Source organism: Corylus avellana, chromosome 7 (genome assembly GCF_965113065.1).
Source record: "Corylus avellana chromosome 7, dhCorAvel1.hap1.2, whole genome shotgun sequence".
NCBI lineage: Eukaryota > Viridiplantae > Streptophyta > Magnoliopsida > Fagales > Betulaceae > Corylus > Corylus avellana.
In genome coordinates this window covers 3,870,594-3,942,682 of record NC_142496.1, presented here as the reverse complement: position 1 = coordinate 3,942,682, position 72,089 = coordinate 3,870,594, and the positions used below count along the sequence as shown (strand labels likewise).

The window sequence follows — 72,089 nt, the reverse complement described above, 5'->3', positions numbered from 1 at the left end:
GGCATCCAAAAGAAAATGTCGGTAAATAAAGCAAAAGCAGCTTACAAGGACTTGCCATGTCAGATTTTGAGCAAATTCCAAGCTGCCATATCAAATTCCCTGTGCTTTTTCAAGAGTGGGCATCTTTGCTTTGCACTAAAATCATTCACCACTCCTATCCAACAAGATTCCCATTCATAAATAATAATAAAATTTAATTACTCAGACGTATCGATCTTAATAAAATTACTAAACATAATTATTATTTATAATATTCTCAGACGGATTAAGAAAGACATGTTAAATTGAATGAACAAATACTTTTATTCTTAGATCTTTCTAGAATAGATACTGAATTCCCTTCCCAAGCAACCAAATTAACTCATAAATAGTTGTTTTTGCATTTCGCATTTCCTCACTCACATATGTTACACGTGCTATGTGAGAAAGAAATGCAATGTTTGGATTGCGTTTGAGGATCCTAAAAGTGTTTTTAACACTAAAAAAGTTAGTTTAAAAAAAAATACTCGTTTGGTAAAAAAATTAAAAGCGCTTTTAATGGTCCAAAAAGCTTAAAAATAGCCAAAACACATTTTTAGCAAAAGATTAAAAATGAAGATTTTGCCCAAAAACGCTTTTTAACTTAAAAACTTTATTTCTCAAACGCAATCCCAAACAGGCTCATAATGTTAATGAGTACATTTTTATTTTTTATAAATACATACATTATTTTATTAATGTTAAAAATTATTATTGATGTTACCATTGGCGAAATAATAACGGTTTTGAAAACATTAAAAAAAAAATTTATGTTTTCGCGCAGTAGGCAAGAGCATGTTTTAAAAAACACTTGATTTAAAAGTAAATTAAGGCACTATTTTTTAAAATCACTGATTTTATTAAACATTTAACTACATTTTTATTAATGGAGAAAATTTCAGCAAGGATCAGTTCTTAGTTGTCTAAAATGTTGTCTTTTTCATACACTATACAAGTGTATTGGTCTAGCATCTTCATCCTTCAGAAGAAGATTATTACATAAATTGAACAAAAATTCAGCTATTTTCTGTGGTTAGGAAATGAGACTGCAAATAAATGAGCAAAAATGGTATATGAATCTGTTTATGGTTCTTTTTCTTAACGAAATACTCATTCCTCGAACTAAGAGGCCTAAGTTTTTTTGATCAAGGAGATGGGAAGATTATTTGCCGGAATGGTGGGATTCAGATGGAATTCTTTATGCGAAATATGGTTCTTGAGCTATTTATGATTCATGCAATAAAGTTGATGCAAAGCTGGAAAGTGTATTGAAAGGTAAAGATTGGTTATGGCTGCTAGCAAGATCAAAAGAGGTGGTTAGCATATAGAGCAAGTTGTATATAGCTTTCAACTTCAAGAAAAACATCAAATGATTCTAAGATTCTGGATTATCTATACATTTCCTCACTTGGGTCTTATTGTGGTATTGTATGGAGTTGATGTAGCGTTGACAATTTTTTACATAACTCACGAATCAGACAAATAATTAGGGATTGAAATCCCCTATAATTTTCTTTAAATTTGAGATTTTCAAATTCTTAAATCTCAGTCGTTCATCTCATCTAAGCATCTAAAATAAGCCATGTTTCAACATTTAATGATGAAATTTAATAAGGAAGCTACCCTCAAGGAATCTTCATTTCATTTGAACTGGATAATATCCAGTTAGTTATAATGGATGAGTATTTTTGTGCTCAAAAAGTGAAAAGACAAAAATACCCCTCCACTATAACTAACTCGATATTATCCTAGAGGGATCCTGTTCCGAATTTAATAAACTATGTTTCCTCATTAAATACTGAAACATAGCTTATTTTAGACGTTTAGATGAGATGAACAATTGAGATATATGAATTTGAAAATTTTAAATTTAAAATGAATTCTAGAGTTTTGCATAAATGGGTTCAGGATATAAACGAGTCAACCCGCTTGACTTGTTTATGAAATATTATTAAATGGGTTCAAATATTATTCATAATTCTTTAAGCTAAACTAAAAAATAAAAAAATAAAAAAAAAAACACCAAAGTTAAAATTGAAACTTCTTGAAATCACTTATAAAATTCATCCAAGTTAGAAATCAATATAAGACAACACAATAATTACCATTCTCCCACCTAATGTGAGACTAACTATCTATAGAGTCACAATCTCCCCACTTAAATCATTGATATCTTCATTTAGACCCACTAAATTTACTTATAAAACCCATTAATCTCACTAAGTAAAGAACCAATATAACATTTAACACTGTGTAACACCTTTTCACAATTCTCCTGCCCAAAGAGGGACTAACTATCTATAATATCATAATCTCCCTTATTTAAATTGTTGACATCCTCATCAGAACCCACATGTAGCTACACAATTCTCTAACACGACATAGTGTTAATAATTTTAATAGATTGCTCTAATACCAATTGTCACAACCCATGAAAACGCTAACCATATATACATTATTTCTTCAAAATCTATATATATCCAAAAGCATGCAAAACAAAACATCCAACTTTATAGCAAGTATGTCACAACCCATGAAAACGCTAACCATATATACATTATTTCTTCAAAATCTATATATATCCAAAAGCATGCAAAACAAAACATCCAACTTTATAGCAAGTATTCGTATCAAACATCGTACAAGTGGACCTGCTAAAATCAAAAGAAATATGGACACGTGTACAAAGGAGAAACATTCCAGTAATGTCCGTAGCTAAGATGATAATTGATGGTCAACAGCATCAAACACAAAGAGATTGAGAGATCACATCAAAATGAGGTGGAGGCCAAGAAAACGAACGGTGATTAGGATCAGATGCAGCAGCTTAAATACAAACGTCGTATCACTCTAAAGTATTTCCCATTCCATTGATGTTATATTCTCCTCTACACACAAGGTAGTGGAGTATAAACATAAAGCCTCTTTATGCAAAGATAGCCACCTGTCTCTCTCTCTCTCTCTCTCTCTCTGTGATCAGTACTACTGCACGAACCTCCTTTTTCATCATCATCAAAGCTTGTTGTTGCTACTGCACCCAATGATCCCCTCAATCATTCCACTTATATACTTCTTCTCTTCCTCACTTCCTTCCTTGCAACAACCACCATAACACCCAAATCCTTCCCCCCCTCTCTCTCTCTCTGTTTTTCTGTGTGTCAAATGGCTTTCCAGAACTCTATGATGTTGATTATTGGGTTACTTTTCTCACTCTCCTGTCTTTCCCAAGCAATCAATGCCAACCAGTCTCAGTTTTTCTCCCTCATGAGAAACTCTGTCTCAGGCTCTGCCTTGTCTGATTGGAATGCCTCTGCTGCAGGAGGGAAGCCTTTCTGCAACTTCACTGGAGTTACTTGCGACCATCAAGGTTATGTTGTCAAGCTTGACATCTCTGGATTCTCACTTTATGGAAAATTCCCGGCAGAAGTATGCTCTTATCTGCCAAAGCTACGGGTTCTCAGGCTCAGCAACAACAAATTCACCGGCGAATTTCCCGGCAGCGTCGTGAACTGCAGCTTCTTGGAAGAGCTCAACACCAGCCGCCTTTATCAACCAGGGAAGCTTCCAGATTTCTCACCAATGAAATCTCTGAGAATACTTGATTTGTCGTACAATTTATACGACGGCTACTTCCCCATGTCGGTGACCAACCTTACAAATCTGGAGGTGCTTAACTTCAACGAAGTCCCTGGCTTCCGCTTATGGCAACTCCCGGAGAATATTTCCAGGCTGACAAAGCTCAAATCTATGGTGTTTACAACGTGCATGCTGCACGGCCGGATCCCTGCAGCAATAGGAAACATGACATCTCTTGTTGATCTTGAATTGAGCGGAAATTACCTTGTGGGTGAAATTCCGGCAGAGATGGGATTGCTGAAGAACTTGCAACAGCTTGAGCTCTACTATAACATGATTGTCGGCAGCATACCGGAGGAGCTTGGAAATCTCACAGAGCTCAGAGATATGGACATATCGGTCAACAAGTTAACCGGAAGCATCCCGGAGTCCATTTGTCGGCTTCCCAACCTCAGAGTCCTGCAACTTTACAACAACACCCTCACAGGGGAGATCCCAGGTGTGATTGCAAACTCAACAACCCTGGCCATTTTGTCACTTTACGCCAACAATCTGACAAGACATGTTCCACAAAACTTGGGGCAATTATCACCCATGGTTGTTCTAGACGTGTCGGAAAACAATCTGTCGGGTCCGTTGCCAGCAGAAGTCTGCAAGAGAGGTAAATTACTTTACCTTCTTGTCCTTGAAAACATGTTCTCTGGAAAGTTGCCTGACAGTTACGCAAACTGCGTGTCTCTTCTACGGTTTCGAGTTAGTCATAACCGTTTGGAAGGCTCCATACCTGAAGGATTGTTGAGTCTTCCCCATGTCTCAATCATTGACTTGGGATACAACTATTTCACCGGAACACTTGCCAATACAATTGGAAAGGCAAGAAATTTGTCTGAGCTGTTCATACAGAACAACAGGATTTCAGGTGTTCTGCCTCCAGGAATCTCCGGAGCAACCAATCTGGTGAAGATTGATCTTAGTAGTAATCTTCTGTCTGGTGAAATCCCATCTGAGATTGGGAACTTGAGAAAGCTAAATTTGCTGCTGCTACAAAGCAACAAGCTCACATCTTCCATCCCCGACACACTTTCTTTGCTAAAATCTCTCAATGTTCTTGATCTCTCCAACAACCAGTTGACAGGAAGTATCCCAGAAAGCCTCTCTGAGTTGTTACCAAACTCGATCAACTTCTCAAACAATCGGCTTTCGGGTCCAATTCCTCTCTCTTTGATAAAAGGAGGGTTGGTAGAAAGCTTCTCTGGCAACCCAGGTCTCTGTATGTCGGTCTATGTTAATTCATCCGACCAAAGCTTCCCTAGTTGTTCGAAGACTTATTACAACCGGAAGAAACTAAATTCCATCTGGGCAATTGTAGTTTCAGTTGTTCTCATCATTCTTGGAGCTATCCTTTTCCTAAAGCGTCGGTTTAGCCAAGAAAAATCTGCTATAGAACATGATGAGACCATGTCTTCATCTTTCTTCTCATATGATGTGAAAAGCTTCCATCGAATAAGCTTCGACCAACGTGAGGTGATTGAAGCCATGGTTGACAAGAACATAGTCGGACATGGAGGATCCGGGACTGTGTACAAGATTGAGTTGAGCAGTGGGGATGTTGTTGCAGTGAAGAGGCTTTGGAGTCGAAAAACAAAAGAAACAGCTGCAGAGGATCAGCTGTATATAAACAAGGAGTTGAAAACAGAGGTGGACACTCTTGGAAGTATAAGGCACATAAACATTGTCAAATTATACTGCTATTTCTCAAGCTTGGATTGCAGCCTTCTGGTTTATGAGTATATGCCAAACGGTAACCTTTGGGATGCTCTTCACAAAGGGTGGATCCATTTGGATTGGCCTACTCGCCATCAGATTGCTCTGGGGATTGCTCAGGGTTTGGCATACCTCCACCATGATCTTCTCCCTCCCATCATTCACAGAGACATCAAGTCAACCAATATCCTTCTAGATGTCAATTACCTTCCCAAGGTTGCAGATTTTGGCATAGCCAAGGTTTTACAAGCAAGAGGAGGGAAGGATTCAACCACTACAGTAATTGCAGGCACTTATGGCTACTTGGCCCCAGGTAAAATGTTTAAAATGTTTCTCTTTATTTCTCCACCATGAGCATACATTACTGATCATAGTGTTTTATTTTCAATGTCTGTTTTTAGCAGCAACGGCATATGCTTTAAAACCTCTATATCTATCCTGTACATTTAGCTAATATATATAAGCTTGTCTTTCTCCCTATCTAAAATACATATTTTGTTACTTTTAGACAACCACTATATCTTTATGTATTCTTTTTTTACTCATTTCTCTCTCAGTGGTTTAAGAAAACAATAAAAAAAAATATCGGGAAATAATATTTAAAGAACATAGAGAATGCAATAGAAAATCTGTTGGGAGTTTTTATTGAAAAAGTAACAGGTAAAGTAGAAATATGCATATAATCACCAAATGTTTCATTCATGCAGAATATGCATATTCGTCTAAAGCAACAACCAAGTGTGATGTGTACAGTTTTGGAGTAGTTCTAATGGAACTGATAACTGGGAAGAAGCCAGTGGAGCCAGAGTTTGGAGAGAGCAAGAACATCACATATTGGGTCTCAAACAAAGTGGACACCAAAGAAGGAGCCATGGAAGTCTTAGACAAGAGATTGTCAGGGTTATTCAAGGATGAGATGATCCAGGTTCTCAGAATCGCAATCCGCTGCACCTACAAGGCCCCAGCCCTTCGCCCAACCATGAAGGAGGTTGTTCAGTTGCTGATTGAGGCTGACCCCTGCAGACTCGATTCCTGCAAGTCGTCAAATAAGACCAAAGAAACATCAAATGTCACCAAAACAAAGAACCCATTTGAGCTATGATTGCATGCTTGAAGGAGCTTGCAAGGTTTGAGGTGAATTAGTATGGCAATATGGCATATATCTTAATTACTCTTATAAAGAGCAACTTAACTCTGATATACTGTCCTTGTAATTTTTAACAATGTAATTTTGTAGATATTTTCCTTCCTTCCTTTTTTTCTTTTTTTTTTTTTTTTTTTTTTCTTAATGCACATCTACAACTCTTTTACAATTTGTTGACACGTATAAGCATGTGATTGGAGCCACGATATCATTATCCCTTTTTCTTTTTGGCTCTTGTAAGGAGTTGAAGAATGAATACAAGTGCTTTACAATAACGCATAGCATCTATCTATATTTTGAAGACCCACAAGTAGCTTTTGAGAATTGTTTTTTAGCTCTATATTTCATGATTCTGATCGAAAAAAAAAAAAGAGAGTCCAACAAAGGAAAATATTTTGGCCAGGGGTGGAAGGTTGTGATTGGCAATGGGCAACTTTCTGCATCAAAGCGGTTCTAGATTCTGAATTTAAAACTAAAGCATGATTCCCATGTGGAGTCCCCACTTGAAGGAAGCTATCCATCGGGAAAAGATAGATGGGCCTGGTTGATCAACTCAGCATCTTTGTATCCATCTGAGAGTTAGGGACAGGGGAGAAAGCAGAACTTTCCATCCTTCTTTTTTTTCTTTCTCTTTTTCTGGTTCTTCCTTTTTTCTGTGGGGTTTTGATTGTGTTGTTGGAATGGATTTGTTGGGATGGAAATGAACCACCTTGCTTCACTGTAGATAGTGAGCCATGAGCCTCCACTTTAGAAGTTGGAATACTCTTTTTTGAACAAAGCTCTTGTGAGTGAGACATTGGATTCTTTCGTTTACCTACAATAATGCATTTCAACTATATATATATAATTAGTTTTGTGCTAGTGTAATAGGTCACATTGTTAAAAAAAACATTAAGCACCAATAGAGTGAGAGTTTTCCTCTTCTCAAGTGGAGAGGCTTGCCGCCGTCCTCCTCCTCCACCTCCTCTCCTTCTCTCCATCACTTCTCCCTCCTTACTAGCCCCGAGACCGGAGGGCTAGGGAGGAGAGGGCATGGCTCTTTCGAAGCCCAAAAAATTAATTTTCTCTTTTTGTGTTCCCACTTTCTTATTTTTCTTTCTTTCTTTTCTCTACAAGCAAAGAATGCAAAAGCCTAGAAGATACACATGACATAGGACTAAAACCCGAAGGAAACCAAGTATTGGATAAATCATTTTTCCTGTTCTAATGATAACCTTATTCTTCTTCTTCCTTTTCTCTTAGTTAATTTCCTTGTATTATGTTATTTTGGTTAGATTATAGATAGAGTTAACTGCTTAAGCTGTTAGCATGAGGCTGTTAGGCCCCTCACACAGGCTACGCCCACATTGACAGACAATACAAAACTTGCTAAATTGTTAAGTTTTCTATATGCTTTATTGTTTTGGTGTAGGCATGTGAGTAAGAAAAAGCATATTTCAAGTCTCATTGATGAGGTTAAAAATTTTTCAGTGGCCAACATGGTTTTGTTATTTTTCTTTTTCTTTTTCAAATTACTAGTTTAGGTTTTTTTGGCAAAGCAAAACAGAGAATCAATTACCTGTTTTCTTCACTTGGGATGACCAGATTTACTAACCTAACTCATAGAATAGTTGTTCCATAAAAATAGTTATTTCATTCTAAATATTATTCTACGTACCAAACGTACCCTTATTCTAATTTCTCCTCTATATAAAGGTGTAGATGCTGTATGATAAAGCATTCAAAAATAATTCAGAATCAATAAAAAGAAAATATTCTTGAGTTTGTTTGTTTGTTTGTTTGTTTTTTTTTTTTTTTTTCTGGTGGATTCCAGATCTCTTTGCGTTAACTTGCAGGTGTTTCTAGTCATTGGCCATGCTAAGATTCTTCCCTTTCTTTTAAGGCATTACCTCTAAACTTTCTTACAAACAACTTTAATTTCCTTCAATAACCAAGTCATGCAGACAATATAGAGTTCGAAAGCTCAACTGGAACTCAACTCCATCATGCAAATATATATATAGTTTGTATTTTTTTTTCGTTTGCCAAACATAACTTGTGACGGTCAATATATGTTACAGTTTGTTAAATCATCAGCTACTTAAAAAACTAACGTACGTACGTGTTTATCATCTTGTTAATGTATAAACAGACGTGTGCGAGCACTTTCTCACACACGTGCCGCATGCGTGTGTGTGTGTGCGCGCGCACGAACTTTGTGAGTGGCCTGCGGGGTCCTCTTGGAAGAATGAGATTCATGGAGACACATTTCTTTTGGGCATGGTGGAGACTCCATAAAGAAAAGCAAGCCAGAAGCTTTAATTTTGCTCAAACGAATACTTCTCCAATGAAAAGACAGGGTATCCAGCCATGCTTACGTGTAATAAGAAGCTTCTTTTCAGGACAGATATGTCCTCCACAAGTACAAGTAAGAAGCAAATGATCATCAACTCTAACTACGTATTATTGTTAAAATATTAATTAAATTATTAATTTATTTATTTAAAATTTTTAGATAACTTCATTTAAGATTTTTGAATTATTAGGTATTTTGAGAAAACTTTTAAATTTTAAAAACTCTTAATTTTATCCCTTGAACTTTCAATTTGATGTAATACACCCTTCTCCGTCAATTTTTAGGCGATAGAACTAACAAAATGACTTTTATACCATTGAAATTTTTATAAAATTCTCAATTTATCCCTAATTTTAAACTAAAAATAAATAAATAAAATTGAAAGGTAATTTGGTTTTTTTGGGAGTTTCTGTTAGGGTTTAACGTCAAAAATTGACGGAGGGGGTAAATTGTATCAAAATGAAAGTTCGAAGGGTGAAATTGAAAATTTTTAAAAATAGAGAGGGCCTTTTCAAAATGAGTGGTAGTTCAGAGGTTCTTTATGAAGTTTTCCCTAAATTTTTTGAATAAACAATGATGCAATAGGTACCCGTACACGTTCTGTACAATATTATATGATCATAAAAACCAGAACCATATTCTTTCTTTTCAAAATTGTTTGCCATGATAAAAAAAGGATCTAATGATATCTTTCACTCGAACAAAGGCAAGCTCCAACCATTGAAGCACTCGATATTTGTTTGAATTTACCTGTTTGTACAGCAAGAAAATGCTCATCTAAATGCCACTCTACTGTCTGAAATGACAATTTTAGTAGTAATTTAGTGTAGGGGATACACATTCACATTGGCAAACCAATGAAGGCAATGATCATGGAGTCGACCAGAGAGACACAAAACAATACATATATAAAATCCCACCAATTCAAGCCATTATTTTTAGTGTAATGAGTAGTGCACCCTACTGGGTCTCTATAATTAGGTTTAGCAATAATGGTTTTGGTTCGTGTTTTGTGTCGTGCGTGCGCACAGAACATAAGTTGGGATATTAATTACGCTTTTTTAATTATAAATTTGACACTGTAAATTGTTTTGTGTGCGTACAAGATACAGGACATGCACAAGCCTGCCTTTGTAAAATATTAGGCATTAATCCTTTTCTCTATCCCATAGGACAATTTTAGTGTCTTCTAGCCTTGTAGAGCATGTGGGCTAAAATTGACATGGCCTAGAAATAATAGAATATTTATGTTTTAACAGCACTGAAAAAGTTGTAGATACCATTTTATACTTTTTATTTTTGTGGGTTTCAAAAGAAATATGATGAATGCGTTTCTAAAGTTGTGAATGTGCGTTCCAAAAAGGAAGCAAAAGTTGGTCTCGTCTTAGGCCAAAGAAGGTACATTCAAAGAAAGCAGTAGTTGCTCTTTTGTTGTTTTTTTTAATTTTCTTTTATTGTTTTTCTTGTGGTTTTTGGTGAGTTACTGTCTCCCAAATCTGAAGAGGTTTGATCTTGTAGTGGAGGTTTTTGTAGTCGGTGTCCATTCCTTGTTGACGAAATCCGTTCGGTTCTCGGTAATGCGTCCATTGCAACAACCACTTCATGGTGGTTGCTGTCAGGGGCAAAACTAAGTTCTTTAATTTTGTGGGTGGTCCGAACTTTTACACACATATATATAATCCCTTTATGTATGTGTTCGTGTATTTATATAAAATTAAATTAGCCAAAAAATTTAATAATCAAAGTAAATATTCAAAATTTTAATATAACAGCATCACAAATACATAATAATATAAACTAATGGCAAAATAAAATACACACAATTAATAGGGTCTAAGAAAAATGGGTAAATTTTTAGGAATCAACATTATCTTGGGGGATTTCTTAGAAACAAACCAAACACAATTAAGTGTACGTTAGTCGAATGCTACAAAACAAAAAAAATGAATTAAAAGAAATGAAATAACACAATAAAAAAGAAGTTATCTAATTTTTTAAAAAAAAATAAAAAATAAAGGCGTTGCATTTTAAAATTAGTACATCGGTTGAAAAAGGTATGCCTAGTTCTCACGCTGCCAAATAAATTCCAGTATTACTACACTAATAAATTTCACACCTACCTTTTAAGCACACTAATTAATTTTAGAATTATTATCTTTTATTTGTCATTTTGTTTTTTATAGGTTTATTTTTTTGTAAAGTCTTAGTGTTGCTAGTTTCTTATAGTTATAGGTTTATTTTCTGTCATCTACAATTATAAAAAGTTTCTATATGGTTTTTTTTTTTTAGTTGCCTAGTTGAGGAGATGACCCTTTTTTGAGGTATAGCGTGTGAATGGATGAAAATTTTTCTTGGAGTGAAATCCTTGTCGGGGCCTTTATAAGGGCATAATATATTTTTTAAAAAAAAATTACAAAGGCTTTAGAAATTCTTGGCGGGTGCCATGGACCCCCAACTCCCCAAGGCATGGTTTAGGTCCACTCCTGGTCGCTGCTTTGACTATTTGGGGCTCCTCACTGAGTTCTTTTGCCTTTTGTTATTGCTTCATGCGACCCTTAAAAATGTTGGGAGTCTTTATGGTTTCTTTGCCTATTGTTTGTTTATTCTTTTGTATTGTCTTTACCGTTTAGGTTTTGTTGTTGGAGAATTCACCCCGCTTCTTGTGTTTGATCCCTTGCAACCCTTGTTCCCATTATTGAATAGAATAGAATAGAAAGAAAAAAAATGAGGGAGAGAAAATTAATTTTTGAGGAGTTTCACCCCTACGTCCATTCATTTTTATTTTCTCACTTTTCAAAACAAAAACATTAACAGACAACACAAACAAAAAACATTCATAAAACACAAAAATAAATTTTATCTTTATGTCGTATCAAAATACTTTCTTTAAAAAAATAAAAAAATAAAAAAAAAACTCCTCAAAACACATTAAGAGACCGAGCCGATAATTTTTGACAAAGAGAGTATTTTAGGCAGGTGAGAAACTCCAATATAAGTGGGAGGAGCCATGGATCCTAAAACTATAACCATTTTAGGGCCTCCAGGCCCAAGCCTCACAAGAAGCCCAGTTCTCTAGTCCAACGGTTTTAAAACTGTTACGTTGGAGCTCAGTTGCTTTCATCTTTAGGGTATAAAAGCAAACCTAAGCAAGCGAAATCTTTATCTAGAGGGTTGGATGTAATTTAAAAATAAAATATAAACTATAATTTTTAATAATTGATTTATAATTAAATGTTCAAATACTTATATAAACACATTCTTTGTTGATTATAACCTATATTTAAATGCATGGGATAATTAAAAAGAAAAATTATTATTATTTATGACATACTTTCTTTTCTACTAAGTGCATACAAGCTAGTAGAGATGATAATTACAAATTCAAAGATGTATAATTCTTCAAAAACTTGAAGCCATCTATGCCTAAAAATAGGCTGCATCCACAAAATTAATGTTCATGAAAAAATAAACAAATACAAAAAAAAAAAAAGGAAAATTACAATCTACTTGAAAAAATTGAAGTTGTTCCAAGAAACACAAGAAGAAGGCGGCCAATCAAATAAAAGTATCACTAAAAAGAAGATAGAACAACCATAATTTTACCCCCCAAACAAAAATATAATAAGAAAGTGACTATAATTTTACGGTTTATGAAAGAAATAAAAAGTACTAAAAAGATCTTCTTCTTTTTTAACCAATTTTACGGTTCACGGTCGGACTTGCAATGAGCTGAAAATGGTCACCGAAAATTCATCAGTTCCTCGTTTAACAAAATAACTTAATGAAAAAATTTATAGGGTAGTTACATTTTGCCCCCATGAACTAACGTCTTGACATTTTCCTCTCATGAATTACCAACTATGACACCTGACCTTATCAAACTACTATCTTATGACAAAAAGCCCACTTCCGTCAGTCAAAGGTGTTAAAATTGACTGTCAACGATCATGTGCAAGTCATGTGCCATTTTAAATTTTTTTTCTTCCACTTTTGCCCTCACTTTAGACCGAGAAAACGACATTTATATCATCCTAAACCTTAATCCAACACATGAAAACAATTTAAAATGAGAGCAAAAGTGAAAGAAAAAACATTTAAAATGGCACATGACTTGCACATAACCGTTGACTGTCAATTTTAACCCATTCAACTGACTGAGAAAGCTTTTTGTCATAAGATGGTAGTTTGATACGGTCAAGTGTCATAGTTAGTAATTCATGGAAAAAAAAAGTGTCAAAGCGCTGTAGTTCATGCAGGTAAAAAGTAATTATCCCAAATTTTAGAAAGAGATAATGTATTTGGGCCTCCTTTTTACTTTAGAGAGAATATTGACTCTCTTTTAACGTGAGAGGCTAATCAATGTAGTTATTTTTTATTATTCTTCATTTAGCGAGCACTTATACATTTATTTTTCACGTAATGAGTTGTTTGAATGGGACAGATGGTTTATTTCTCCAATATTTTTGTTGATAAAAAAAGAGGATATATAAAACTATCCATTTGCTTGATAAACATTAGTCTCACTCCTACACATGAAATAAAGAACATAAAAGTGGGTTGATTATGTTATGTTAACAAGGGACAAGTTGATGGACGGCAGGTGAATAGTAGCATGAAAATGTGGAAGGCCACTACCTCTAACACTTATAAAGTAATAAACAAATAAATGCTCAAATGTCTACGGCCTTGAGATTTACAAGACAAAAATATGTTTAATAACATGAAATTAACTTACGGCATTTGCATTGCAGTTTGTGAGATTCTAATCTTTTATTGATTGTCCATTAATAATTGAGGTCCTCTGGGTGAATCCCAAGTTTTTGAGTGCTCTTCATGGTCTCGGGTTCAAAATTCATTGCTTTTTGAGGCCATTCTCTCAAGCAAAGCTTGCGACTCAATCGATCCATGCTGAGATGAGTGCGAGGCATGAGTTCCGGATTTACATGACAGAAATGCATATACGAAGCGGTTCTACTTTGGAGGAGTTCCTGGTCATCAAAAAAAAAAAATTACGGGTGGAATCTACACTAATTTTCTCAATGTAACCCTTTCCCTTAAATAAATAAAAATCAAAGGTTTTAACAATTTTGCACTCTTCAACCATGGCAAAAGAAAAGATGAAAAAGGGGAGAATGATTTGACGTAAAAATTACTATAGAATAATGCTAGAAATTATATATTTATTTTATAATTATTCGATAATGCTTAATAATTGAATTAATCATTATTAAAAATTAAATTAAAAATTAAATTAAATCAACATGTTAGCATTATGAGATAAATATGAAATAAAAATATACTTTGAAACATAAATCATTATTAATATTTCGAAAGCACTAATCCTCCCTCAAGCTCATTTGAATGATATAGGTTCCACTGCAAATCTCATTTGAATTGAGTGAGATGGCCTACTACCTGTTCTAAGCCATAATGTTTGTCTTCCCCATAAATCATTTGAAACCATACCTTTTTTTTAAAATTTTTTTTTTTTTTTTTTTTTTTTGATATGTCCATACAAGAGGGGGAGGAGATTCGAACTAATGACCTCCGCTTCATAAGGCGTGATCTCCAGCCGATTGAATTATTCATTAGAAACAGAAAAAATAAAAATCGGAAACCATACTTTTAATTCAAAATGAAAATCTTTTTTTATTAATTTTATTAAAAATAAATGTGACAACACTGACAATAACTCTAAAAATAAATATCAATTTAATATAGGAGTGGTATGGATGGATATAAATATGGATATGGATATATACGGTAAGCTACAACAACAAACCAAAACTTCCATTCAATACAAGTTTTGGTTTTTTGTGGGTAGCTCAGTATCCATATTCTTAATTAATTAATAAAAATAAATTAAAAAAAAAAACTCTATAACTCAAATTAAAGAAAAAATTAATCATTAAATTATGAAAGAGAATGGGATGGTAGAGACTAGTGGTTCTTTGTTGGGAACACATTCTTTGAACCTCTAAACAGTTTACCAGATTTACAAATAATTATAAGTCTTTTTTTAAAAAAAAAAATGCAAAATTAGTCATTGTGATTTACCTAATTTACAATTAGTTCCATATAGTATCAAAAAGAAATCAAAGGTTCATGAGGTATATCAAAAAGGCAATTTAGTTTTTACAGTCAAATTTCATCCACTAATTTAATAGATTTCGTTAGTATGACACTGAGCTAAATAGGACAAGTATCACAATTTTATTGACTCTAACGTTTCATGCTATCAGAATCTGTTAAGTCAGTGAATGAAATTTGACTGTAGAGACTAAATTTTTTATTTTTTATTTTTGGCATACTTTAAGGATATTTGAGTTCATTTTAATATCACATTGAGTTAATTGCAAATCAGATAAACGTAGATAATTTTTTTTATTTTTTATTTTTTGTGGTTGATTGAAATAGTCCCCTGGCAGGCTGGCCTTAGATGGTGGGACTAACAATTTTTTTTTTTTAAAAAAAAAAAAAAAATTATAATAACTTTTTTTCAATTTTTTTTTTTCCCCTCCCAACTCCCCAACTCCCAACCCTTAGTCGCCAGTTCACTGATATTCAAAGCACAACAGCTCTTACCTCTCTGTCACGCATAACAAAGGACGGCTGACTTATTAAAAAAACATTTAAGAATATTTAAACACCTTATATATATATATATATATATATATATATATATTTGTTTATTTTTATGAGTAATACAAAGGTATATATCATTAAGTGTCACACATAACAATTAATATGTTATAACTCCTCCCATCTACCTTCCCATGTTTCCTTGAATGAAGTGTCCAGAACCTGGAAAAGGATCCTCTCCATTTCAAAATCCCTCTATTTCCTCTACTTGACTTTCACATTTAAGCTTGTGTTTGTTTCCGACACATATTTTTCTACATGCAGTTATTTATAATATTTGCAGTTGTATTTGCAAAATATAGATCTTCTTTTTAGGTAATGAGCATATTTTAACCTCTTTGGCTTTCTTTGGGTCTTTATTACGACCCATTTTAAACAATTTTGAAAATAATTTGGGCCAATTTCTAGTGTTTTGGACTTGTTTTAATTTTAATTTTAATTTTTTTTTTAAACTCTAATGTTTTGAAAATATATTGATTTCACAATACTTTTGCCTTTTTTCCCAAGTGAATGAGTAAATTGTAAAGAAAAAACCTTAAAACAATGTAAACATAACATATAGCTAATCCAAAAACACCAAAACGACGTCAATTTGGTGAATTTATTATATATATATATATATATATATATATATATATATATAAAGGGTACGTGGATGCGGCTATTAACTACATATGCATACCCTAAAATTGATGTCTGCATTATCACTATTTGCATTATCACTCTACACATGCGAATAGTGACTTTTCCTATCCGCATTTGCATCCACATGTGCTGATAGTGTTAGTCATGTGACTTGAAATCAAGTGGGCTCCATTGCTTTTTATTCCTCTCAGATGTTGGAGACTCATTTTATGAGTGGTATTTGGAAATTCTTTTTTGGAGTACTCCTATGTGTATTTGGACTCCTTGTTTGACTGGTAGTAGGAGAAGTAGTGATTTAGTGAACATTGGCGTGCATGAACAGTGTGCACGCCAGTGTTATAATATTATAAAATATAATTAAAATAATATTTAAACAGTATATATATATTATAACACCAGCGTACACACTATTCATGCACCGACTGTGTTCACTAAATCACTACTTGTAGTAGGAGTCCTAGACCAACAAGTAAAAGGAGAGGATTAACCGACTTAGTACTTCTATAAAAGGAGACTTGTGTTTGCTACAAAGAGTGTGTCCAAAACGTGAATCAGTGAAGCACCAAAAGAAGGTGGGTTGTTGTGCAACGGTGAGTGTGCCGCATGAGAGAAAAATCAAAAGGTGGGTGTACAAGGGCAACAAGCCGCACAACTTGAGGAGGAGCTGCTTGGGTGTTTTCTTCTTGGTGGTTTTTTGGAGGAGCCAAAAACAAGTGATTAGAAGAAAATGTGCTGCAGAGTGAGAGAAGAAAATAGAGATTAGCCGCCATCTGTTCTAGCAAAAAAAGAGTTTGTACATCTATCTTTTGTATTCTATTTTAGGAATAATCTCTCTTGTGTGATAGTGAGATTTGGGTGTATTGGAGCTTTGGGATCTGAGTGAATTTCTCTATACTATTTTTGTACTCCATCTTTTAACAGTAGATTTTCTCTGGGTCGTCTCTGCCAGTGGATGTAGGCTTGTTAAGCCGAACCATTTAAATCTTTGTGTCGTATATGATTGCTTATATTTGTTATTCCGCATTCTTCTTATTTTTCGCATCTCACGGGTCTTGGGAAATAGGATTAATTTCCTAACAACTAGTATCAAAGCTTTTGGTTCGAGTGGGAGCGATGGCAGGTGAAGAAGGAAAGATGGGAATCAAGAAATTCAACGGCACAGATTTCAGGTATTGGAAGGTGCAAATTGAAGATATCCTTTATGGGAAGAAACTGCATCAACCTCTTTTGGGAGAACAACCCCGACGACATGTATGATAGCGAGTGGGCTCTTCTTGATCGTAAAGCCCTGACAGTTATCAGGTTATCATTGTCAAAATCAGTTGCACACAACGTTGTAAAGAAGAAGACCACGGCAAGTCTAATGGCGGCTTTATCAAGTATGTATGAAAAACCGTCGGCTAACAACAAGATGCATTTGATGAAGAAATTGTTCAACCTAAAGATGGTGGAAGGGGCTTCGGTGGCACAACATCTCAATGAGTTCAACACTATCACAAATCAATTATCCTTGGTGGAAATTGATTTTGATGATGAGGTTCGCACGTTGATCGTTTTGGCGTCTTTGCCAAATAGCTAGGAAGCAATGAAGATGACTGTGAGTAACTCTGCAGGGAAGTTTAAACTAAGCTATGAAAATGTCAGAGATTTGATTCTCAGTGAAGAGGTTCGTAGAAGAGATGCGGGTGAAGCCTCTTGTTCTAGTGTTGCTTTAAACCTCGAGACTCGAGATAGAGGACAAGATAGAAACTCTGATCAAGGCAAATCAAATTCCAAAAAAGAGAGAAGCAAATCTAGATTCGGACAACAACCTGAGTGTTGGAACTGTGGCAAGACTGGCCACTACAAGAAGAATTGCAGGAAACTACGGAAGGAGACTGAGAATGATTATGCAAACATAGTGACGAAAAAAGTATATGATGCCTTACTTATCTCTGTTGACAGTCCCCTTAATTCTTGGGTCTTAGACTCAGGAATATCTTTTCATACGACAACGATCCGTGAAATTATCGAGAACTATGTTGGTGGAGATTTCGAGAAGGTGTATTTGGCTGATGGAACGGCACTGGATGTTGTGGGCCTAGGCGATGTTCGCATTAGAGTTCACAGTGACTCGGTATGGAAGCTATAGAAGGTCAGGCATGTTTCGAAGCTGAAGAAGAATCGGATTTCAGTGGGATAGCTTGATGAGGAAGGGCATTCAATTCATTTCCACGGTGAAAAGTGGAAGGCCAGCAAGGGAGCTAAGATTTTGGCTCGTGGTCATAAGACGGGTACTCTCTATATGACTACGAACAGTAAGGATATAGTTGCTATTATAGATACGGGTGTTGACTTAAAACTATGGCACCTAAGACTTGGGCACATGAGCTAGAAAGGGATGAAGGCACTTATGTCAAAGGGGAAACTACCGGAGTTGAAGTCAGTTGAGTCTGATTTGTGTGAAGGTTGCATCCTAAGGAAGCAGAAGAAGGTGTGTTTCATAAAAGTTGACAAAGCACCTAAGATTGGAAAGCTGAAGGTGGTACACACGGATTTGTGGGGTCCCACACCAGTGGCATCTATTGGAGGCTCGCGGTATTACATCACATTTATTGATGACTCAAGCAGGAAGGTATGGTTTTATTTCTTAAAAAGTAAATCTGATGTATTTGATACTTTTAAGAAATGGAAGGCCATAGTTGAGACTGAAACGGGCTTGAAGCTAAAGTGTTTGAGATCAGACAACGGAGGAGAATACGAAGATGGGAGGTTTAAATTGTTTTGTGCAGTGAATGAGATTAGGATGGAGAAAACTATCCCATGAACGCTGTAGCTGAATGGCATGGCTGAGTGCATGAAGAGGACTCTCAATGAGCATGCTAGGAGTATGAGGTTGCATGCTGGGTTACAAAGACTTTCTGGACTGATGCAGTGAGCACTGCTGCATATCTAATGAATAGGGTGTGTTTCGTTCCCCTGAGCTATAGACTACCCGAAGAAGTTTGGAGTGAAAAAGAGGTAAATCTTTCACATTTGAAAGTTTTTGGTAGTATTTCATATATGTCCATGTTGAGTATGATGCTCAGAGTAAACTATATGGTAAATCTAGTAAGTGTTTTTTTATTGGATATGGAGATGAGGCCTTTGGTTATCGATTTTGGGATGATCAAAATCAGAAGATCATTAAAAGTCGAAATGCGATTTTTAATGAGTGTGCTATGTACAAGGATGGATCAAGTGCAAAACATGAAGTTACAAAGCAGGAACCAGAGAAGTCTAAGTTTGTTAACTTAGATGAGCTTTTTGAAAGTACAGTTCAGAAAGATAAACAATTCATGGAGGTGGAGCTTGATGAACAGGGTTCACTCACATATGAATATGATGACGGAGAACCTTCAAGAGACTCACAACACCGGAAAGAGTTTTATTCTTTAGCAAGAGGCAAAGAGAAACGTGATCTAAAGGTACTAGAGAGGTATGACTTTGAGGATATGGTTTATTTTGCTCTAACAGCTTGTAGTGGAGATCCATCGTCTGTTCAGAATGGTACGTTGAAAGAGGTGGAGTCACTATGGAGAGGTAAAGCTTGGGAATCGGCAGAATTACCCAAGAGAAAGAAGGCTAAATGGTACAAATGGGTCTACAAAAAGAAAGAGTCATCAGAGAAAGCTGTATGGTCGACAGGACTGATAGAGAGGCATGGTGTTATGCCTAAACCAGGTCCTATGCTCAAGTTCAAGAGGCGCTTGGACTTGAACGACACTTATGGAGTGTGATTGCCCTTAGGGGCTCAGGCAGAGACATCCGGAGGAGACATGTTTTGTTAGACTTGATGGGATTCAAGTCAATGTGGAGATTATTAAACATGTGACTTGAAATCAAGTTTGAAGTGGGCCTCGTTGGCTTTTATTCCTCTCAGATGTTGGAGACTCCTTTTATGAGTGGTATTTGGAAATCCTTTTTTGGAGTCCTCCTATGTGTATTTGGACTCCTTGTTTGACTTGTAATAGGAGTCCTAGACTAACATGTAAAAGAAGAGGATTAACCGACTTAGGCTCTATTTATTTCAACGTAAAATGGTTTCCAGAAAATGATTTTCGTATTTTACGGTGTTTACTTCGACGTAAAATAGTGGTCAACGGAAAATATTTTCCTTTTGACCGAAAATTATTCTTTAATTTTCGAAAAATAATTTACGGTTTTGAAAACCTTAAACCATTTTTCGACTGTGAGTATCTCATTCTTAAATTGATGGACATTGCCAAGACCCGCCCAAAATCTCGTCGGGACTTGACCGAGACTCGCCCAGGACCTGCTTGGGACCGTGCCAGGACTTGCCAGGGACCTGACCGGTCTTGAACGGGACCCACCCAGACCTGCCCAAGACTTGCTCGGGACTTGACTGGAACTCGCCCGTGACTTGCATGGGACCCGCTTGGGACTTGACCAGGACCTACCCAGGACCTGCCAGGGACTTGATCAGGAATTGCTTGGGACGCCGCTGGGACCTCACAGGGACTTGATCGGGACGCGCCCTGGACTTGGCCGAGACCCCACTAGGACCTGCCTGGGACTTGACCAGGACCCCGCCGGAACTTAACCGAGACTTGCCTAGGACCTGCCGGAGACCTAACCGGGACTCGCCTAGGACTTGGCTGAGACCCTGTCGGGACTCGCCTGGGACTTGATCGGGACTTGCCCAGAACACCGCCGGGACCTACTAGGGACTTGACCGGGACCCGCCGGGACTTGCTCGGCACTCTCCTGAGACCTGACTGGGACCTTCCTGGGACTTGACCGAGACCCCGCCGAGACTTGACTAGGACTTGACCGGACCTGCCCTGGACTTGGCCGGGACTTGATCGAGACCTAACCGGGACCTACCTGGGACTTGACCGGACCTACACGGGACCCGCCTGGGACTTGCCTGATCGGGTCCCGATCAAGTCTTGTTGGGGTCCCAGGCAGGTCCCGATCAAGTCCCAAGCAAGTCCCGACGGGGTCTCGGGCAGGTCTCGATCAATTCCTGGGCAAGTCCCGGGGGGATCCCAAGCGGGTCCCGGTTAGGTCCTGATCAAGTCCACGTCAAGTCCTGGGCGGGTCTCGGGCAGGTCCAGACGAGATCCCGAACAAGTCCTGGTCAAGTCCCGGCTGGGTCCTGGGCATGTCCCTGCAGGGTCCCGAACAAGTCCCGTGCAGGTCCATGCGAGGACCTTATTGGAAAAAATATATATATATAAAATATTTTTAAAAAAATTATTTTCCGTGTGCGTGGTAAACACAGTAAAATGTTTTCGACTGAAAACATTTTCAAGGAAAATGGCTTTCCTGAAAACATGTTCCGACGGAAACCATTTTATGTTGAAGTAAACGGTGTCTTAGTGCTTCTATAAAAGGAGACTTGTGTTTGCTACAAAGAGTGTGCCCAAAACGTGAATCAGTGAAGCACCAAAAGAAGGTGGGTTGTTGTGCAAGGGTGAGTGTGCCGCATGAAAGAAAAATCAAAAGGTGGGTGTACAAGGGCAGCAAGCCGCATAGCTTGAGGAGGAGCTACTTGGGTGTTTTCTTCTTGGTTGTTTTTTGGGGAAGCCAAAAACAAGTAATTAGAAGAAAATGTGTTGAATAGTGATAGAAGAAAATAGAAATCAGCCGTCATCTGTTCCAGCAAAAAAAAAGTTTGTACATCTATCTTTTATATTCTATTTTGTGAATAATTTCTCTTCTGTGATAATGAGATTTGAGTGTATTGGGGTTTTGAGATCTGAGTGATTTTCTCTCTACTATTTTTGTACTCCATCTTTTGATAGTAGATTTTTTCCGGGTCGTCTCCGCCAGTGGATATAGGTTTGTTAAGCCGAACCACTTAAATCTTTGTGCCGTGTGTGATTGCTTATATTTGTTATTCCTAATTCTTCTTATTTTTTGCATTTCACGGGTCTTGAAAAATATGATTAATTTCCTAATAGATAGCGAATAACATATAGTTGCAGATAGCGGATGCGGACGGTTAATTTCCACCCACGTGTATACCCCTAACGTTGAGAAAATGAATAGGTCACATAGAGGGCATAAATTGTTAAGACATTCATAAATGTTAAGTCTCGTATTGATTTTACTATGTAAGATTGGATTTTATAAGTGATTTTGACTTATTAGAGTGATAATGCAAATGTTTTGGGCCGTTGACATCAACGGTTTAAGAGATGCGATCGTACCACCTCAATCACGCATTAGAGAGCTATCTAATAACACTATGTGGTATTAGAGCACCGGCTTGATGTAACTCTAACAAGTACGTGAAAGATTTAAGAAAAAATGGAAGAGATTGTAACACTTGACGAGACTAATTTTTATAGGTGATTTAAAAGATTTTCAATTATAACTTGACTTAATCATTGTGAAATAATAGCGTCACTTTTTTATCCTAAGTCGTTAAAATTATAACGCCAATGATATTTGACGAGCACAAAGACAAACAAATCGACCTCAACGTTTGGAACAACAATTCTGTGGGGCTTTCTGATCTTTTTGGGTGGCCTCACACGGGTTGTCTGTCTCAGATGTTCTAGAAAAAAGAATGGTGGGGCATTGTTGGATGGAATATAAGTTACAATCAAAGGTGATTTCTGCTCAAATGTTGTTATCAACCTTGGCTGCAGCCTGCAGATATTTTTTTTTCTTCTTTCTAACAAGTAATGATTTGTTGTTTAAAATGTTAAATCACTGTTTATTTTAAAAGTTTAATGGCCCATTTGAGTTTGTGATTTTAAAATGTGCGATTTAAAAACATGATTTTTAGAAACACAGTTAAACGTTTGTCAAAATCGTGGCTTGACCTTTAAAATTACAGTTTAGCCTTTAAAATTGTGCGTTTTCAAAAAAACACCTAATTACCTGTGATTTGAAAATAGGAATTTTCTGCGTTTTCAAATCGCAAATTTTTAAACCAAACAATTCATTTTATGTGATTTGATTTAAAATTACACTTTTGTCTATAAAATTGCAATCCCAAATACACCCTAAGTCACAAGAAAATGGCTATATAGATTATTTACTTGAAAATGTGGATATTGTAGCTTTGTTAATACTGTATTAAATTATTATTTATTTTAAAAAAAATTAACTAAAAAAAGTAAATTTAATTGTGTAAACTAATATTCTAAAAAAAAAAGACACCTTTTAATCGATAAACTTAAGTTATCTTTGATCGGTTAAGTTTCAAGAAATCATCATGATGTAGGAGACCAAGACCAATAATAATTTATTGGACATGTGAAGTGATAGAAGATGAACCCTTTTCCATGACTTTAATATTTCATCTAAGCTTTCATTTTCAGCTCAGAATCTTGGCTACTTGTGCACAATTAGTAAATATTAATAAATTCTGGTTAAATTATGCGTGAGAGTCATCATATGAGCAAACTATACATGTGGTAAAAAAATGCAATTATGAGAAGAAGAAAAAAAACAAAAATTCATACAATATATTGAGTTCATATGTCATTTCAGTATAAAGTATAAAAAAAATTACATGCATTTTGGATATATATCAATTTGTTTACTAAAACATGGTAGACAAGCGAGAGACCCATTATATATATTCTATACGAGCGTGACTATAATAGTACTAGTCAACTGACAGCTGCACAAGATGAGCATAGACGGTGAAAATCGCAAGTGCTTGAGTCCTCAAGTCTAACTGAGTCATAGCTTGACCCAGCTACATCAGGACACAATAGAATTCAAGGCAACTACTACTAATAGATTGAGGATTCCAATTTCAGAAATCGAACTATTACCCTAATACATGCTCAATCACTTTGAAAATTTTCTTGAGGCCACTAAACTAGAACTAATGATTATTGGAATATATATATATTGAGTTTGAGGAAATTTTTTAATCCAATATGAAGAAAAATGACGTATATAAATTTTCTAATTGAATAATGTTATAAATTATAAGATTATAACACAGCTATTTTACAGTACTGACGTAATAGTCTCAACCGACTCTCGTACTATAAAATTGATCTACCACCTATAGAGTGATATATTCAAACCTTGAAAATGAAAAAAACGAATAATGCCAATAACCTCCACTTGAGAAATAGGAGACCTGCCGACACGCACAAATGGACACAATGAGGAGCCATGGTGGGCATATTTCCACCATTACAATTCAGCCCCTCATCTCTCTTTTTGGCAAAATGAGTTTTCAATGTTTTCTCTTTGTCATCTCATATGCAGATTCAAAGTTGACCTTCCTAGAACATTAGATTAAATCTTTTTTCTATTTTTCTATAAAAACTTGACCAAATTCTACAAGCAACACATTTATACCGTCATCTAACTGGTTGACGTGACAATGTCCATCAGTCATTAAATTAATCATTGTTAACAAAAAAATATCTGACAGTTGATAGACACGATCACATTAGCCTACTAAAATAGAGATGTTGTGTGTAGCATTACTCTATATCATATGATCTTCACATATATTATTAATAGGATTTATGTGTTTTTTTTTTATAAAAAAAATACATAAGAATCGCATGTTTGAAGAACACATATTATCTTAATAAATCTTCCAATCTAATTGATAAAAAAATTGTCCTAATTGGAGAATAAGGTGAGGCACTATATATTTCACTCACTCAAGTAGCTCAATTATAAAATTTTATTCATCTAAGACTTGGAATTGAATTATATTTTCACCCAATTAGAATTTTAGAAGTTTATGAATTAAGAAATTGTTATGTTAAAAAGAAGTAGAAAGTCAAAATGCAAAGGCTAGCTGTGACTGTGAGGGTTCATCCATGCGCCAAACTCAAACTCCCCTGTAGCTGTAGCATTTCCGTTTATTATACTATAATGTCGAAAAATCAGGCATTTTTATATATATTTTTAATTTTTGGGTAATGGGCAAAATGGACTGCACAGAGACGGAGAGAGAGAGGGAGGGGGAAGAAAGGGACAGACAAAACGGTGAGTCTCACTCTCAGCAGAAGAGGAGAAAACAGAGAGAAAGTTGAAAATGGCTTTTCACCGGCCTCCCCAAATCAAAAATGCTCAAATGCCTGCAAAAAAAAAAAACAACTACTAGCTCCCTCAACCAACCAAGTACGCCATTCTACTCACTCGCACTGAAGCTTCCCCTTGGCCGCTCTCTTTCTCTCTCTCTCTCTCTCTCTCTCTTTTGCTCTCGAAAACAGGACCCCAGAGAAACAGTGGAGCTTCTGCTCTGCAATGGCTGTAGAGGACTTGTCCTTCTCTTCCACTTCATGCAAAGACCAGGCTGCCCTTGGTCCCAAGGTACCCTCTCACCTTGCATCTCTAAATCGAAGGTCCTTCTTGGGCTTTCACAGATGAGACTTTGAGAGCAGTACAATGTAGCTCTCTCGCTGGGTGGAAAAGGCAGACAGGATGGAGCCAGGCATATATATCTATATATTATATCAAAATATAAATATAAATATAGTTTCTTTCAAAAACTTTCATACCCTTTTGTTAGTTTTTCTCTTTTGGGTCTAGTTGTTGTTGTTGTTTTTCTCTTTTTTTTCTTTTTTTTCTTTTTTTTTTTTCATGAGATTTTGAGGAAGAGAAGGATGAGGAGGAGCATACGGTTCGTCATCAAACATGGGTATTGATTATCATGTTCCGAAATGCCAAAGAAGATTGAAAAGTATTTGTCTTTTTCACATGTATGTATGCCAAATGTTGTGCCCATTTTTACTTAGTTAATGCTCTTGATGATGATGTATGTGTTTCCCAATTTTCCATGGACTAAAGTTGGTTTTTTTGATATAATGTTATAGTTCTTTCATGTGCGTTTTGCCCATCTTGGTGCGGCTTCATTATCTGTTTCCCATTTTAGCCTCTGTTAATATATGTATCTCTTGGTGACATATGAAGCTTCCTTGAATATGCCCTTGTTTGTTGAAGCAAATGGGGGCCTTTTCAAACTGGAAACTATTCCATTTTGCCTTTAATGGCATTTGAAATTAGTGCATTCCGTTTCGCTTAGCATTTTTAGTTGATTCTATCTGTTTCCCATTGTACCATGTGAGATAGATCGGATTAAAGAGGGAAACTTTAATTTTATGTTCTCCATAGGTGTTCCTAATCAAATGGGTGGCTTTTTTTCTTTTTCTTTTTTTTAATAATGTTGTTTAATTTTGATTTTATTATACTTTATTATCTGTTTCATGTGTTGGCCATCAATGTGTTATAGAAGTTCTCTGTAGAGGATTATTAGTATTTTTATTAGGGAATATCAGCAGAGCAGTTCTTGTATGACTTGAATCCACCTTAGTGGTTTGCATGACATGAGAATATTATCGGCAATGTATTTTATGAAGCTAGGAATTTGAACATCTTCCCCATATTCTTATTATAATCAATATAATTTAATTTATCATGCCCCAGCTGGAAAGCTTTCCAAGCATAAACCTTTACAGTGGCCTATCATTATTACCTTCATTTTTCTTTTTTCTCATTTGTAATATCACATCAGAATAAAATATTTGGTGAAGGTTTCGTCCCTTATCCATATGCTGGTGCTAAATGCGCCACCACAACAATCTGATGTTGGTGGACTATTGACAATGTCATAAGTGACCCCAAGCACTTCTTGCCAAATTATACTTGCATTGCAATCTCCGTAATCTTTTATTTTCAGATTGTGCAAAATCTTGCTATCCGTACTCATGATTGTGTGGTAAAGAAAAATTCAACTTCCATACTTTTTCAGAAAGTGCCACAAACATAGTTCACATGTGGAATAATTGAACTCTTAGTTTTGATTACAGTGCATGTCTGGTTGTAGTTGAATCGATGTTCTATTTTGAAAGTGGTGCATCTTTTATGGTCTCTTTGGCGAATACACATCCAAAGAATGCTTCAAATATGAGCACTTTTGGATGCTATGCTTGGCTTTTAGTTGTAGAGCCACAACTTGCATTGTGGAGGTCATTTCTATATTAATTGATGGTGCTCTGTTTCATTTCACATGCATATGAATTCTCCTAAATCCTACCAAGTAAAACTACATTATTCTTGTCACCATTTATTTCAGTCATGAAATTGTCAATAAAAATTCCAACTACTATGTTTTCACTATTTTAATCTTGACCCTAATTAAATTTGTTGTGTATCTAATTTGGCTTTCAGATTATCTGCTTTATACTTCAACACTTTGTCTAAGACTTGTGGTTGGACGGTCGTTACTGATTGTTGGGTATACTTCACATTTATGAATTCATGTTTTACACATACGGTAATTGGCACTTTCCATGACTACATCTATACATTCCTGACACCTCCAATTAAGTCTCATGTTGGTTCTGTTTAATTTCATGAAAATCAGCTGGCAGTTGCAAATAAAAGGGAATGGCTTTTTGCTTTTGTAATTTTCTGCATAGTGCTTGTTTCTGCAGTACTATTGGAAAGCGTACTTTTGATTCTAAAGAATTTGTTTCCACCATTTTTTCTGGCACGAGGAAATGCACCTACACCATAAGTTCACCTGGTTCTACTGTGATCAGTTTCAAAGCATCATCTTGCACCTTGTCCAATAAAGAATGCACATTGCCTTTGAGCACATTGTAACAGCTGATTCTTTGGCTCTCCATCTGGCAACTTAAAAATAGCTTTGATTCTTATGAATGTGGTATGTTCATAATAATTATGTTGCCATATCACAGTGCATTACAGTCTATGCCTTTTAGATCATAATTCTTATAAGAAGTTTGTCTTTGTTTCGTATTGCTGGGAATTTGCCTCGACTAGATAGATCTTGCTCCTTTGACAGCCATCTATTGCTTGGTTAGAAACTTGGAGGTTCATTTTGGTTCTTCAGTTATGAAATTTTTTTTGTCTAGCGTTCTGAAAATTACATGTCATTGTGTGTTACATGTGCATTTCTGGTAGAGTTTCAGCATTTTAACACAATGTGTTGAATATCATGGATCAGTCCATGTCTGCAGCTTGTTGCTGCTTATAAATGTTCCTTTAACCCCTCCATCACCCATAGTCTTTGAGCAAAACTACCTCTCAAGCCAAAGCCAACTTTGCCTGTCTCCTTGCCATGTACTTTGATGAAGGTCGTCCAAATATTTTAATAGTTGGTTGTGTTTGCTGTTAGAATATTAATTAAATGGTTAAATTCATCCATTCATATTAGCTTAAGCTTTTGAAATAATGGATGCTTTAACATGATAGCAAAGTTTGAACCTTGGCTCTTCAATTCACTCTCATTTCCGTTAAATCTTTCACATGTTATGTTTAAGAGTTGCCTTCTCTGATCATGCAGAATCTTTTGTTAAACATTTTGTCACAGTGGCCCTACAATAAGGATGTTATCATGGTTTCTGAGTATTCAGTTGAAGCAGTACATTTTGAACTTTCTCACTGTTAATGGCATGTTTGGTCAGGGTTCTGTTTGGCATTCCAAATAGTGCAGATATTGAGATTTGGCTTTATGGCTTAGTGTCCTAATTCAGTTTTTTAACAAGGTTTTCACTGTCCTGCTGCTGTATTGAGTAAAAGCATGTTCAACATGGCCGCCATGTTTGTTGAATTGGATAAAGAAAGATGATTGGTTGACATTTCCATTTGTAGGACCTGCATATATCCTCTAAAGAAAAGGTGGCAAACTTCAGGACAAGATATGAAGTTATTGACTGCCTCAGTTTGTCCATATAAAGTGACACATTGAAATTGACCTTCCTAGGAAAATGAGGTCTTACCAAAATATACACAATTTTTTTTTGTATTTTTGTGGAGTCAACACGTTACCTTTTGGCAACCACAGGTTTTCTGCTTGGAATTTACTGCAATTTTCCAGTTTATAGTTAAAGAAATGATTAAAAGCGTATGGTTAACGATTCAGCTATTAATTAATTAAGAGTAATATTACTCTTCATACCAATTTCACACGGAATATTATTCTCTTCATCTCAAATGAAATGGATCAGAATTTAAAGTTATTTATGTATCAATATATATGAAGTTAATATTGACATGTCTTCTAAAAATTTTAAATAATAAGAAGTTATATATATTGTTAGATATACTAACTTTAAATTCTGACCATAAAATAGAGAGAGTCCTTGTCCATTTTACACTGGCGTGGCCTGATTAAAGCTACTTTTCCATGAAAAACAACAAAAACAAAGAAAAAGTAAAAAAAAAAATTATATTTACTTCCCAATTCTCAATTTAATATTCTTTTTACCAACTACTTCTACTTGTACTTCCTCTATCTTTATTCTCTCTTTTTACCATTTACTGACCCAAATTTATCCTCTCTTATAAGAATTAACTAAATCGGTATTACCAACCCTTTTCCTAGGGTGACAATTTTGGGTTCATGTTTCAAGTCATGAGTATACGACCTCATGGGTCAATACAAATATGACACTTTTAATTAATGGTGTCAAATTTTTTAACCTTGACACAACATGTTTTAACTAAATAGCTGACACAACACGACTCGTATTAACTTATTCAATAAATAGATCGTGTTGGATTGACACGAAAAAGAACCTATGTCAACCCATTTGTGTTTTTCTTGTGTATCAAGTTAGACCAATAGTTCTGAATTTGTTGTCATGGTATTTTCTTTGCTGTTTTTTTCTCCATACAAGTCTATGCCTTACCGTTTCTTTGGAAAGTAATGCTTAAAAACTATATTTTTATTTTTTAATTATTCTATAATGTTAATGTGACGGTCTCAACTAAGTCTTGAATTAGTTATTGTTAAATAAATAAATAAGAAAAAAATCAAAGGGCTGGTTGGGACTGCTATATTAATATTATGGGATAATTGTGAGATAAAAATGTGATATATAACATTATTTTAACTCTTTTGGGAGGTGGAGAAAGGGAGGGTTGGCTTGGGCTTGGGCTTGGGTTAAAGGTGATTATAGTACCAATTGGCTCACCTTGCCCCTATGGGGTAGGCTAGGGATGGACCATGACCCAGCATGGCCATTACCGTTGAAGTACTGGTGGGCCAGAGCCCGATACTACATTTCATGAGCCATTGGGCCCAACTTTTATATGATGAGCCGATGCCTGGCAAAAGGGCTGGTGGAGCTTCTTTTTTCATCCTCAATCATCTGGGCTTGACTATTTTGCTGGATGTCTCTTCGAATATACCATCATCTTGTTTAAAAAATAAAAATAAATTATCTTTAGGAAAATATTACACAATGTGCTTTTTACCTTTTTTTTTTTAAAAAAAAAAAAAAAAAAAATCCAAATTTGAAATTTTTTCAAAATTTTAATTTTTTTTTTTTAAATTAAAAAATCCTATTATTTCACAGATGAGGGGTGTGAGAAAGGTGAGCTACCACCCATCCTTCATAGATAAGGGGTGGGCCGGCTGGCGGTGGGCTGCCATCCACTTTTGGGCCTCCATTTTGATTAGTTATTATTTTGTTTTGCTTAACTTTTTTTTTTTTTTGTTGGGTAATTGAGTGTTTATTTGAATATAATGGAAGTTTCATTAGGAATATAGACGAATTATTTTATAAAAAATGTCAATTTGATAATTGTAAGAAGATAAAAAAGCTGATCAATAAAATTGAAACCATGAGGATGTTTTTGATAATGTTAAAGCACGTAATATAAATTTGGTAGGAGCAACTTATTGCCAATTGGGTGGTGGTGTTGTTGTTTTAATCATTTAGAGCATTCCTAATGGAGGAGCCATATTTTTATGTAAAACGACTTTTCAAAACTCACTTTTATTTAATTTAGCTAAGCCATTTTTAAAGGTCTCTACATCCGATTAGCTATATTTCTATATATTATATTAAAATATTATTAAAAGTAAGAAAAGTTTTGGAAAAAATAGAACATTAAAGGAAAAATGGGAAAAATTTTGGGAAAAAGAGAATATGCAGAGAAAAAGTAAGAAAATATTTTGGAAAAAGAGAAAACTGGTAAGAGAAATAATGAAAAATAAAATAGCTCCCTTAAAAAGTGTAGCTACATTTAGCCTTTTTTTTTTTTTAGCTCTTCCCATCAAATATCTATTTTACTTTTCTTTTTTTTTGCTAATCCAATGTAAGAAGTTTTTTAAACATTTGAAGAGCTATTTTAAATAAAAGTAACATTTAGCTCTTCCATTGGGAATGCTCTTACTCCAATATATGGTTCATAATACATTATATTAGGACTCTACAAACAGTTGAATATTAATCGCAATTAACTGATATTCGCGTAACTGCATAAGAATGCAGTTAGTAAAAATCACTAATTATACATGCGGACACAGTTAGCAATTATCAGTTTTATGTTTGGCTGATGCGGTTAACAACCAAGACATTTAGAGTGTTTGCATTTTATTTGTTGTTTTTAAGCTAAAATGTGGAATCAAGATACGGCTGTTGACCGAGCTAAGGTAACGAAGTTAGACCGAGATGAACGACTGACTTCCTCTACAAAAGAAGTTGTTGAATAAGATGTGGGAGAGCCATGCCCTTAGAACAGGCTCGAAGGAAGGTTTTTTATTCCAGCTGAATCTGTAGGAAAGTCTGAAACAAAAGGCTGCAGCTTCCGATCCACAATCTCGAACAGGGGCGAATGAGGAAAGCTGCCTTCATATAGAAAGACAGCTGGATTGAGTTCCACAGCAACACTCAATTCGTCACAGTCGATTTGTCCAACTGCCGAAATCAAGTGCTCAAATCTAGGGTGAAACTTAGAGCTTGTTGTTTGAGAGCTTAAAAAGTACTTTAAAAACCTGTTTAGGATTGCGTTTAAAAAGTATTTTTAGAGTCTGTTTAGGATTACATTTTAGAGCTTAAAAAGCGTTTTAAAAGTATTTCTTTAACTTTTTTACTCTAAAAATGGTTAAAATGCATTTTGATAAAAGCTTAAAAATAAAACTTTTACAAAAAATTTTTTTTTGACTTAAAAGTTATATTTCTCAAATACAATCTCAAACTAACTGCGCCTTAAATTGTCTAGGACAAATAGATCTTGCAATCCCACAATCTTAAATTGTATAAATTTCAACAAAATTGGAGCATCCTAATTTCAAGATCTTATCCGAGCATAACAATTATATACAATTTTTTTTTAATAATTATTTTAGCTCTTTATATAATTGAGTAATGCTAAAAATTATATTTTTATTTCATAATTATTTTGCAATATTGACCTATATGTCTAAACCAATTTTTAGATTAAGAAAACCCAAAATTTAGTTAAAACGACCCTATCAATATTATAAAAAATAAGGGTTAAATACCTCAAACCCCCCTAGGGTTTAACAACTTTATTTTTTCCTCCCTGGGGTTTCACTTTTATCACAGGACCCCCCTGGAGTTTTGATAAAGACCAATTTAGTCCATCCGTTAGTTGACAGTTAAGACTGACACGTGGCACCTATTTAATTTTTTTAAAAAAAAAAAATTAACAAAAAAAATGTATATTTTTTTTTTAAAAAAAAAAAAAAGAAGGAAAAAACTGGGGGTGGCTCGGCCACCCCCATCCGGCCAGATGGGGGTGGCTTGGCCACCCCCTGGGCACGGTTGGGGGTGGTTTCGGCCACCCCCAAGGCTCCATGGGGGTGGCTCGGCCACCCCCAGTGGGTTCTGGGGGTGGTTTCGACCACCCCCTTGGAGCCCAAGGGGGTGGCCGAGCCACCCCCTAGTGCCCAGGGGGTGGCTCGGCCACCCCCATGGCCAAAGGTGAGCCACCCCCAAATGGCCGAGCCACCCCCAGTTTTTTCCTTTTTTTTTTTTTTTTTAAATACATTTTTTTTGTTAATTTTAAAAAAATTAAATAGGTGCCATGTGTCATCATCTGATTGGTCCACGTGTCAGTCTTAACGGTCAACTAACAGATGGACTAAATTAGTCCTTTATCAAAACTCCAAGGAGGTCATGTGATAAAAGTGAAACCCCATGGAAAAAAAAAAATAAAGTTGCTAAACGGTAAGGGGGTTTGAAGTATTTAACCAAAAAAATTATTATTATTTGATAAAAAAAAAAGGATTTTTATCCTTTTTCTACACAATTATTGATTTATTTCCCAAGGGACGCTGGACCAAACGACGGAAATGTAGGACCTAGTTTGCCTCGACAGCCTAACTGCCCAACAACATGGCCTATGCCTTACAGCTCCGCCAATGAACGAGATCACGTGCTACGAGATAATTTGCCACCTAAATGACGTAATAATCCTCCAAGAAACAAATCATCACCCCTCCCCAAGGCCCAATGCCACCCGCGCAATTTCATCAAAATCCAAACCCTTTTTCACCATCCTCAATCAAACATCAAAATTCGGCGGGCTAATTAACCCAGCCAGCCTGTAATGGCCAACAAACCCTCGATCTAACCACGGTCAACTAACCGTAGTTAACACTCCCTCTCCCACTCTCGCACACAGTCTCCCTCTCATCAACCTGATCTATATATTACAGAAGCCTCAGATTTGAAACCTCACAATTTGAAAGGCGTCTTGATACACGCCGACAATACATTTTCCCTTCTTTCTTCATTCTTCTTGTTCTAGAATTTCGCTCTTCTTCTACCCTTCGTAATCTCTGAGAAAATGAGAGAGTGCATTTCGATCCACATCGGTCAGGCCGGTATTCAGGTCGGCAATGCCTGCTGGGAACTCTACTGCCTCGAGCATGGCATTAAGGTGAGATATTCACTCATTCGCTTCATTTGCTTTACCGTTCATTTCTTTTTATTTTTCTGCTGAATTTATTGTAGTAGCAGTAGCTTTTAGATGTTTATTATTATTATTTTTTTCCTGATTTGTGGTTACTTTTCAATGAAAACTTTGAATTATCAGTTCATAAGATCAATGGCGCATTGGGATTTTTTTTTGGTTATGAAATTCGTTAGATCCGGTTTGGATGCGGTCCATTTTTCACAAAATTTTGAAATCCGGATAGATCTACGGCTCGTAAGGGTCGCCTGAGATTTATTGAGTAGTATCTGAATTAATATGGGAAATTTTATGTTCTAAAATTGTTTGATTTTACTTAGGAATTCGTTTAGATCGATTTCTGGCTCTATTTTGTTCAATTCAAGTTCAACTGTGTGTGCAATTTCGTTTGCTGAAACGGTTTGCGTTTTTCTTTTTTTTTCCAGCCTGATGGCCAGATGCCGAGTGACAAGACGGTCGGCGGAGGAGACGATGCCTTCAACACCTTTTTCAGTGAAACTGGTGCTGGGAAGCACGTTCCTCGTGCCGTCTTTGTTGATCTGGAACCCACTGTCATTGATGAAGTGAGGACCGGAGCATACCGTCAGCTTTTCCACCCGGAGCAACTCATCAGCGGCAAGGAAGACGCTGCCAACAACTTTGCCAGAGGCCACTACACAAGTAAATATTTAGCTCCCTTCTTTGTCTGTTTTTCTACACTGTTTCAATCTCAATTTTGTTGACAATCCTGTGTTGTTTTTTATGGTGCAGTTGGGAAAGAGATTGTTGATCTTTGCTTGGATCGGATCCGGAAGCTTGCAGACAACTGTACTGGTCTTCAAGGGTTCTTGGTTTTCAATGCCGTCGGTGGTGGTACCGGTTCTGGTCTTGGATCGCTTCTTTTGGAGCGTCTCTCTGTTGACTATGGCAAAAAGTCAAAGCTTGGTTTCACTGTCTATCCCTCACCTCAGGTTTCTACATCCGTTGTAGAGCCCTACAACAGCGTCCTTTCAACCCATTCCCTCCTTGAGCATACTGATGTTGCTGTGCTTCTTGACAATGAAGCTATCTACGACATCTGCAGGCGGTCCCTTGATATCGAGCGTCCTACTTACACCAATCTTAACCGCCTTGTCTCTCAGGTAGCCATTGTGAATTTTCCATACAATCGTTCGAATTATATGGATGTTGTAATTGATGAATTTGATATGTGTGTGTTGTTTCATTCAGGTGATCTCGTCCCTGACTGCCTCCCTGCGGTTCGATGGAGCCTTGAATGTTGATGTGACTGAGTTCCAGACCAACTTGGTTCCCTACCCCAGGATCCATTTCATGCTTTCCTCCTATGCTCCTGTGATCTCGGCTGAGAAGGCGTACCATGAGCAACTTTCAGTGGCTGAGATTACCAACAGTGCTTTTGAGCCGTCTTCCATGATGGCAAAATGTGACCCGCGCCATGGCAAATACATGGCTTGCTGCTTGATGTACCGTGGGGATGTTGTGCCCAAGGATGTGAATGCAGCCGTGGCCACCATCAAGACCAAGCGCACAATCCAGTTTGTTGACTGGTGTCCTACTGGATTCAAGTGCGGTATCAACTACCAGCCACCCACTGTTGTTCCAGGAGGTGACCTTGCTAAGGTGCAGAGGGCTGTGTGCATGATCTCCAACTCAACCAGTGTTGCCGAGGTGTTCTCTCGCATTGACAACAAGTTTGATCTCATGTATGCCAAACGTGCCTTCGTGCACTGGTATGTCGGTGAGGGTATGGAGGAAGGAGAGTTCTCGGAGGCCCGTGAGGATCTTGCTGCACTGGAGAAGGACTACGAGGAGGTTGGTGCAGAATCTGCTGAGGGAGAGGATGGTGATGAAGGAGATGAATACTAAGAGCTGGATGCAGTTCCTAATGTGTATGGCTGCTATAATATATGATGGCTTGTGTCGTGGTTTTTTTTTAAAAAATGTTGCTGGGCTTGTATGTGCTCTTTTGTGTCGTGGCTGTTTTCTTGTATGTGCTCTTTTGCACAGACTTGGTAGTATCAATAACTATCTTTCTATATAGCCTTTCATGTATTGTTATTGTGTCTCAACTCTCAAGGCTTGATTTTGTGTCAAAAATGGTATCAAACCATCGATAACTTGCTATGTAACAAATATATAGATTTAAAATTTTAAACACAAAAATTGACATCATTTTATGTGTATATAGGTTAGCAATTTTGAAAAAATCTAAAAACTTCAAAACTGCTAACCATTAACTGTAACCACCTAGGTGGTTAGTGGTTTTTTCTAACTGTTTTTAAAAATGGTTAGCGGTTAGTATGGTTAGCGGGCGGTTATTATATTTAAAATTTTAGACACAAAAATTGACATCATTTTATGTGTATATATACAGTTAACGGTTAGCGGTTTTGAAAAAACCTAAAAACTTCAAAATCGTTAACCATTAACTGTAACAACTTAGGTGGTTAGTGGTTTTTCCTAACTGTTTTTAAAAATGGTTAGTGGTTAGTATGGTTAGCGGTTAACAGGCGATTATTAACTGCTTACCTTTTCACCCTAGTAAAAGATAAGAGAAAGCCCAACATTTATACAAAGAAAAGGAACTGACATATATGGAGGTTTTCGGCCAAGAGTCAAAAAAAAATATAGGGTTAAATACCAAATACCCTCTTGGGGTTTGGTAACTTTATTTTTACTCCCTGGGGTTTTATTTTTATCACAGGACCCCCCTGGGGTTTTGATAAAGGGCCAAGTTAGTCCATCCGTTAGTTGATCGTTAGTTGACCGTTAAGATTGACACGTGGACCAATATGATGTTGACACGTGGCACATATTTAATTTTTTTAAAATTAAAAAATGTATTTTTTTTTTAAAAAAAAAAATAAATAAAAATTGGGGGTGGCTTGGCCATTTGGAGCCACCCCAAATTTTTTTTTTTTTAAATACATTTTTTTTAATTTAAAAAAAAATTAAATAGGTGCTACATGTCAACATCTGATTGGTCCACATGTTAGTCGTAACGGTCAACTAACGGATGGATTAACTTGGTCCTTTATCAAAACTCCAGGAGGGTCCTGTGATAAAAATAAAACCCCAGGGGGGTAAAAATAAAGTTACCAAACCCCAGGGGGTATTTGGTATTTAACCCAAAAATATAACAAAAACAGAAGAAAATGAGAAAAATATAACAAAAACAGAAGAAAATGTGTTGAGAGTGCCCATCTATTTCTTGACTTGCCACCAGAGGCGCCTCATTGGAGTGATCCGGTTTCTAATGTAAGTGGAAGGGAACAAGATCCTCTCCAGTCCATTTTGAACTGGAGAATATCCAATTAATGGTCAAGATCTCTTTAAAAAGATCTAAAGAGATTTTGAGATTATAAATAGAACATCTGTCCCATTAATAAAAAAAATAAAAATATATTTTATATTTATATATATATATATATATATATATATATATATAAAAGGGAAATCATATATAAAATCCTTAGGTCAACGCGCTTTTATTAAAAATTCCCTGGGTATTTTTTTTTGGAAATTTAGTCTCTAGGTAACTCGAAACTACTAGAAAAGTCCCTACCGTCAATTTTTGTTAACTGCCGTTAGTCCACTCAAAACTCTCTGTTTTATCTGATTAAAATATTCATTTTTTATTAATTTAATTTAAAAAATTATATCTAAAAAAAAAAAAAATTGAAGGGTGGCCAGGGGTGGCACCGCCACCCCTGGCCACCCCCCCCCCAACCCCCAAGTGGGTGGCCGCGAGCCGCCCTAGGGGTTGCCTGGGGTGGCCCCCCTAACCCCCAATGGGGTGGCTTGCGGGCCACCCCCAGGTGGTTTGGGGCCACCCCAAGCAACCCCTGGGGTGGCTCAAGCCACCCCTTGGGTGGCTTGGGGTGGCTGCGGGGGTGGGCAACCCCTGGGGTGGCCGTAAAATAATAAAAAATGAATATTTTAATCAGATAAAACGGAAAGTTTTGAATGGACTAACAGTAGTTAATAAAAATTGACGGTAGGGAGTTTCTAGTAGTTTCGAGTTACCCAGGGACTAAATTTTCAAAAAAAAATATTTATGGAATTTTTAATAAAAGCGTGTTTACCTAAGGATTTTACATATGATTTTCCTTTTTTAAAAATTATAAAAAATTAAGGGGTAGCTAGCCATCTATTGGGGGTGGCCGGACCACCCCAAGGGCCATTAGGTGGCATTGGGGGTGGCCGGACCACCCCAGTTGGGGCTGGGGGTGGCCAAAGCCACCTAATGGCCCTTGGGGTGGTCCGGCCACCCCCAAGGGCCAAACGAGCTATATATATATATATTAGTTTGGGTTTAGGGGGTGGCGGGACCACCCCCAAGTGCTATGGGGTGGTCTGGCCACCCTTGGCTGGCCATCGGGGTGGCTCTCAAGCCACCCCCAGCTAAAATGGGGTGATTTGACCACCCCACCCCCTATGGCCAAGAAGGGGTGGCTATTTTTTTATTATTATTTTTAATCTGAAATATTATTTTTTGTAGTTGGACAAGTGTCTTATTTGTGACTGTTGGATTTTTAAGAAAAAATTACAGCCATAAACTGAATATTTTTCAGTCCATAATGGACTAAAGAGGATCGTATTTCAAGTGGAAGTCATTGGAAACGGAAGCAATAGGCTATGATAAAGCATGTATTAGTACTGGATACTCTACAATCAACAAAACGATCGTGCATGCCATATCATGTAATTTTGGTGAGGGTCAATTCCAATATTGAGGTAATCAAATGGACACGCTTAATAAGTGAAGCATTCATAAGGTTTCCTTCACTTGGTGGGTAGCCCCTACCCCACCTCCCTACAACTAGGACCTTATTGGGTTGAGGTAAAGCTATGGTTGACCCACTTGAGAGAATGCTTACAACCTTCTTACCGCTTAGGCCTCTTCGGACATTGGTTCCCAGTAAATAGGGATTGCTATGGTCACACTCAAATAAGCTCTCTATGACTGGTCTCTCCCCACCCACCCTTTTTTATTTAGAAAAAAAAAAAAAAAAAAAAAAAAAAGGACCTTCACTCGGCATTTGTACCTCATATTTCCACACACCACGCATGAAAATGTTAGATTCAACCCAAAAGTCTAAATCCACTCCAATCAACTTGTCAAATATAGGAATATAATTGTTTTTAAAGATCCAAAGCAGTGATAATGTGGTTTCCTTGGAAAAATTCTAAATACCCGTTTTTAACATTAGCAACGTCCTAACTTTTGCACAAGGCGATTCTCTATCTCCATTCTCTTCTTCATCAACAGGGCATACTTGGTAACTAGTTGTTGGTCACCAGCCCTCACTGATAGCTTGCAGCTAAGAGATGTCTTCTCCAACTTGTCCTTGTACATGCCTGAGATGGGTACAAAACTGCCCTTCTCTTTGCACAGCCAACCATGAGCAGCCCTCAATGCAGCTCCAAGGGAAGCTGAATCTGTTAGAGAGGGGTTCAAAAGAAAAAAATAAATAAAAAAAAATAAAAATTTTTAAAAATAAAAATCCAGAGGTTTGTCTATCAAGCATAGCTCAAAATCACGAAGGGACGATTGTTGGGAGTGCCAATGTCAGCATTGTTGGACAATTGCAAGATAAAAAAATAGTATCTACCATTACTCTTTTACCAATGGTTATAAATTTAAAATTTAAAAGAAACTTATAGTTATGTAGATAGGAAATGATACCAAAAGGTGTATGCTTCTTACCAGGTCTTTCAACTGTATAGACATCGCAGCCAAAAATGGAAGCTATTGCGCTAAGGATGCTTTGATTTGTTGATGCTCCCCCAGTGGCGATTATTCTTTTCGGGGGAGAAGGCATCCCGAATCTCTCTGCATGAGCTCGCATTGAGAGTAACTGGCCTTCAATTAATGCCCTAACCTGTGGATGAGTTGATTGTTACTCATGAAGAGTTCATGTAGGATCTCATTTGCCTAAGTGAACAATCAACACTCAAAATACTTACCTCAGAAGGAGGATCGAATTCCTCGAGACTCTCATTGTCTGAGAAATTTTCGATGACATAGCGATGGAAGCCAACTAGGACCATAAAGAATTGAGAGTTTATCATTTGATGCTTATTTTATGATAAAGGGGAGGATATATCCACTGCTAAGTTGCTAACCATATTTTCAAATTGGATATGGCACCAAATTAAAAAAATAAATTAGTAAAATGCATTTCAAATTCTTAGTGCAAGCATTGTATGTGCAGAAAACCAGCCCAAAATAGGGGGAAATCCAGCAGGAGATATTGGACAGAGATTGGCTTCAGCCCAAAACCTACCTGGGAGGGGGGGAAGAATTTCATGCTCCTTGTAGTAGAAACCCATCTTACCACCTGTCGCAGAAACTCACATGAGGAGAAAAAAAAAAAAAGAAAAAAAGTATAACAATTGATTCCAGAATAAGTACTAAAAGAATATAGTAACAAACCATTTAAAGGTGGAGTTTGCTGCAGAAATTTATTGAAAACCTCCCAAGACTTCTCCGCATAGCGGTTGCGGACATCTAAAATCAAGATATGGGTCACACTGGGAAATTGATAATATGACTTAACTGGAACCCAAAGGAATAAGTATGAGACAACAAAGTACCTTCACGAGTAAGGGATCCATTCTTGTAGACCAACATTACCATGTAATTTTCAGGGTCCACGGGATTGGGGAAAACATGTCCTTCCAATCTTGGTTGAGGCTCTCTAGTAATCCCAAAGACCTGAGCAATAAGCATGAACAGATTACAACTAAAGCAAGCTGTATAAATCAAGATAAAATTGTAGGTCCAGTAGTATTTAGAAGAAAGTAATGTTGATGATATTCAGCTAATGACTTGAATTATGCAACATCAAAACTAATATGCACCTAATGATTATGGTATGTATCTCCATATAAAGCAATGCTACTGTCATCACTGCCTGAGGTCTCAAGATAACATAGTCCACATCCAATCTTAAGAATACAGTAACTTACAGTGTCACTAGTTCCAAGACTGATTGCCAAATCTCCTGGAGTATTTAGGGTTAAACCTGCAGGTTCAAAATGCTTTTTAATGAAACTAGACAAGACTGAAAGCCAAAATTCAGACTATTGGAAGATATGGTGTTTTTTTTTTTTTGGGGGGGGGGGGGGGGGGGGGGGGTGTGGGAGGGCAAAAAGTTGAATGAAACCATTGCTAAAGAATGTATATCACACATTCACACAAGCCCTGATATATGTCTACAAAGTGTCTCAAGTCTTTGCATGAATTTCTCTCTGATAGTCATTAGATAAATGTTTATATGCTCTCCTCTACCTGTAAGATATCAATAGGTCTTGCAAAACTAAACTGGACAGAAATTTCCTACAAACTGGATTAGTGGATTATAGTTCCTACAACCGAGCTTCTAAAAATATGACATGTGTCTTTTAGCGTGTGAGAAGCACCTGTTTTTTTTAATAGCATTAATAAGAAAGTTGTAGGAGTTCCTACAACCCAGTTTGTAAGAAATTTATGTCCAAACTAAAAATTATAAACATGAATACACTGGAAACTGACAATGTACATTGTCAATCTGTTACCGTCACCAGGGGACATGGGCACACAGGTAGTCATTGGCCAAAAGACTACTAACGAGAAAATTTATCTACTAACGAGAAAATTTATCTTAAAATATCAAAAACCCATATAACTGCATCACATTCATTGATCACTGCTAGAAAATGATTCAAAATACATTAACCAGATAAAAAGGTAAATTCAAATATTCAACAAAGTTTTCAATGTTTAGACATTGATTCAACATCTTATGAATGCTATGCACTTTAATTACTAAACAAACACAATCTTTCAAACTTTAAAACCATCAACTTGTCTATGACATTGTAATTTTAACAAGTTACAGTGAGCATTCTATAGGAGCTATTTTCACCCTTGAGCATTTAGAAAAATTGACATCAGATTATATAACTGAAATGGAACTTGAGATTTCAGAGAGACTGATGGTAAAAATTTGATGGCATTGAGAAGATTATCAATATTGCTATCACAACATGTTTAAAGCCATTTAAAATAAGTTTAAGATGAGTATTCAGTGCAATGCATTTTGGTGAGTATATCACTCGTACAAAAACATGAGAAACATATAATAACATGCCTTGTACTGACTTCACATACATGTCTATGTTCATTGGTCATCAAAGCAACTAAGTCCCGTGGTTAAGCAAACAGGTAGCAAAAAGGCCAAACAATGGCACTGTTGGAAATATAAGAACATAAATTAAATAAGAAATCAACCATAAATCCTTGTAAGAAATTGACACACAGAAGTAACTTAAACAATAAATATAATGGTAGAAAGTAGGGATGAAAAAAGAGCATGCACCTGCCAGGCTGTTAGGGTTGTCTCCTGACCACTGAACAACCAAACAATTCTTATTGAAGTGGAACCTGAGAGTAGATAAATTGATTTTCTAGATTCAGTCTAAATATATTATGCAAGCAACATGCAACAAGTTTACGCATATGTATCTGTCCATATATTCTTAATCCAAATTTCAAGGTACTTCTCGATCCAATTTTGATCCATTGAGGTGATCAAATGCAGATCTCACTCCTAGGTTATACAACTAATTTAATACCATTGTGCTGTTGTGAATTGGATTTATGATTATATGTTCTCACTTCTCAATGCATAGAAATAGTAAAGAAATGATGTCGAACTTAATCAAATGTCAGAAAATTGCATTCACAGCACATATTAATACCCCCAAGCAGTCATCAAACACTCATATTTACACTGATCTTCTTATGCTAATCACATCTCATGCGGTAAAAGTGGATGAGAAGGCTTAAGCTAATCCAAGCAGACGCTAGACAAATTTCAAGAGAACATCAAAGGCATGGTTAATTAATAAAAGATACACCACTAACCTCTCCACAAAGTAGGAAGCAATATTACCAGCAACAGCATGGGCAGGGGCTAACTTCCCAAGCTTGTCCTCCAAAGTAGGGGCAGTGGCCTACCATAATAAAAATTCAATGAACATTAATTAAACTAATTATCAAAATCAATTCCAGAACACTCATGGGGTTGATCATGGACCAGGATGTCTGAAAGCATAACAAACCTCTAAAACCATCTTAGACCAGGTCCTTTGCTTAATGTCCATCAAGTTCATCCCTGCACCATCAGTTTCATCAATAGAAGCATAAGCGCCAATAAGAAGAGACGCCATGAAAGAGCTAACAAGAGAGATCCTCTCAGTATTATAATAAACTTCCGGCTGCGTCTCAAATATCTTCCTAATCTGTGGGCCAGTATATCTCTCGTGCGCCCGTGATCCAGTAAGTCTAGCCAACTCCAATGCCCCTCCAACAGCTTTCTCAATCTCTCTACATTGTGCCGTGGTGCTGCTGTCCATCCATATCGGTGATTCCTTTATTGAAAAGGCACTGCCAAGCTGATCCACCAATGTCTTCTTGGGATCCAATGAAGATAATATTGTAGAACTGCCATTCTTCCAATACACGCTACCATGTTGCTGTCCACTACCAGAAACAGCAACGATTTTGCCAAAATCCAATTTTTTTGAGAGTTTTTGAAGTATGAGATCCAAAGCTTCCACCCAAATTAATGTTGGTGAGACAATTCTGCCATTAACCGAGGGGTCCCTGAAAACCCCATCTTTGGTTTGGTAGTGGGGCAAATCAGTATCAAAATGAACCAGCTCTGTAGTAAAAATGTTGAGATTGGAGTCCAAAACAGTTGCCTTCAAGGACCTTTAAAAACAAATGAAATATTTCATGCAACCAGATTACAAATATTCCAATCCCCCACATATACTTCGTCAAAAATAAAAATTAACCGAGTATACCCAGTTGGAGAAGCATTAACAAAAAAAAAAAAAAAAAAATCGAAGAATAAGCAGAGACAGCCCTCTGATCAATAACAGCTCAATCCCATTGCATGAAATAATTGAAACCCAAATGAATTTCTCAACAAAATGGAATGTGATAAAATTAAGTCTATATATTCTTTGATTTCGTTTCCCGTAAGATCAATATCACAACCAATGCGGTCGAATGTGATAGAATTATAAGAACCCATTAACATAGAAAGATCAAACCCTCGACATAACGATATGGGTACTTTTGATTCGCTGATTATAATCAAAGAATGAAGTTAGAAAGAGTAAGAAAGAGAGAATGGCAACTTACTGAGTAGAACTGTCAAATCCAAGAAAATACGAGTCTTGAGGGAGAGACAAGTCCATTGGAGCAATACCACCAACTCCAAGTGATTCTATCTGCTTTCAGAGACAAAACCAATTTGCCAAAGAGATGATTTTTATGAATCAAATTGATGACAATTGGCAGGGTTTGCTCTATTCTACACTTCTTATACTAATATCATCATTGGCGGTTGATTCGGAAATTAGTTAAGATACCGGATATAATCCAATGAACACACAGATTTATGCTAATGGATAAGGAGGACACGTTCACAATGTTCCTTTTTTATGGGATTACTCTTTTTTCTTTTTCTTTTTCTTTTTTTGATAAAATATGATTCCAATAACTTAATCTTTAATTAAGTCATTAATTACGTGTTAAATTCCAATTTTATGAATAAGGCTATAAATCACAATTTTATCTCACAATGGTAACTCAATCTCAACTAATCTTTAGATTAGTCATTGTTAAACAATAAAAAAAAGATTATAATTGATTGGTCGGAATTGTCGCTCTAACAATGTGGTATATAACCCTTTTTTTTTTTTTTATGAATGAAGTTTTCAATCCAATTAGTTAAAGTAGAATAACGCTAAAAATTATATTTTTATCTCATAATGCTACGTTGCCGTCTCAACTAATATTTGGAACAATCCTTATTAAAAAATAAAATGTTGAAACTGACATCATTATTATGGATAGTAGTGTGATAACCCGATTGGAAAAAATTGCTCACTTGAAATAGCTCGATAGTTTTTGCTCATGTGAAATAGCTCCCTTTTTTTTTTTAAGTCGTATTATATATATATATGTATTGAAAATTAACAGGTGCAGGAACAAAAGCATCATTATTGTGGCTAGAGAGTGGAGAGTATTGTCGTGCTGGTTGAGTGAGGTACAAGGTTGTTGCAGAAGTGGTCATGGAAAAAAAAAAAATTTTGACGTGAGTTTTTACTGCCCTGACAACACGTGATAACAGTAATATATCTTGGATAACGAATTGGATCACCGACAAGCAAACCACTGGATTTGGATTTTAAAATTTGTATATTATCGAGATAATTAATTTTAGTTTTTAATATCTTAAATTCACTTACCTTGATAACATAAATTTATGTATTTGTTTAAACTGTTAGATGAAATGAATAATTTAGATTTTAGAATATAAAAATCTCATATTTTTTTGAAAATATGAGAGGATCTCAATGGCTTGGCTATCAGGGTTTGTGACTTATCAAACAGCAAAAATGTTACAAGAAACAAAAAAAAAAAAAAAAAAAAAAACATCAAGAGGGATAAGGCTCCCCAACACACCCAATCGGAAAAACAGTGCTGAAAAGAACCAAAATAAAAAATAGGAAATAAGCTAAAAAATATTTGATCCTCTGTATCTGGAGCTAAAACCTAAGAAAAGAACCACACAAAATGCAATTTCTAAAGCAGGCCAAGAGTTTGGTGGGCTTGTAAGTAACTGACGATACTAGGGTTTATGACTTGATATTAGTATCGAAGGATTTGGATTTGTCTAATTAGCTGCCCGTATTACATGTAATATGCAAGAGCAATTACAACAGTTACCTAACAATTTTTCCTGAGTTTAAGGATTCAAACTATTTTTTGTTTTTCTATACAAGTACACACTACAATAAATTCCCTTAACCATTCCCTATATCATTAAAATAATATTTTTTTACGTTTACCTTTGTTTTTTTAATTCAACTTATCTTCTCTCTCTCTCTTTTTCCACCATTTCTTTCTTTTTCTCCCATCTCTTTTCTTTTTCTTTCTGTTCGTCCTCAACTGCATAAACTCTTCTTTATATTTCGTCCGTTTTTCTTCTTTGATTTCATCATTTTCTTATCCAATTTTGTTCGTCTACAATTTCGTTTGTGATTTTGCCTATCTGCAATTTCTTCCGTCTACAACTATCCATCCCTCATTTTCGTCTGCAATTTCTTCAGCAAAATGGTTTCTTTATCGTCAAATCGTTTACATCATAGGTACTTTACCTGAATCTAATCAAAAACCAGAAGAAGAGGAAATACATTCTTTTGCAGTGTCTTACCTCATAAAGACCCTTTTTTTCTCTCTTGTTTTCTTACCTACCAAACAGCAACAAAGATTGTGTTGATGGCTGATTTTTATGAATCATTTTTGCAGTTTGTGGGGGTGTTTTTTGCAGTTCGTGGTGGTGATTTTGCTATTTGTTTGGTGAGGTGCAAGAAAGAGACAGAGACGGAGAAAGAGATGAGAGAGAGAGATGTGAGGAGAGACGAGAGAGAATACATATTTTTTTTGATGAATATGGGAAACATCGTAGAAACCCAATGGTATAAGTTATATTTAAGGAAGTAAAAACCTAATGGTATAAGTTATATTTAAGAAAGCGATGATTTTTTGTGGCTTTTTTTAGATTTTTCCTAAATATAAGAAAGGGAATGGGCTATAAAGAATCTACTAGTGCTCTAATACAGACAACTAATGTAGTACTACCAATTTTTTCAACGATCGACGAATTCAATACAAAATTAACGAGCTAGAATTGAAAGATTTGACATGTTTAATTAAATAGGTTAGATTAAGGTTAACCTATATAGTTGTATACTCATATTTCAATACAACCCGAACCCTACATGCAACATTTAAGGTTGCCAATTTTTGACACAATCCACAAACCCAACACAAAACAAGCGAGTCATGAATGAAGAGTGACATATTTAATTAAAGGGGTTGAGTTAAAATTAACATGTATAGTGCATCGACACGATTCAAATTTGACACGTAAACACGAATTGCTACCCCAAACCTAATGCGAGGGCAAATGGGTTCTGCACTTACCCAAATAGGTAAATGAATTTGGGAAACAAATTGCACAGGATCCAGAGATTGAAGTAATGAAAGTTGCCCATGGAGAAGTTTGAAGTAATGACCAAACAATATTATTGCAGACAAGTTAGTTATATGCAGGACCCATCCTCCTCTTGTTCAACTATAAACGATATAAATCTACCTCCTCTAAACATAATTACATCACTATTTCTTGAAACAGTCAGAATAACTAAACAAACGGTTTACCTTAACATTCACTTGGCGGTTTGAACTATTCACCTCAATCCCAAGGCCTCTCTGGAAGCACACCAATACACCATGATTCACATTCAGCTAACCAGAGATTCAACTTCCTTCGCATGGAACCTGCTTCAACCCAATTATTCACAATGGAAAATGCCTATTTACGTCTGCCCATCATGCCATCATATATATGCAAGGACATGGCTGTCATAATGAATGACAGTTGACTCCAAGATACCCACCATTCTTGGTCCTGATGCCGAAAGACAAAATGTGAGAATGCCCACAGAAGCCGGACGGCCAAAGAAGAAAGGTCCCCACACCCATCAACGAAATAATTCTGGGAAGGACCACATTATGAACCTTGCAAAAATGTCAGACTCCAAAAACTCGATATGAGCAGCGCGTCCGATGAATGTGTTCAAGTTCTTGCCATAGGAGGACGTATCAAAGTTGACATCACAGCGCATCAACACTCGATGCTCGGAAGAAGGGGCTCGCATTTGGTCCAAGCAATTATTTAGCATCTCCAGAAATACCTTGCCTTTTTTTGAGGAGTCCCAGGAAGCTGCTTGACAGGATTCAATTCTGGCTGAATGGTACGGAACATAGCCGTCCTGAGAGGCATAATGAATTTTAATAGCATCTTGGTTAGCAGGGAAAACTTGACACTTATGGTGAGCAGAAAATGCGAGGAAGTAGTTCTTTAAGTCTTTCCCATTTACTAAATCAACTAAAACAGTGGTAGTTTTTAATGAAATTTGATGCATCGTCAAAAAATTTTATTTTATTTATTTTTTAAAATTAAGTCAAATGTCAAAACGAACTTTGGGATAAAAAATGCAAAAAAGCAGACTCAGAAGTAAAATAAAAATGCCAAGTCTTACTTAAATCGCTAACTTTATGAAACATTAACAAAACCTATTGACATCCATCAAAAGTTTTATAAATTAATCATAAAATCTTCTAGTGTTTCCATTTGGGTAGATTGAAGACTTCCATGAACTAGTTGCATCATAATCTAGCACTTCTAAAAGTCAGTCTGGGAATCATCAAATACTTTACCAACAAGAAGAATTTATAGAGTGTCCAAGGCTCTCCAGTATGTAAGCTCATGAACATTATTAAAATGATAGAAAGCGGAAGTTGTGGTGCCAGCACAATCCAAACACAAATTAAAAAAATAAAAACCATCGGAAAATTACTGTTAAATGCAATCCAAATGAATTATGTGGGGAAACAAATAATTTGAAGTAAAACTATCCCAAATAAGCCTGTGAAATAATGGGTATACCTGGGGTGAAGATAACAGGATTATATGCCTGAATCTCGCTAGTGTTTTTTGCTGAAATAAGAAGAACAACCGTTTTAGGCTTTGGTCAAACAGTTAAGATTGCAAGAAAAAAAGCATCTCTCAGTTGTTTTGTTTGCAGAAAACATGAAAAAAAAAAATACACACCTACATATGATTAACAAAAAGAGTTTTTCCATTACCTTACACAGTTTGTAGAAGAATGTATTTTGGAAATCAGGATCATCTGTGAAAGTAAGCTGATGAATGCATTGTGTGCCCTTGAGCTTTTTCAAGATCCACAGCCCAGAGTTAAATAAAGAGTTCGAACTATAAAGATACCCCAAGTGCGGCCCAGATATAGAAACATATGTATATAGGTAATTTAGGAAAGGCTCCATGATGCTCTCTGCAAAAAAAAGGCCTAGATTTAGAACCAAACTAGATACCGAGAGAAAAACACAGCATCCAAAGCAATGATCCTACCTGCTAATGCTGTTCTTATAATGATGTTGCCAATAGAATGTCCCACAAAACTAAGCTTAATGTCTCCTAAGGCTCCAGATCTTGAGACTTTATCCATTTTCTTTTTAACAAAAGAAACTACTTCCTGAGCCAGCCTTAGTCCCATTTCTCTGAAATCATCAGTTGTTTTGTCTTCATTTACCTCTGACATAAGAAACTCTGTCTTTGGATCTATCAGAAGCCACTGATTACGAACAAGCCGTAAATCCAGGTGATGCCCCTATATGGTGTTTTGAGTTGAAACAAATAAAATTAATCTGGTGAAATTAACATGAAGTGCAATATACCACGTTTCTGATAATTAATCTGGGATGAAACCAGTGTACTAACGATGTACTGTACCACTTTCCTATGGTACAGTACATCGTCCAAAATGTCCTTGATGAGCACTCTTGGCTTACAAGTGCTACAAACCTCAATAAAGTATCATAAGACATGTATTTATTTCAACTACATAAGCAATCAATTCAAACTAAAAGCAATTTTAGAACCATGACAAACACACATACCTGTGAGAAATATTACTTAGAATATATATTTTTTCATTTTAACAAAAAATGAAACTTGATGCGTGAGGATGGAACAAAAAAACAACTGTATTTATATATTTAAGAGAAGCGGGAGAGCACTACTTGCCTGAAACCCATGCACAAAGACAGCAATCTTCAAAACACGACCACCTTGTTGTCGGCTAGGACCAGATTGCTTGTTCACAGCTGCAGAGCTGGGTCCAGTGAGAGAGCCCAGGGAATCTATCATTCCCAAATGTCTCAAGTATGAATTTTCACTAGTACTGCGGCGCGGAGCATTCATTACGCGTTCTACAATTACAATAGGAATATTTGAAGGATTTCCAAATATGTGCATGTCTTGAATTGAGCGATTGTTGATCTGCATGAAGCAATACAAAGTTATAGAACTCCAATTATGCTGAAAACAAGGACAAGAAAGCAATCCATACAAGAGCAATTCCTCACATTCATCTGTGAAATACTTCGCCTATGAAGCTCAGCACGCATAGCTGCAGCCTGGGCAGGCTGTACAGATAAACAAAATTCCCAGTTAGGGACTCTGAAGGGAAGAATCTATTTGTCCATTGTGAGATTAAACCAATGAAGTACAAATATGAGCACTTACATCATCAGTTAACTTCCACAAACTTGAAACTCTTTTATGTACACCATGGTGGGGAGTCTCGTCACCTCCACTATTTATGTAGTGATGAGGCATCTCAACCTTGGAGTATACCATCCATATTGACCATTCAGGTCTCCGATCCTTAGCCCATGCATCACGAAGATATTCCAATATTTTCCTTTCATTAGCCCTAGAGTGAATTTATAGATCAGCATGTAAACAAGCCCCCCAAAAAAATAAAATAAAATAAAATAACTAAAGGCAATCAATATGTCACAGGCTCAAGACTTCTTCTCATTGACTTGTGCCTAAGGACAGGGATATCAAAAAATTCATCTACAAAGAAGTCCCAAGCTGATTGTTTAATGCTTCAAAGGAACTCAGGTTGCCCCTTGGAACATATCAGTATAAGTATCTTAGTAAAACTACCCTTTGTAATCTAGATATATATTCTCAAAATACATTATGCTTCAAAATTTACCAGTGGACAGGATAAGAAGGAGATGATCTACAGACTCCCAACTCCTCTAACACATACAACACTAGACAACTACAATAACATGATGTTTCCTTTGGATATCCATGGTGAGGATCCTCCTAGGGTGGATTTCCAATCAAAAAACACTGCTCTCAAGGGAACCTTATTCCCAGACAGAGAGTCAAACAAATAGGTCTAGAGACTCAGGTTGGGTCGATTTGCTCTATTTGACCAGGTAAAGAAACAACCCACAGAACCAAGATCAAATAACCTTGAAGAAATACAACAATCATCACAACCAAATACATTGAGAAGGGGGCGCTATCATGAGGTACACGGACATTATAGAATAATCTTACGTCAAACTTCCCCCTCTTAGAGGATTCTAACGAAGCTTGTCTTCACCTCCATGTAACAATCTAAAGGAATATAACAAGTTAAAAAACAAAGCAAAGACATCCACCTCCCAATCATGAGCATCTCTGATAAAGCTTATATATCCACTGATAGGAAACATTGGATGACTCCAAGTACACTGCCATGGAAGCATCCTTCACACAAGCAATACCACACAAATTTGGGAAAATATCCTTAAGGACCTAATCCCCATACCACTTGTCATGTCAGAATTTAACTTTGGAGTCATCTCCCATCTCAAACCTGGTATGACTAGAAAACTCCCTCCAACCCCTCCATATATTTTTCCAAAACTCACCTCATACGACCTACAAAACTCATTAGAACACCACCCGCCCTATGAGCTGTCATATTTAGAATCTACTACGACTCCCTACAAGGCCTCTCTATCAAGCACATAGCACCAGAGCTATTTCTCCAAAAGAGCATGAACCTCATACAATCAAATTTCGTATCCCCAACTCTCCCTCACCAATCAAAGAGCAAACCTTGGACCAGCTTACCAGGTAAAATTTGAACTCATCACCCAGCCCACCCCATAAGAAATCTCGTTGTAGCTTCTCTATGTGATTAGCAATACCAAATAGAAGGGGGAAAAGAAGTCAGAAATATGTTGACAAATTGGACAATGTACTCTTTATTAAGGTAACCTTCCACCCTTAGACAAGTACATACTCTTCCACCGGGCTGAACAATGCTCAATCTTTTCAATAATGCCACCCCAAATGGATTTGGCCCTAAAAGAAGCTTCCAATGGAAGGCCAAGATACTTCATAGGCAAAGAAGACACCATGCATCTTAGAATATTGACCAAACCATCAACATAGGAACCAATTCTGACTTAGGTTAATTTTCAAATCGGAGACATCTTCAAAGCATAAGAATAAGGCACACAGATAGCGAAGATGTTATAAGTGCAAAAATGTAGGGTGTCATCCACAAATAGAAGATGGGAAATATGAATCGCACTAGAGTTCCTAGACCCCACAAAAAAGCCTAAGAGGAAGCCCCCCATCTACAGTAGTTGATAGCATTTTACTTAGAGCCTCCATAACTACGACAAATAGTAATGGAAATAAAGTATCGCCCTATCTTAGTCCATGCAAGCTATTGAAGAAACCAAAGAGAGTGCCATTCATCAAAACAGAAAAGCCACCAAAGAAATACAATGTGCTATCCAATTACAACTTTTCTCCCCAAAACCACACGTCCTAAGTATAATAAAAACTCCCAATTAATATGATCGTAGGCCTTCTCAAGATCCAATTTGTAAAGTACACCTGGCTCACCATATCTGATTCTACTATCCAAAAATTCATTTGTTATAAGAACAGAATCTAGGGTATGCCTACCCCTAACAAACGCATTCTGGGGCTTCAAAATAATCTTCCCTACAACTATTTTCAATCTAGTGGCTAAGACTTTGGCAATTATCTTATCTTCTAGACTCCACTCGCTAGGCTAATTGGTCAAAAATATTTAACATTAATAACCCCGTGTTTCTTTGGAATGAGAGCAATGAAAGTAGCAATGTTAGAATTCTTTAAATTTTAATGTAAGAATACTTGACAATGTCAAGTCTTGAGAGAAGAATTTGATTGATGTAATTGAATCCAAAGTATGGTGCGCTACATATTGCACTATTGCAATACTGTTCATATTCTGTGCAATTTCATTTATTCCATGTCTCAAAAAACATTCACTTTACCCCCATTCATGCTCTTGCCTTGCTTGGCGGCCCTTTTACACCTAGGCTTAATTACCTTAGAGCTGTAAAGCACCTTGAGCCTTTAATGATACTACTGAATGACAGAATTTAAATGGGCTCTCAAAATTAAAATTAATAAAACCAGGCAAAGTCTACATACAATTGTAATGATATGGAGTAAATCTAACCTGTGGAAGTTCAAAAAAGTGTTCCATAAATATGACATTTGATCACCCAATGAATGAAAAGAGTTCAATAAATCACCCCTTGATAAGAAGCGAAGCAATTGCTCACTCCGAAAATCGAGAGTACCATTTGCTTTCTGTTCAAGAATAGAAGAAATTATTAAGCAAACATTTAAAAACAAAAAACAAAAAAAAACAAAACAAAACAAAACAAAACAAAACAAAAAAAAACAAAAAAACAAAAACAAAAACAGAAACAGAAACAAAAAACAAAAAACCAAAAGAACTTGCAAAATAGAATCAACAATACTCTGCTTGATAAAATTAAGTAAGGACCTCAAAACCATTTTGTGGCTTGCCTTGTGCTGAAACTTCTCCATCTACAGCACCCGGATTTGCTTGCACGACAGAATCAAACAACTTCATATCATCCATTTTGGATATAAAATCAGTCAAATCAATAGGTCTGTCAATTGCTCGGCTAAGTTTTAGTAGCTCTTCAAGCAGAGTGTCACGAGCAGTTAATAATGCTTTAACAAGCATGACCTCTTTTAAATCTACAGAAGCCACCTGACCCAATGCCTAGCCAATCACAAATTTCAGCTGTCAATACGTGAAAGACCAGTCTTTAAAGAAGCAGTAGCAAACAATCATAAGTGAATAAAATAAAATGTGCAAGCACCTCCATACTGGCAGATGAAAGTACAGTTCTACAAAATTTGACTATTCAGATTTACTTATAAGTTCCTACTCCTTTTGGCATCGGGCATAAAGCCATAGCTAGTACAACAAGTTTCTACCTTAACAAAGCTTCATCTTTATTTTTTCCCCACCAATATCATACAAACACAACACAGGTGCAGGGTATGATGGTGTTATGTGAAGCTCTTATATCACCTTGGCCATGACTCCTGATCTTATGTGGAGGAGTTCCTAATGATTTCTCATTGGTTTCTAATTACTTTTATTTTATCATGATGATGCAAAATAAACTTCAATTGTAAGGTTTCATCCAAAGTCAAACCTATTGCTTATGCAGATATTACTAATATGCTAAGAACAATAGGACAAAAACTAAATCTACAATGGAGGTTTTGATAAGGGAGAATGCTCCTCAATACTCTTGCCTTGACATGCATGCCCAGCTGGCGTGATTGAGTGAGGAACTTGACCGAGCGATTGAAAAGTTGGACACGGTCATGGGTCATACTAAGACGGGGCTTATTGCTAGCCCAGTGGAGATAGAAGAATTGGGGCTGAAGCCTGGCCCAACTTCTATAGCCTCGTCTAATGCGTTAAGGCTCAATCCCTCGTTGGTGGGTCAAACAAAAGAACCGGATATTAGACATCCGACCCACCCTTTCGTGGAGGTAAAATAGCAGGTCGGGCCTATGCTGTTTCGGGGATGGACTTGAGTACTAGCATGGACAAAGAAAATGCAGTTCTAAACTCCTATGGGGGTGACAATGCTCTTAAGTCTAAGTGCTTCACTGGTGGGTTCTATAGAAGATGCCGTGCAGTTGAGCAATAAGGGAAAAGGAATTATGGAGGTCAAAGGTGGTAGCACTAGTGCCATTGGTGCTCTATCTAAGGTCTTGCCAGAGGATGCCCAACTGCACCAACACATACAATCCTCAAACTCAGATTTTGCCAGTGATCTTGCATAGACGGAAGTGCCCATAACTGGGCTACCGATAGTCAGTTATGTCAGTTTCTCTGTTGATGGTTCTTGTTTTGGAAGTTCATCAAGTTTGGGCAGGACGTCTGCATCTGTATCTGAAGGTGACCCAATCGCAAATGGAAACCTTTTGGGTTCGGGTGGCTTCGAGACAAAAACCATGACCACACTGTTGGACAGCTTTGTTGATGAGGTAATCTCTATTCATTCGGACTCTTCTAATAGGAAGTGGTGGTTAAAAGGGGGAAAGGATCTTGTTGGGAGTGTCTCTGCCTCCGTTGGTGGGTCAAGAGAATAAGGATAAGGAAAGTGGGTTGCTTGCCAAGGTGGGTGATGCAAGTTGTTTGGGTGGAAACTATTGTACTAGTTTGGATGGGCTTGATGTGTGTTGTGCTGAAGGGAATGGTCTGTCAGGCAAAGAACTGGTGCTTTGCACTAGGGAGGAACCCTTTATTTGTGAGCCTCTGGGTTGTTGTCCTCCTAGTGTGTTTGCCAAACCTGAGTATTTAGGGCCAATAGCTTCAAGTTGGGTCTTGCAGAAGGTGAAGGACAACCGCCATTATGCTGGTCTATCACGTGATGAGGTGTTTGAGGGGGAACTAATGGCATTGTTTACAGCCACTAAAGTGAGTAATAACTGCGGAGGATTGGCTTCCAAATCCAAATCTGTCACCAGAAGTAAAAGAGAATTAAAAAGATTGTCCTACGCCATTAAGTATGATTCTACATATGGCAATTCCAGCCGAAGCAAAACGAAGGGGGAGGGGTATCTCGGTTTGTCCATGAAGCCTAAATTGTTATCTTGGAATGTAAGACGGTTAAACGAGGGGGAGAAGCACCTTAGAGTTAGAAATTTGCACAGAGATTCGAAGGCAGATGTTATTTGTCCTCGGGATACTAAGATGGAGCATATGTCATGTAGTATTGTGCGTAGTTTATGGGGATGCAGTCATATAGATTTGCATTGATTAGACTAAGGGAGGCATCCAGTGCTATATTGCTTATGTGGGATAGGAGAGTGGTGGAAAAAATCGAAAAGTGCATGGGTGAATTTTCGGTTGCCATTCTTTAAAAAATGTCAAAGATCAATTTCCTTTGGCTTTTGCGGGTATTTTATGGTCCTAATGCCAATTGTGATAGAAGGCTTTTATGGGATGAATTGGTTGGTTTGCTCAAGTTGGTGGGACTTACCCTGATGCATTGGAGGGGATTTGAATGTCACTCTCATTAGCTGCGGTTTTCTGTTTTGGTGAACGGCACTCCAATGGGTGTTTTTAGTAGCTCCCTTGGCTTTAGACAAGAAAACCTATTGCCTACCTTTTTGTTCGTTATTGTTATGGAGGCGTTAGATAATATGGTTTCTACTATAGTGAATGGGGGTCTTTCATCAGGCTTCTTAGTGGGATATAGGAGTGATGATGCCATCAATATTTCTCACATTTTGTTTGTGAAAGACAGATTTTTTGCGGGGCAAATCCGGATCATCCTTGCAACTTGTGTTGTTTGTTTTTATGCTTTGATGCAGTTACAAGTTTAAGGATTAACCTGGCTAAGTCAAAGTTGGTCCCTATTGGCAATGTCATTAATGTTAAAGGTATGTCCCCAAGAGGTAGCTCAATCGGCTGGGACTCAATGAAGTGGAGGTCACTAGTTCGAATCCCCCTCCCCTCTTTTATGCGGACATGTCAAAAAAAAAAAAAAAAAAAAATTAATGTTGAAGGTTTGTCTAGCATTTTGGGTTGCGGGGTATCTTCTTTGCCTATGAAATACGTAGGTCTTCTATTAAGAGCATCGTTTAAGGCCAAATGTATTTGGGACGACATTATTGAGAAGATCTGCTTGGCAGGACGGAGGAGGATGTACTTGTCAAAGGGTTGGAGTGTTACACTGATTAAAAGCACTTTATCTAATCTGCCTACTTACTTCATATCTCTTTTTCCCCTATCAGTTGGTGTTGCCAATTGCATCAAGAAGTTGCAGGGGATTTTTGGTGGGGTGGTACTAGTGAAGAATTCAAATTCCACTTGGTTAGCTGGCCTAGGGTGAGTACTCTGGTCTCTTAAGTTGGGTTGGGGGTCCAAAATTTACTTGTACCGAGTTCTTTTGGGAAAATGGATTTGGTACTATGCTCATGAGAGAGCGGCCTTATGGAAGGTGGTTGTGGATTCTAAGTATGGAAATGTGTGGAGTGGGTGGCGTTCAAATGAGGTCCATGGGACGTACGGTGTAGGGCTTTAGAAAAATATCAAGAGTTTGGGGGAGCTCTCTAGGCATACTAGAATTGAGGTGGGTGATGGCTCCAAAATTTGGTTATGGCATGACGTGTGGTGTGGGGATCAAGCCCTTAAAGATAGTTTTTCCGAACTAGTTCAATATTGCACATTTTAAGGTAAGTTATCGTGGCAGACCATTTGAAGCTTTCTAGTGCCACTCATCAATGAAATGTTAACTTTATGAGAGCGGCTCACAATTGGGAGATGGATCACCCTACCTCGTTCTTCAATTTGTTGCATTCCTTCATATTGAGACAAGGTGGTGAAGACAAGTTTTGTTGGGTTCCTTCCAAGAGAGGGTTGTTCGACATCAAATTATACTAAAATGTCCTTGTTCCCCCTAATAGTACTCATTTCCCTTGGAGGAGTATTGGGCGTAATAAGGTTCCCTTGAAAGTGGCATTTTTGCTTGATCGGCCTCATTAAGGAAGATTCTTACCATGGATTAATTTAAGGAAGCAGCATGTCATTGTGATTGATTGGTGTTGCATGTGTAAGAAGAGTAGGGAGTCCGTGGATCATCTTCTACTCAATTTTGAGATTGCCTGTGCTATTTGGAACACTATCTTTAACAATGTAGGGCTAGCTTGAGTTATTCCTAGTCGAGTGGTAGACCTGTTTGCTTGTTGGAAAATGCCAAGTGGTAGGCCTCAGATTGATGTCATATAGAAGATGATACCATCTTGCCTAATGTGGTGTCTTTGGGAAAGAAACGGTTGGAGATTTCAAGACCATGAGAGAACATCGGTGGAATTAAAGGCTTTAATCTTTAAGGCACTTTATCATTGGGTTGCTACTGCTTTTGACTTTAATATTTTTAGCTTTCATATTTTTCTAAATCTTTTTTCTTCTTCTAATTAGGTGTCTCTTGTATACATCTAGAGTACCTGGTTTGTGCATTTGCGCTTTTTAATGAATGTTTGATTACTTATAAAAAAAAACTAAAGCTGTACTATAAATACAATTTAAAATAACAAGCACATCAAATCTCATGCACATATATACTGCATAAGCACATCCACCAATATCAGCACAACACATTGATAGCAAACATCTATTGTCATCATGGAATAGATCGACCAAACCCATAATAAACTTGGAAAAATACGCAAAGGACAAAAAAAACATACAAAATGCTAACTGATACGCACGAGCAAAGGCAAGAAGAGATATGTTGCCATGAGCTAGGTAAAGGTTTTAGTCAAATAAATAAAATGTGCGAGAACATACTTGATTCGACCCAGCAAAACTGTCACCAGCATCATCTTTAGCAGTGCCGGAATCACTGAAATAATTCAACTGACCAGGTTACTTCAACAAATAAAGAGTGCATAAGGATTAGTTCAGAACCAAAATGTATAACAGTGAACCATCCAAAAACAAACAAACGGGTAAAAAATGGAATGTGACAGTGACCAGGTTATCTATTTTAGAAACGAGAATACGTGACAAACCTGGGTACCTTCGGTGGGGATGTGGAAGAACCAAATTTCAGTAGACTGGTGTGTATGCTTACATCAACAAGCACAGCATGGAAAGCATCAAAATGAACAGGGCAATAAGAATGCAACCCTACAAGAGCTTTAGGAGGAATTCGAAACTCATGCACAGCAGCAGGAAAAGCATCAAGAAAAGCCCGCATCTCAGACCTATGCAAATGAATTATAATCACCATCAACATTAATTTCCAATTGAATTTCGAGCATAATTAAGCAGGGAAAAAAATCAGACTATTATATACTTTCAACTGACCCTTTTTCTATTGCTGGAACATACATAAGCTCAAACTTCAATATAACCGCCGATGTGGGTGGGCCCTGCAAAATAGCCAAGACATGATTTGAACAGATTCATACTAGAGGCCAAAAGGAACAAGATACAATTAACCAGATATAACAATCAAATACGTCTTTTTCCTTTTCTAATAGAGTGGAGTCAAAGATTTTTCAAAGCTAAGCTTCATGTAGATAAAAACTACTGCTCAGACGAGCAAATGATTGATATCCAAAGATAAAAACTATAACATCCTCAAGAGGGCTGACAGGGGGTTTGGCTAAGTAGGTATCAACATCGCTGCACACAAATTAAGAACTCTTCTCACTAAATGGAGATTAGCCGACTTAAGATGCCGACCTTGATAACAGGGATGCTAGTGCCATTGAGATCATCTATTTGAGGTAGCAAATAGTTGAGGAGAATCCCACCCTCTAATAATTCTCTTATCCCACACAAACACAGAGGAAGGTGCGTGTGTGCGCGCGTGCGCACACACAAACACAGAGGAAGGTGCGTGTGTGCGCGCGTGCGCACACACAAACCTGAAATTATATTTGATTCTTGAAGTGAATCTCATCCTCCATTTTTTATCGCAAATCACACAGAGATTGAAGCACTACCTCATGTCCACCAAGAGATAGATTGAACGAGATCAAGATTGATAAAAGAACATCCTGTCTTGCATACTTGATCCGGAAAGGCTGTGTTGAGAAACTGTTGTCTGTGTCATCAATCCTCCATACTCCATATATATCATCAGAGCCCAGATCAGGAGCTGCAACTCAAACAAATTTTACTACCTCTTAGTCCTTGGCTCATCTAAAAAAAAAACACATAAAAGGGTCCAAAGCTAGCAGAAAATTTTCCATTTAAGTGAAACAAAAATAAGTTCAAGCCTGAACAACAATAGAATGCAAAGTATCTAATACATCAAAATCATTGAAAGTTGTTTAAATTTCTTGAACTACTTGCAAATATTCTGGAGCAGCCATGAACTTCATAATGGGTACGCGGAACTGAATCTCGTGTATCATAGAATCTACATGCTTACATAAAATAAAATACAAAAAATAAAGACACTCTCAGTCAAAATGGAGGAATTAAACAAAATATCTGACAAAGGTGTTGTAATTGAAGTTAGTGTGGCTAGATATGAAATCACATGTCGGCTTTTTAATGATATCAAATGCCATAGTTTCAAGTTTTAATTCAAAGAACGACCACCTTCACAATATAACAGAAGACGCTACAATTGTCTATGTTATGTCAGGTTAATTAATTAGCAATAGCGCTTAATCTTGAATAAACAAAGCCATCGGCCTATTGTATAAACTGAAATGTTCACATTTGAGCCTTAGAAAAAGTTCTTTTGTAACATATACTTGCAATTCAGGTGGGCTTGCAAATCACTCATACACACACCCATATCATAGATGTCTGTATGTATATTCTTTTTTTTCTTCCATTTGATAAGCAATTCACTGAACTAATAAATAAAAAATTTCATAATATCCATGCTCATATTGAAAAAAAGGCGGGGGGAAATCAAAACCAGACATGTAATTAATAAAAGCAGAGAAGAGCTACTATAACTCCTATAGAGCACCTTCATATTGAACAACTCTTGCTGGAGTTCCCAAAGAAGTATACTCACTGTCTTCCCATCTGATGCTAATCTTAATTTGATACCATCTGAACAAACAAAAACCCAATGAGCAAAGGAGTAACCCATCTTAGAAATCTATTTAAGTAAACAAATAAATTAAATATAAGTGAGGAATTAACAAGCACATACCCTTGTTGGAAAAGGTCAAGATTGTGAAACCTATGAATGTAAATGGCAATTTCCTGTACAGTATCCAACATAGTCACCGGCTTAACCCTAGACGGGTGGGGCTTTGCATCAGGCAACCTCTTTGTTGACCAACCCTTCTGATTCAGACCAACGAACCATCCCAAATGCCGAAACATACGTAACCCACTTTTGATAAAACTTGCATCACTTCTTCAAGCAATATTAGTTACAAATATTACCTCCCATCCAAATCTCTGTATTTCCTTTCAAGAGCCCATAATTCTGAACTAAATCAGATGAACAGTTTCAATCCTCAATTCACTGAGACACCAGAATTTCACAACAGACCACAGAAACTCTCTCTCCGCCCTATGAATCTTCTCTTATAAGTTCTCAATCTTCAAAATGATAAGAAACTTCTTGAACTGAAAGGAAGTTTGTGATATAATCAGGTGCAAGTGTGAAAAACCAAGGTACTTATGAGAGTGAAAAAAATTTCAAAAGCTATGTTTTGGTTATTTGAAGAAAGCATGATTTTAATTTATTTCCAAGATTATATACGTCAAATGCAGCTTATCATTACACATTTACGCTAAAACGAAAGTCAAAAGATACATATAGCAATCAAGAAACATTTAACACTCCTTCATTATGCACAATCCACATTATTTTCTGAAAAAATTTTACACTTCTCAATCAGGAAAAACCACCACTTGCACACCCAGCGCTCACAAATTCATGGTGGGTTGGGTTTCTTTAATACATATCTTCGCACATATTCGACTTTCTTTACAAAGAAAAGCCAATAGAAGAAAGGTAGAGGACTACTAAATCCTCCTTATTGACTGCCCTTAAGGCACCCATGCATGCAATTATGGTGCAAAAACCCTCCAAGCCTTGGAGCCCATCAGTGAAATTTTCAGTAAAAGTGGTTGTTGTTCTATCATTCTTATCAGCATTAATCCCACATTACTAACTGCCTCCAATTTAAACTCCAAACCCATCACACAGAATTAACAGCTCAATCATCTGCAACCCAAGTCTCAAACTATTACACATTCAAAATTTTCGCTATTAGATGGCATTCCAATTTTTCCAAAGCTAAAAGGGAAAACAATGCGACAAAGCAATACAAGAATTACGAGAAATACAAACGGTATTAGACAGTAAAACAGACACTTGTTATTATCTGTGGAGCATACCACGTGGAGATCTGCTATTCGTGGGAGAGCTTGAAGCTTTTGTCGCTAGGGTTCGTAGGTTGCTCAGGTTGAGGGTGCAGAGGAGCGAGATTTCTCTTGTGAAAAGGAGAAGGAAAAGGAGCTGTACGATCGTACAAAAATACGCTGGTCTTTTTGTTTACTTTTTAGTCTTTTTCTTTTCGAATGTGTCATTTACGATGATGTCCCTAGCGACAGAGGCCTGTCTGTGTATTCGGTCTGGGGTAAGATCGGGTGTGGGTTTTGGAGCACAGCCAGCTCAAACCCACTGGATGTTATGATTTAAGCGCGTTTCGGCCTTCTCGGGCCGCCAGCAAAAGGAGGCTCCTAACGGACAAGTTTTGGGCCCATCAGAAATGGGCCTGGGGATGATACGGCATTCGGGTTTTTGACAGGAATGAATTTAAGCTATGTTTGCCAGTGTAATGAAATTTGCTTTGAAAAGTGTTTTTTATTTGATGGAAGTTGGGAAGTATTTTAGGTGAGATCCACATAATAAAATCATTTAGTAAAAAATTTAGTATTTAATCTTTTAAAAGAACAAATTATTAAAAATATTTATTTTAAGAAAACACATATTTATATTTTCAAGTGTGAATGTTGACTTTTTTTAAAAAAAAAAATAGAAGTGGTTGTGTAGGCACCTTTGAATTCTTTTTTTTTTTTTTTAATTGCACCTTTGAATTCTTTGAGGATTGCATTGATTCAAACTCTTTTGTGTGGTCAGGTCGAGAGGCCGCATGACCACCTCTATCTTGTTTGGAAATTAGGATTTTCTTGAATTCATTTGAAGTTGACAATATCCTAATTAATTATATATAAGGAGTATTTTTGCAGTTTCAAAAAGTGAAAAGACAAAAATATTCCTCCAATATAATTAACTGTATATTATCCAATTCAAATGCACCGAAGAAAATCATGTTCCCTTGTTTGGTGATCGTGCAGCCACCCTTCACCTTCGTTAAGGGTGTCATAACGCCATCTCTATAATTTTTTTTTTTTTTTTTTCATTTTTTATTTTGTAAGTAACAAGTTAGACCCCACTCTACACCTAAAAAATAAGCATATATTTTCTTAAACTATTTCTATAAGAAGATGTGAAAAGTTTGTGTATTGTCTTTTATTTTTTGAAAAGTAATTTGTTTGGATAACTATGTTTTAAGAAAATATGGCTTTGTTGTGAGGGTGTCGTGAGCCCATCTCTTTATTATTATTTTTATTTTTTTATTTTAAGTAACAAGTTAGGCTCCACTCTACACTTGAAAAATTAAGTATATATTTTTAAAACTTTTATAAAAAAGCAAAAAATAAAAAATAAAATTGTGTGTGTGTGTGTGTTTTTTTTTTTTTTTAAGTATTTTGTTTCATAACTAAAGTATACGTTTTGAGAAATGCTAGGTGTTCTTCTAGCGTTTTTCTGGTGTCCTCCCAATTGTGATGTGATTTTTAAAATCACCAATAGATTAAAAGTCAATAATAATAATCTCAAATTCAACGATAATTTTAAAAGCCACATCATAATTGGAAAGATACCAGGAGAACACTAGAAGAACATATGTTTTTATGTTTAAAAGATAAAAGACTTTTATTTATAAAAATAAATAAAAAAAAAAAAAAAGATAAAAGATTTTTCAAAACAGATCTAAACAATAATCTGAACTTCTCCATGAAAGTCTTCAACAATTGGCACATCATATAAAACTTTAGCCCTCTAGGGAACAAAGCTCAACCCATCTCTATCCCCATTCCCTACACGAAAAGACTTCAAATATTTGATTAGAATTTAATTATGAGATTAGATGGTGAAGTTTTACTTGCACGCATCAATAACTTGAGATCCTAACTCACCTTTATTAGATATATTCCGTTAATCGACTTGCACCAAATTTTAATTTTGACGTTTTAAAAATGCATGTAAAAATCGCATATTATATATATATATATATATATATATATATATAAAAGAAAAAACTTCTAAAATTATTCAAAGTTCTATTAGAGAATTTTTTGTTGGCTTTTCAATTAATTAATTACATAGCTAGATTACAACATCATAGAACAACTCTGGACAATCTTTGAGCGATTACTTTTACATGATTGTTGAAATAAATATTATGAAATATATGAAAAATATTATATACTTTTCATATATTCTAACAATAATAATTGTATATATATATATATTAAAAACTTTTGTTGAAATTGACTCATTTACATTTATTTAATAATCTTTGATCCATCAGGCTCAAGATCGTCCACCTTTCACATTGCTCATGATTCTCAAAGATTTTGGTCCCTGTCCCTTTTTCATTAGTCACATTATCTTTTGTATATATTTTAATGCATTAAAGATTAAATGTGAAAATAATTATAAATATTTTATATTTAATTTTGTATTTTAAATTGCTTATTAATGTATTCCTTTTGAATTTTGACCACCCACCGCACAGAGAATCCTTGTACGGCCTGTTCAGAAGATGTTTTTTTTTCTTCTATGTTTTTCTCCTGTTCTGCTGACTGCTCTCGAAGTCAAATTTGGCGACGGTACTCTAAGCTTTATTAATGTCCGAAAACACCATGACCATTTGCTAGGACAAACCCTAACCGACCATACAAAGTTTCTTCACAAAGAAGACGATGGATGCAAGCTTGTCCACAAATTAATAAGATATTGATTCAGCACATGAAAAAGGAAAGGGGGAAATTAAAGCAAGATGCATGCATGGCTAAGAAAACTCAAAAGAAAAGAAAAAGGAAAGTATATATTCTCTATCTTTATGGTGAGTTGAAAGCAAAAAAAAATCAAGGATTCCCAAGCTTTTAGACTGGCTTTTATACCCCCAGTCACTTTCATTTATCTTAGCCAATTAAGCTTTTAATTAGTTCTTCTGCTAATTAATAACATTATCATACTCGCTCTTTAATTTTTTAAAATAATTTTTTAATTGTTCTAGTGTCACGCGTACTATGAAATACATCAATTTTGGATGGAAGTTTGAAATCCAACACATGAAATATTTAACAGAAATAATGATTAAATCGTAGTAGAACTAAGGTTAATTCAAACTTATTATTTTTGTTCTGGTATCATGTTAAATCATGATATCATTTTAGGTTCTAACAATTGTTTTGTTTATTTTAGGGTTGTTTGGTTTAATGATCTCTTGGCATATTGTAAGACCTAGTTTTTTTATCCCTCTTCTTTAATTCTTCTTTTTTTTGTTGGCTAGCTAGCTAGTAGCATGACCCAGCTGGCAATTATGAGAATTAAGTGATTGCTTAAGTAAGCGGGTTCTTCTATAACGCTGGCTTTCGAGCGCTATCATTGATTAGGGTTGACAATTTTTTATATAACCTATGAACTCAACCCTAAACTAGCCCGTGAATTCATTTTGAGAAGTCATATCCCTTTAAATAAATGAATAGGATTATAATTTATCTATATAATCTTATATCAATATTTTAACATGATTCGATGTGTGAACACGAATTGCTACTCTTACCAATAATGGTGGGTAATAATAGTAATTGTCCATGCATATCCGTTAACACGGTTGACATTCTTTGCGTGAAATATGGATTAGAATGGCATATATATATATATATAGAGAGAGAGAGAGAGAGAGAGAGAGAGGATGACATAAAGTAGAATTTAGAAAGAAGACACAAACTAAAATCCAGAAATTACAAAGAAAGGTACAAAGGTGGTCCCTTGCGGTTTGGAGAAGAAAGGAAAATATGAAAAAGTGAAAACCCTAGCAAAAGAAAAAGAAAGGAGTTGTCTCGTATATTTAGCTCTGTTTGGGCATGGTGGGTGGGTGGTAGACTTGGGGCTTTCGAGGTAAACTCTAGATTGTGAGCACTCCCAATCAAAACTGGGCACCCAACCTGTAATTGTAGGGGTGGGGGCCCTTTCAATTTGTCTCCTCTGTTCTCTCTAAAGGGATGGTGATAACTGATATGATTGACAATTTCTTTCCCTTCCACTTTGTTTGATTCTGTTTTCATACAAATGACTCATTGGCTGCTTCAACCGAGTGAAAGATGGCTTCCCTACATCATTTATAGTTCTTTGTCATTTCTCTACCCACCATCGACCTCTTCTTCTCAGAAAGTACTCCATGTTAAAACATGGGCTCAGGAAATGATTGATATCAATAATTTATTTATATTTTTTTCATATTCTCTTACAAATTCAATAGATCAGCTATTAAATTTATGAAATCCACCATTGACTTATGTAGAGTCCATATAAATCCATAAATATAATGGTTAATCTGTAAAATGAGATGAAAAACAATTATTTCTCAAACTTATATGATCTATATATCTCTTAAAATTACTTGCCTCAATTATTAAATATGTCTCCAATATATGTCCAATCCCTGCAATCAAAGAGATCGATTAGCCAATAATGCAAGCATGGTGACATCATAGTAATGTATTATATATCTATATTAAAAAAAAAAGGGATAGGGCAGATGAAACACAGACATGCAAGTTTAAGTTGTATAGCAGCAAGTTGATTTGGAGGCTTCAACGTGCAGTGATTGTGTCCTGATTTTAAGGTGAGAAATGAGGAAATCATTGAGTTTATAGTCGAAAGTGAGGTGCTTGACTTTCCCGTTTTAGAGCATATGAGTCTATGAGAATCATAGAAATCATTTGCGATAATTGGTGATTTGTTAACTCTAAATAAAGGAACTTGATTAGGATTAGATTACATTTAAAATTATTCAATTAATTAATTTGTAAATTCTATAAATAAAACTTTATATACAGTTAAATAAAAAAATTAATCATCTCATCCGTGTTTTATCGACGAATCTGAAGACTGAGCTCACGTTCAGAATTTAATCCTTACTGCACCGGATCCATTTAAGCAAAAAATGAATCTTTAGAAGAAGAAAAAAATGCTTCATATTTTCAAACTCAAACTTTCACCTTGAGTTTGAAGGGAAAGTTAGAGTATATGATAAGAATAGAAATCTTTTTTGGTAAATGAGAATTTGTTTATCTTATATGAAGAGATTTGATTATAATTAGATTACATTTGAAATTATTCAAATAATTTAATTGTAAGCTCTATAAATCACTACAAGAAATCTACTCATCAGGGGCGACTCATTAGCAGCAATTGTAAAGTCAACGCTAATGCTATCCTATTAGCGTCGACTATTGAACGTCGACGCTAATATCTATGCATCAGCATCCACTTTAAAGTGAACGCTGGTAGTCAACCCAAAAGATATGTATTAGCATAGACAGAAACACCCGTAAATCATTTGTCTCCATTTTCTTTATTTCTTTCCATTCCTCTTTCATTTTTCTATTTAATCACAAACTTCCTTCACCCTGGTGGAAGTTGTCATGACTCATTTTGACTCGATAATACACTAATGGCCCAAATCCATCCATATAAAGTTTTGCCCGAGCAATGGAGTTTGGTGTGAAAGAATGAAGCCAAACCCACCATAAGAGTATATTAGGTTTACATATATTCTACCTGCCCCGTATATTTTTTTTTTTCAATTCAGTCTATTAAAATTCATGTAATTTTTACGTGTATTTGTTGGAAACACTTTCTCAAACCTAATTTAGGACAAAAATTATGTCCATGTCTGGTCAGTTTGAAACCGCTGAAGACAGCTAGCTAGGTTTGAGTCATTTCAAGGAGATAATTGATGGGTTGTGAGTCATTACTGAGAATTGAATGGGTCAAAGAATGGAGCTATCAGCTTAGCATTTAGCGGTTACAGTAGAGAATGAGACTGCTTGGCTGCAGGGAATATATGTTTCTATTTTGATGATTAAATATATATTCTGTCCTTCATATTTATTCGACAGAGATCGATGTCTGTTTTTTCTTGCATCTGGCGCCGCGTAATCAAATTATTTATTGACAAATACCAGCAGAGAAGACTTTTACGCAGTCTGTACGTCTGTGAAACTATATATATATATATATAGTGATATTGGTGATGGTGACATCATCAAAGAGGTAGTATTAGGGAAGCAAGTTTCGTTGCTACTTCTCTTGTTTGGATGAGATTCGTGAAAATCCGTGAGGGGAACTCCAGAAACTTTTCATTAATATGCAGAGCACATGCTATTTGTTATTCTTGAGTCAATTTTTAGTACATATACTATTCTTGTAGCTTAAAAGATCATAGGGTATATATATATATATATATATATATATATATATGTCATCTTTTTATAGAGGATTTATTGAGCCACACGGAACCAATTAAGATTTCTTATTGAAAGGGACATGTCAAGTCTAATTTTAATACGAGTTCATCTTAATTTTTAGAGGCATCGACCCCCCTAGCTAGTTTTATCCAACATTTATCACCCAAGTAATGCTAAATGTCAGCCTCCATGTCCTCCCAAAATTAATGTGCCTTTGTCCCCAAAGGATAGCTCAATCGGCTGTAACCACATCTAATGAAGCAGAGGTCATTAGTTCGAATCCCCTCTCCCCCTTCCCTTGTGTGGACATGTAAAAAAAAAAAAAATTAATGTGCCTTTTAAATATTAGTTATTACTATTTGATCAAAAATCAATAATAATCTATAACAAGTCGTATACTTTAAGAGTTGCATCAATTTTGGGAGGACACAAAGAAGACGTGGGTCCTCCTTTTAGTATTAGTAATATCTATATCACCCATCCCCTATATATATCTCATACAATCTATTCTCTATATATTTAGTTTTGTTAGAAAAACTGCCCAAAACTATTATCCAAAGTCACCATGATTTTACTTAATATTTAGATGAAATTATTACAAAAATAAAGTTGTCATTTAAACCGGATCGGAGAAAATTGATATTTGTTTTTATAATACGTTCATGATTTTCATACACATTTTTTTAAAATGCGCATGGGAATTATATGTTATATTCATCCCATTACAATGTACATGATAATTATATATTATAAGAATATAAAGTAACATACAGATTTGAAAAAAAAAAAAAAAAAAAAAACTTTATCCTTTCTAGAAGGTATGAAACAATTTATTGAAAGATCTCATCTTTCATTTTATCAAGGTCACCAATGTAAAAAGGAAAAAAGAAAGAAGGAAACGGTTGGTCTATTGGGCATAGAGTAATGTTAGGTACCATCTTTTTATTCTCCTAAAATCTTCATAAAACTGATTCGGCTTTTAAAATCACTATTAAATTTTAAATGAATCATACTTGAATTTTGATCCAATGGTGATTTTGAAAGCCACATCAATTTTAAGAAAATTTTAGGAAGATAAAAAGATAGTACCTAGCATTATTCTTGGGCATATATGGCTTAATTATATGTTTTGTTCTCCTGTAAACATGACTCAAATAGATCATGTTGTTGTTGCCATAAAACCAATCATATTTATTCCAAGTACAGACACAAAGATAAGATCACGATCATGTGTGTCCTTTAATTGCTTCTTCTGCACCACAATAAAAAGCATGCAGGAACAACCTGTTGTAGGAGGTGATGAGTCACTGAGTGTGAGGAAGAAACTAATGATTCTAGATAAGTTGTGGGATATAATTAATTAATAAAGCTAGTGCTGGGGCTCAAAGACTATTGAGAAGGGACAGTTGGATCATTAAAAAAGACCTTATTTCTTATACCAATAGGACCCAAAGCTAGAGTCATTTATATTCCTTATGTTGTCGTCACGGCTCACGTCACGTAGTGTTTCAACATATATATCATGACTAGCAATATGTGACATTCCTTCAAAATTCAAAATAACTAGTTAAGTTGTAATTAAAATTTCCTACAATCACATATAAATTAAGCTTAATCTTACTTAATAAAAAAATTAAATAATATGAAACTTAGAATTCTTGAGCTTTTTTATAATCCATTTTACTTAATTTATGTGAGTAATTTGTTGGGAGAACGACTAACTTTCTATGGTGTATCCAATTTTTTTTAAAAATTATTAAAAACCATATTGTAGCATTTACATGCTATTGAAATCAAAGTATGAGGTAGATGTGACCCACAACAAGACCAAAAAGGGTCCGTCGACCCAGAAAACGTGTGGGAGGGACCAGCTAGGGTTTATCGCTAACTTTCAAAAATGACAATCAATGGGTACCATTCAAATTGTCCAAGTGGATGGACCAAACCCAAGAACACAAATTGTGGGGGACCCTTGGGGGGTCCGAGAAGACCAGACGCCACCACCTTCAATGGTGCAAATTCTTGTCAATAATTCCACTCCTAACTTAACTGTTCTCCAAGGCAATAACACTCGATTACTGCTACTGTCTTTGTCCTTTTTTTTAATCGACAGAGTTTTTTTTTATCTTTTTCAAAGTACTAGCGCATATATAGCTTCCAAAAAGATAAACGCCATGTACTCTCTTAGTGTTTTTTTTTTTTGTGTCTTTTTTATTTTATGTGAAAATTATTTTATAAAAATCAAGTGAAAGAAATAAGAACCTTTTTTTTTTTTTTTTATAAAATAATTTTTACATAAGATCCGGAGGATACAAGAAGAACATAAAGAGGGCACCTAACATTCCAAAAAAAAAAAAAAGGCTTAAAAAGTTAAGTGCAATATGCTTTTTTGGTGTTCCATAAATGGGACACCAAGAGAACCAAAAATACTTCTTTTAACGTTATTTTAGTATAAAAAAGCTTTATTTTCCTCTCTTTCCTTTTTCTTTTCCTAGAATTTATTTGAAAGAATATTTAAATAGTATAGGAAAATGATAATAAAAGTTATTGTAGAGTTTATTTGAATGAATAGGAAAGCAAAAATAAGTTTGCTTCCTAAATTTAAGAGAAACTTATGATAACACTCTTTTACTATTTATACTCACTTATCACACCAGTTGACGTAACATATTTTAAATAGCTTTCTATGTCAGTCACTTAAAATAAAATAAAGAAAAGTCACTTATTAAAATACATCACGCCAACCGGTACGAAGAGTAACATTACTCAAGTAATTTAAAACAAAAACAAAATGGTATGTTTGTTGATAGAGTAATGCAACTTTTCACACCAATTGATCACATTCATTTCACACTGACTGACGCGATATATTTGAAGGGATATTTTTTTTTTTAAGAGGCTGAAATAAAAAGTCATTTAAAACACCTCATATTCGTCAGTGTAAAATAAATGTGAAGAGTAATATTATTCTTCTTAATATGTTTTGATGCACATTTTTAATTATTATATATATATATATATATATATATATATATATTCTGATATGACATAAAAATAAAGTAATCTTTAAATTTTGAATTAATATTTTTGCTTCAAAAAGCAGAAACACAAAAAAGTAAGGTTAAGAGAATTTTAGCAAATGGAACCTTTATACTTTTTTAATTTTCTTCTCTCATTGTTTACTTAAATTATAAAGTATATATATATATGGAAAAATGGATAGTTGTCCTAACATACTCCGCCACTCTGCCATTTGACTTGGTACTCACCATCATTACCCCATCACTTTTCTCCTTTTCAAATATCCCCTCCTTTTCACTCGTTCAAATACTCTCTATTCGTTAACCATTTCTCGAAGCAAGCAAGCTCACGGAAATGGAGATGCAGAAGAGCAGCAGCATGTTCATAGAACATGGTCCCGGAGGAGCATACAACAACGGCGAGATCCGGAAGAACCTCGACGACGACGGCCGAGCCAAAAGAACTGGTAAATTTGCAAAAAAACATGTCGTTTACAGCACTCTCTCTCTCTCTCTCTCTCTCTCTCTCTCTCTGTATGTGTTGTTTTCCTCTTCCGACATAATTTTTTGTCTTTATTAATTATTAAGGAACATGGGTAACCGCTAGCGCCCATATCATAACCGCCGTTATCGGTTCCGGCGTGCTGTCTTTGGCATGGGCAATAGCACAGTTGGGATGGGTGGCCGGACCGGCCGTTCTCATGGCTTTCTCTTGCATCACCTACTTCACTTCCACTCTTCTCGCCGACTGTTACAGGTCGCCGGACCCCGTCACCGGAAAAAGAAACTACACCTACATGGATGTTGTGAGAGCTAATTTAGGTAATAATTAACAATCCCATGATATATATATATATATATATATATATATATATATATATATATATATATATATATATATTGCTGCCTTTACATTTATCTTCTTCTAACTAACTAACCCTTTTTAATGCGGTGAGAGTTCCAAGAACACCATTGTTTAAAGACAAAGTCACTTCTCTATGCCCAAAAAGCTTCTGTATATATTAATGGCTTTTCTTCTGCCAGGCGGTCGGAAGGTTCAGCTATGTGGATTGGCTCAATACCTAAATCTTGTTGGGATTACCATCGGTTACACTATCACCGCATCAATTAGCATGGTGTAAGTTTCATCATTTCTGATATTTATTGTCCAGATTATTAGCCGGATTGAAATCTCTCAGATTTTAAAATATTAGGTCGGTCCAAATAAAAGCAGAAGCTTATTATATACAGACAAATAATTTTAGTTTTTAACATGTTAAACTCACTTGCGTTGATAATA

General features: G+C 36.0%; 5 protein-coding genes across 5 annotated transcripts in view; 3 read left to right on the top strand and 2 right to left on the bottom strand.

The window, feature by feature from the left end:
• Positions 1-2,930: 2,930 nt before the first annotated feature.
• Positions 2,931-6,612, top strand: XIP1 (Leucine-rich repeat transmembrane protein kinase family protein). The gene is made up of 2 exons (XM_059599479.2): positions 2,931-5,671; positions 6,066-6,612. Exons 1-2 carry the CDS (start codon positions 3,181-3,183, stop codon positions 6,458-6,460), a joined length of 2,886 nt encoding a protein of 961 aa, XP_059455462.1. The 5' UTR covers positions 2,931-3,180; the 3' UTR covers positions 6,461-6,612.
• A 26,797-nt stretch (positions 6,613-33,409) lies between these two features.
• LOC132183913 (tubulin alpha-3 chain) lies at positions 33,410-35,861 on the top strand. The gene is made up of 4 exons (XM_059597381.2): positions 33,410-33,770; positions 34,229-34,463; positions 34,554-34,924; positions 35,013-35,861. The coding sequence occupies exons 1-4, from the start codon at positions 33,678-33,680 to the stop codon at positions 35,667-35,669; spliced, it is 1,356 nt and encodes a 451-aa protein (XP_059453364.1). The 5' UTR covers positions 33,410-33,677; the 3' UTR covers positions 35,670-35,861.
• Positions 35,862-38,896: 3,035 nt separating this feature from the next.
• On the bottom strand, positions 38,897-44,219 carry XK-2 (xylulose kinase-2). Its single transcript, XM_059597603.2, has 11 exons — positions 44,005-44,219; positions 42,915-43,566; positions 42,718-42,806; positions 42,170-42,234; positions 40,779-40,834; positions 40,404-40,524; positions 40,243-40,317; positions 40,094-40,147; positions 39,774-39,847; positions 39,514-39,688; positions 38,897-39,245 (listed from the first exon to the last, which is right to left on the bottom strand). The coding sequence occupies exons 1-11, from the start codon at positions 44,058-44,060 to the stop codon at positions 39,013-39,015; spliced, it is 1,650 nt and encodes a 549-aa protein (XP_059453586.2). The 5' UTR covers positions 44,061-44,219; the 3' UTR covers positions 38,897-39,012.
• Positions 44,220-46,911: 2,692 nt separating this feature from the next.
• LOC132183879 (Putative serine esterase family protein) lies at positions 46,912-61,682 on the bottom strand. The gene is made up of 16 exons (XM_059597343.2): positions 61,557-61,682; positions 60,355-60,779; positions 60,166-60,251; positions 59,180-59,334; positions 58,536-58,600; positions 58,238-58,432; positions 58,014-58,068; positions 53,169-53,414; positions 52,836-52,969; positions 50,045-50,234; positions 49,885-49,944; positions 49,544-49,798; positions 48,869-49,127; positions 48,586-48,791; positions 48,386-48,436; positions 46,912-47,708 (listed from the first exon to the last, which is right to left on the bottom strand). Exons 2-16 carry the CDS (start codon positions 60,528-60,530, stop codon positions 47,418-47,420), a joined length of 2,424 nt encoding a protein of 807 aa, XP_059453326.2. The 5' UTR covers positions 60,531-60,779; positions 61,557-61,682; the 3' UTR covers positions 46,912-47,417.
• A 9,327-nt stretch (positions 61,683-71,009) lies between these two features.
• LOC132184602 (amino acid permease 6) overlaps positions 71,010-72,089 on the top strand; it is a 6,540-nt gene continuing 5,460 nt past the window's right edge. The window contains exons 1-3 of the mRNA XM_059598293.2: positions 71,010-71,256; positions 71,378-71,611; positions 71,834-71,927. Of these exons, the coding sequence (XP_059454276.1) occupies positions 71,145-71,256; positions 71,378-71,611; positions 71,834-71,927 (440 nt within the window). The 5' untranslated portion in view covers positions 71,010-71,144. The remainder of the gene's footprint in view (positions 71,257-71,377; positions 71,612-71,833; positions 71,928-72,089) is intronic.

What these genes read in the sequence shown, in the direction of transcription:
- XIP1 (XM_059599479.2), top strand. Translation starts at nt 3,181, where the DNA reads ATGGCTTTCCAGAACTCTATGATGTTGATTATTGGGTTACTTTTCTCA. An exon ending in TTATGGCTACTTGGCCCCAG is followed by an intron (nt 5,672 to 6,065) that starts GTAAAATGTTTA and finishes TCATTCATGCAG; the next exon opens with AATATGCATATTCGTCTAAA.
- LOC132183913 (XM_059597381.2), top strand. Translation starts at nt 33,678, where the DNA reads ATGAGAGAGTGCATTTCGATCCACATCGGTCAGGCCGGTATTCAGGTC. An exon ending in GCCTCGAGCATGGCATTAAG is followed by an intron (nt 33,771 to 34,228) that starts GTGAGATATTCA and finishes TTTTTTTTCCAG; the next exon opens with CCTGATGGCCAGATGCCGAG. An exon ending in TGCCAGAGGCCACTACACAA is followed by an intron (nt 34,464 to 34,553) that starts GTAAATATTTAG and finishes TTTATGGTGCAG; the next exon opens with TTGGGAAAGAGATTGTTGAT.
- XK-2 (XM_059597603.2), bottom strand. Translation starts at nt 44,060, where the DNA reads ATGGACTTGTCTCTCCCTCAAGACTCGTATTTTCTTGGATTTGACAGT. An exon ending in GGTCTAAGATGGTTTTAGAG is followed by an intron (nt 42,807 to 42,914) that starts GTTTGTTATGCT and finishes TTATTATGGTAG; the next exon opens with GCCACTGCCCCTACTTTGGA. An exon ending in GCAAACTCCACCTTTAAATG is followed by an intron (nt 40,148 to 40,242) that starts GTTTGTTACTAT and finishes TTTCTGCGACAG; the next exon opens with GTGGTAAGATGGGTTTCTAC.
- LOC132183879 (XM_059597343.2), bottom strand. Translation starts at nt 60,530, where the DNA reads ATGTTTCGGCATTTGGGATGGTTCGTTGGTCTGAATCAGAAGGGTTGG. An exon ending in AAGAGTTGTTCAATATGAAG is followed by an intron (nt 59,335 to 60,165) that starts GTGCTCTATAGG and finishes TTTGAGTTGCAG; the next exon opens with CTCCTGATCTGGGCTCTGAT. An exon ending in ACTTTTTTGAACTTCCACAG is followed by an intron (nt 50,235 to 52,835) that starts GTTAGATTTACT and finishes AATTCACTCTAG; the next exon opens with GGCTAATGAAAGGAAAATAT.